Below are 72,089 nucleotides of genomic sequence, written 5' to 3' on the forward strand. Positions count from 1 at the left end.
GGCTAAAACCAAGCCATTTTCCCCCGGGGGGACAGAAAGCAAGTGATGTGATGGAATTCATACTCTGGCAGCAACTGTTTAGCGTCAGATTTTAAATTAGGGATCTTTAAGAGAAATACGGAGTATTTACTATATGATAGCAGGTTAGAGTTAAAACAGTCCTTTCCATTTAAACCAGACTTCTATCAGTGTTGACATGTATGGCCAACTCCTTTAAGCAATGTGTAAGGTTTCTGTGGGTTTTTTCCCTCACTGGAAAAAAATATGTGAAATAAAGTTGGCTTGATTTCTACACAATGAAAGAATCCCGGTTTGCGCTGTGAGAAAAACGTTCATTTTGAAAGGGCCCCTTCCAGCCATTTACCCTCTGACCTCAGCACTCCCTGTAGGGCATATGCAGATCTATGTGGATTTCTGTTAAGAATGTGTTTAAGGGGTGACCTCATGAGGTTTAGCCTATTCCCAGTATTAGTTGTTCTCAGGGAACTAAACAGAACAAGTAAAGGAAACACTGAGTGAGGAAAGAGAAATCTCATCCTGGGTGCTGCTGAGGAGTTACATATTTTTTCCTTTCTTCATTCATTTGCCCAATAAAGTTTTTGAGCTCCCTGTGTACGAGGCTTGCTGCCAACACAAGTTCAGGACAAAAGTTCAGTTTCCAGATGGGACAATTTGCTTTGATTTTCCAACTTTTTACAATTTATGTTTACTTAAGGGGTGGATTTTCTCTTGAATCTGTCCCCTTCCCCCGTAATTCTTCCCTTTCTTCGGTCAAAATACATACTTCTTTTATAATTTTCAAATGTCAAAACAACAAAACGAAAAACATCTGACTCCTTTCTAATTTCTGAGGTTTCACAGGTAAGTGCTAAGAGGGGTTCAGACCCAGAGGGTCTGATGACAAAGGAGACCACTCAACATAATTATCACAATCCACAAGGCAGCAGGGACCAGGATTCAGGACCCCTTAAGAGCTATGGCTATTGGGTGGGGGGATAATTCCAGCAGTCAGGGGAGCCTGAGCAGGTTTCTTTTCAACAATGAGTCTATCTAGCCCTCTATGTTAGCTAACAACATACAAATGTCTTTTTTTTTGGAAAAAAAAAACTTACACAAATCTTCAAGTTAAAGGTATTTGGCACGAATTTGACTTTTATAAAGTACAAGAATTTGGAAGAAAAATTCTTCTATTTTCCATTCGGGAAAAAAAACACCTGGTTCAATTGGGGTTATGATGATCTGTATGTATTGTAACTACAGTATTGTGGGCATTCCCTACAAATTATAGGTATAGTTCTAAGGAAGCCAAACTACACTTAGCTTTAAGAAATCTCCCTTAGAATTTGGTTCTCTGAGCTACCCAGAGTATGTATCTAAGTAAGGTGTTTTTTAAATCTTTGTCGTTTATCTTTACAACCTGAAACCTAAAATAGCCACTGGAAGTGAGGGTCCACTTAAATTTTGTTTGCCATTTGTTTGAATTTTGGTTTTCCCCGTTATTGTTTGGATGATTTATGATCTCAAAATTTCATCATTTATAATATACTGCACTAAAACATAATTTGACCTTGAAACTCCTTTCTAGATGGAGAGAGAATAAAGACATCTCCAGCATGTGATTCTCTTTTCACTTAACTGTTTAACTTAGCAGTGGCCTAATGTTAACCATTCCAAATTGGAGCTGGAAAAACACTGACCAAAACTTGCTGTAAGACAATGGGAAACACAGAGACCCTCTAGCAAAGCCATGCAGATAGGAAGTGATTTTCAGCTCCAAGAGGGCTGGTATCATCTATGGCTCTTTCTAAACTTAAGTAGCATCTGCCCTTGTGGATTTTGACCGCCCTTTTGATTTAACACAGAAGAGGGTTTGTTCTACCTTTAAAAGCACATCCTCTACCCTACCCCCACCCCTACCCTGACTGCTGAACAAGTGGTTGATAAAACAAGATTGGAGCTGTTTTCCTACTGAAAATCTAGTGTTTATCCAGTCCTACCTTTTTCAGTTTGAGTTTTGCTAACCTAACAATAAAACACATAACCCCAAATTTCTCACAGGGCTATAAAAGCCAAAACAATTGGTTTCTCTGGTCAACGTTATTTTCAGTATTAAAAAGTTATGACTCCTAGTCTTTGAAATATTTACAAACTGTATTTTAAACTATGACATTTCTTCAGTATGCTTCTAGAACAAAGTAAAAGCATCAAAAAATGTTGTTCAAGTAAAATGTGTGAAGTGCTTGGAGAAGAGAAATCTCTAGTCTGGATAGGGGCACAAATAAATATTCTCTTCCCCCCCCACTACTTTTTTGAAATGAAACACCTAATGTATTAATACTCATAAATCACAGTTTAAAAGACTCTTTTTCTTATTAAGTCCTTCACACACAGATGATACAAGCAAGGCCTGTCCTACAGAAAACCTAGCCCTACCATATTTTCAAAATCTGATCATCCTTCCATCAGTTGGGTTATGTTTTAAATAACATTTTGAAATCAGATTTCATCCCACTGATTTCCTTTTCAGAAGAGCAGTATCTTGAATATTAGATATTTAGAATTACATAATTCTGATCTTTTAGTTTCTTTAAACGGCTACACAAAATATCGGCTAAGAGGAAAAAAAACTTCAAAAAAAATAATAATGTCACAGAATTTAATTTCAACCACCTGGTATAACAATGAAAGTGTCAGACATTCTGAAACTATGCTAGGAATAATGAATGGATTGCTAATGTTTTCCCCTCCACCGCCCTTTTTCCTTATTCTTTTCCAACTACTAGGGAATAGGTTTTGAACATAAAGTATTTTTCTTGATAAATGGCCTACATTCAGAAATGTCTTAGAACAGCATTTTAAAAAACAACTAATAAATAATCACAAATCAAAATACATTAAAATAAAATTACAGTACAGCATTGCTCCTGGAAGGTCCACCATACTAGAAGATCCTTTCAAAGGTTCATAAAATAGGCGTCTTGATTCGAAATCGTTTCCTGCATTGTGATGAAGAGTGTGCAGAAAACTACAAGGGATAGCAAGTTGTAGGTCAGATGTCCAAACTACTTGATCTGGTGGGGGCGGGGAGACTTTTGTTTTCGACCAAAGCGAAGACAATAGAAATGTGCTTGTCTCACTTCCTCAAGTCCTCAAAACCTGGAAAGAAATGACACGGAATGAAGTCGGTGGCACAGAATCTTCCCAGACCAGTCGGGCGCACCGAGAATGCTCAGAAAGACACGGGGTCACTCCCTCGAGTTGCCCAGATACAGTTAAGTAGCACTTGTGACACTGAGAGAAGCAGACTCGGACTAGCTGCGGGGTGCGCCACTGAACCAGCGCGGTCCGGAGTCGGCTGGGAGGCGGTACGGAAGGTCTCACTGCCGGCGGGGGTCCCTGTCCTCACCTCTCTGTCTGGTCTCTCCCGGCTCCAGCTCGCTTCCCTTCTTTCCACCCGCCCAGAAACTTGGAATGATTTCTCATTTCACCACCCAGGAGCCAAACCCGTCAACAGCACCCAATAGCCCCGCGACCCTCGGTAGTAGAGTTGCCGGGACCTTACCTCGCCTGGCCCGAATGCTGCCCCCTTCAGGCAGAGTTGGAGGTGCTACGGAGAAGCCGGTGGCCGTGCTGCTGCGAGTGTGGTGCTTGGTGTTGGTGCGGTTGTTGGTGAGGGTGCGGTTGTTGGTGCTGGTGCGGTTGTTGGTGAGGGTGCGGATGTGGATGTGGATGCGGATGCGGGTACGGGTGGAGCTGCTGGGGCTGAGGCTGAGGCTGGTGCTGAGGCTGGGGCTGGGGCTGGGGCTGGGGCTGGGGCTGGAGCTGGAGCTGGGGCTGGGGCTGGGGCTGGGGCTGGGGCTGAGGGGGCTGCTGCTGGACCAGGTGCTGCTGTTTCTGCCGCGTGGACTTGACCGCCAGGATGGCCTGGCGGTTCTTGTATTGCACCATCTGCAGTGTGATCTCGGCGTTCCAGCCCTGGTCCTGTGGGCACCGAAAGTCGATCTCCTTGCCCTCGGCCATCACCACAGTGAAGTACATGTACTTGCCCTTGCGCTCCACGCAGTCCACGGTCTTCATGTTGGAAAAGTGCAATTCCTTGAGCTTGACCGGTGGCTCTAGGCTGGCGACTGCTGGGCCGCCAGGTTGGGACGGCTCCGCCAGCCCCTGCCCCTGTCCGGGCTGCTGGTGCTGGTGCTGGTGCTGGTGGTGCTGGTGTTGCAGTTGCTTGGGCGGGATGAGCAGCAGCCCCTCCTCAGTGAGGATGCAGCACTTTTTCTTCCAGAGCTGCAGCAACCCGTCGCTACGCTTCTCCAGCACGCCCTCCTTCAGCGCCTTGCAGCCGCTGCTCTCCAGCATCCTCCCGGCATAGGGGGACCCGCCACTCGGCTCGGCCTCTCCGCTTCCAGCCGCTGGGGCCGGGGGCAGCAGGAGCAGTCGCGCGCCGTCCTCTCCCCAGCGGCTCCCGCGGCCGCTCGGCCTGAGCGCGCAGAGGAGGCTGACACGCAGGAGACAGAGGGGCGGCGGCGGCTCGGGGTCCCGGCAGAGAGGCAGCCGCCTTCTGATCCGCCACAAGGTCCCGGAGCTGCCAGCCGCCGGGCCTCTGCCGTCCTCTTGCGAGCGCTCACTGAAGGGCACTGGCCAGGCCCCCTCGCGGCGCTTTTGAATGGGCCATCCTCCCCACCCCCGAGTGACACCCAGCGGAAAAGGCGGCTCTTGGCGCCCGCACCGCGGGGGAAAGCCCAGATCCGAGAGGCGCTCGACAGTCGGCGTACGCCTCATTAACTTGGAGCCTTTCCAAAGCCGGCCGCGTCCACGCCCCCCGCGTCGCTCGCTCCGCCTCCCGCCTCCCACTAGCTTCCGCGCTCCTTCCGCGCGAAGTCAGCGGGGACCCCAGCCTCAGAAACGCCGCTCCTCCGCCCAGAGCGACGGCGGAGGGCGCTCTGGCTGCCCGGCGACGAATCCCAACCCTCGGAGCCCTCTGAGGGGCCATCCCCACCGTCCCGCCTCTCCCCGGCCCTCCGGAGCTTTCTTGCTAACAGCCTCAGAAAGTGAGGATGAGGCTGCGAGGGCGGCAACAGCTGCCAGACGGTGCCTGGGAGAAGCTGCCGCTCTGCGGTGGGGAACCATCCCCGGGGATTCGCGCCGGGCTGTCGGAGCCCTCACAGCCAGTTCCCTGGCCTGGGCGAGCCGGGAGGCTGGGTAAGAGGCACCTCGGAGTCCTGCGGAGTGTGCCTCCCCCCCTGGACGCCTTACGGAACCTGTTAATGCACAAAGGCTGAGAGGACCCGGTAGGGACACTCGTTTACGGTCGTTAACCAACTCTTGGAGCAGAGCGCAGGCGCTTGGTAGATCAAAGCAATAGGGCTACAGTCTGTCCCGTTTGTGAGGAGGGGAGGAAGGTAGACCCAGACTCATTTCAGGTGGCGTCTCGCCGTCCTTTCCTCGACTGGGGAGCGCAGGCACTAGGCGTACCTTCTTGACCCAGACACAAACTTTCCAGTTTCCTTGGAACAACCGTGCTGACTGCAACATCTCTTGCAGCATTAACTCTACTCTCTAATTACTAACCGGAGACTCCACACTCCAAGACAGCTTAGCCCTCCCAGCGCCAGGTCTGCCTCCATGGTTCTCTTTGTAAAATCCTCACGGACCAGGTCCCGGCTTTGAAAATCTCGTTTGTAACACGGGGAAAGTGATGCCGTATTCGGCCCTAGCACCCTCCTACTCCAACATTTAAACAATTTCTATAGAAGCTGCTTCCAGAAAAGCAAGCCTCTTGGGGAAATTCATCCAGTAAGCAAAGTAAAGATCACCAATTGTGTACAGACCCGGAGGATGCAAAGAAGAATCACAAGAAGTCAGGGCTGGACAAATCAGAATTGGCCAAGGCAAAAGGAGTGGGACAATTCCAGCACAATCCTGAGTCCTACTGAATTGCACTTGGCTCAGGACCTTTAAGTTGTTACTGGGTTAGCAGTCTTTTTAGGAGAAAGATTATTTAAATTATGTCAAGATTCCTAGTAAAATTACAATAAAAATGACAATTCTTTTTAGCAATAAACAAACACTACATCTAACATCTCAGTTCATTTCTTTCTTTCATTTGTAGGGCAAGTGAGCATTCCAGAGAATTTCTACATGACCAGCTGTTCGTCCTTTTGAAAGAATGCCATTCTTGTTCATTTGAAAAGGATACTTCCTTTAAATCTGGAATTCAGAGACTTTGAGGGCAGGTGTTGATGGAAAAAAACATTTAATATGAAAAAACAATTTTGATTGGATAAAAGGTGAGGTGTAATCTGGAAGTTTATGCCATTCTTGAGAAACTTGAATGTTTGGTGTTATCAAACCTTCTGCAGTTTATTAGGATGCAATAAATGCATTCTATTCTAAACTATTTCCAAATGTCCGATAACCAGCCTACTTTGCAATTTTCAAAAGCACCTACTTTATTTTAACTAGAGACTTTAAACTCAGAAATTCCAATTGGGTATTTCATGTCAATTTAGTAATTTCATGAGCAGCTCAGATATAAGCCCTCTAACTACAGTCCACTGATTGTTGGAAATCTTAAGAGTACAGGAATCTCACAGGTCAGTGACAACTCAGCTCTTAATCTGTTATATCAGGCACCAGCAGTTATTAAAAATGACCATATAGGCCAATTTTTTTCTGACAGTAAAATAAATTCACAGAAAATGACATTAAAGGAAATAACTGTTCCCAAAAAAGAACTTTGGTTTTAAGTATAATGAAAACCTACAAATATCACTTAAAAATCACTAATGTTTAGAAAACTAGCTAAGACAATTATTTCTTTGGTGAACAAATTTGAAATGGCTAAATTGAAGTAAATTTTATGGCTGTAGGCATCAAAGTCATACTTGCCCTGTCAGTAGTATCTGACACATGGTTCATTTTTTCTGATACGGTTCACTTGGCTTCCAGGATATCCCTCTCTTAGTCTTCCATCTACCTGCCTGGTAGCTGTTTCAGTCTCTACTGGCTCCTCCTATCATCGTTCTTTTAATGTTGTAATGTCCCAGAGCTCAGTCCTTGGTCTTTCTTTACCTACTTACTCCTTTAGTGTTCTCATCCAGTCTTGTCACTTTCAATACCGTCTATACGCCCAAGTCTCCCAAATGTATATTCCCAACTTGTATTCAATTGCTTAATGTCAAAGAATAAAAGACCACAAAGTTAAAAAAAAATTATTTCAAACCCAAACCGTCAGGCAAGGGAAGACTACTATTAGTGAAGTCATTGAGTGGTTAGTTCCCCAGAGGTAAAAGTGAGGGAGTTCCTAGGAAGAGGGCTTCATAGAGCTTTAGCTAATAAAGAATTGAAAAATAGCACTCTGGGTAGGACAGATGAGTTCATAGGTTTATATATAACAGTTAAAACAAGGCCTGTTGATCATTGGTTCAATAAAGGCCTGGAGTACTGCAGCCACTTAATGTTCACGGTTCTAGCCAGCTTTAGTGAGTTAGAACAGCTGTAGTAAAATCAGCTTTCAGTTTTGATATATCCCAGGCCAGTGCAACTCTAAATTGCATTATAACTTTCTTTATAGTACTACTTGGGTGCCTGATAACTCAAATATATGAGTTCTCAAATGGAACTCCTGATCTTCAATCTTACTCTTACTGCAGCCTATCCCTCTCAGTTTACGGCAACTCCATTTGTACAGTTCTTCAGGCCAAAAACCTTAGAGCTATATTACCCTTAAACCAAGCCTAGAAGGGTTGTTACTAAGGGAGCGCCCTGAGCTTTTAAGGGATTAAGTCAAAATGGCATGCCCACCTGGAGCTCACAACCTTCATTCTAGTCTGTACTTTTAGGTCCTCAGGAACCAAAATGCCTTGCTTAAATGGCCTCCAGGGTGTAACAGGCTCTATTCCCTAAGGACTGTTTCAGGGAACGTACTATACTACATGGTATGTTGGTTTGTGGTAAGAGTCATCAAAAGCAGAAACATAATAATAATAATGGTTTAATAATATTAAATAATATTATTATTTAATAATAATAATTAACTGGTTTCTTTTACTTATCGGTTAAATAGCCAAATAATTGGTTATAAGTCAAATAATACTGGCTTAAAAATATTTTATTTAATAATAGAGTTGGGAAGTTATTTCATTTACAATTGACAACATTACAAAATCCTTAATCTATAAATTTAGTAATTCACAATATACAGGACTCATGACCATAATTATTATTAAAGATTTGGATACAGCAAAGGTCAAATGTCCTTCAAGAAATAGTTTGAAGCCAAATAACCTATAAAAACCCAAATCAGTTTCCATCCATCAGTGTATAAATGATAGTACCCATTCAAAATTCAAAGTAGACTTCTAAGCCATTCCGTTTTTTTTCACCCTTAAAAACTATTTAGTAGAAAGATTCAAATTTCTAAGATGCTCTGAGTTCAAAGAAATATTAACTCGTCAATCAAATACCAAACTGACTTTTTAGAAAGGTGCCTCAAGCTGCCTAACTTTTCATGGTGTACTAGTTGATGAACTGATGCCTCCTAGTGACCAATTTGTATAACAGTTTAGAAGAAGTCAGAATATTAAAGGGTGCTGGGTGCTTTATTGAAACTATTTTAACACGGTTACAATCCATTTGTGGATCATGAAATCAATTTAATGATGGCCATTTGATACATAAACATCTGTGCATTATATACTTGTGAATTTTATTGTATTGTAATATGCACAATGAATTACCATGTAAAACTTATTTTCTTGCTGTGGATCATGCCCTAAAAGCCTGAAGCCTTTGGACTACTAGGAACAAAGATGAAAACACTACCATTGACATCCAACATGCCAGACATCTAGTGAATTTATTTAACTACTAATCAGAGGTAAAAGCAAAGTATAGTCTGAAGAAGGGATTAACTCTGCCAGAGGAAATCTAAATTGAATTGGAATTGGGCTTTTTAGAATGAAAGGTTATAGAGGTGACTGGGGAGTAAAGCAGAGGCTGGCTAACCTTAAATTTTTTTTTCTTTTTGCATGAGCAGGCACCGGAAATAGAACCCCGGTCTCCAGCATGAGATACCGTGGCCCTGCAGGCTAACCTTAAATTGAATACAAGTAAATACAATGTATGACCAGAACTCACTGAAAAGTTGAATGAAAGAACTCATTCTGTGGAAGGCCAGGTAAGGAGTTGGAATGTTCTCTTATTTACAGTGGGTAAAGAATAAGAATATTCTCTTACTTACAGTGCAAGAGCCTAGATGAGAGAAATGAGAACCCAGAATCAGATCTGGCAGAATAGAAAGGAAGGAGACAACCGATTGACAGAGGTTGGCACTTAAACTGAAGGAGACAATTAGATGTGTTTTCTGACTGGAAATATATTGATAACCCCCAAACTAGGAAAGCAGGTTGAACAGACATTTTAAGTGGAGATGCTCAGCTCACCAAGTAACTGAGTTCAGAAAAGTCTGGAAGACACTTACTAGGGTGATAACTCTTTTGAAGTGAAAAATGGGAGTGAATGAAATGTAGCAGGAGTTTGGCTCTCTCTTCTTTTTGCCTAAACTCAGAACATGACATACCACATTTAAGAAAGAAAAAGGGGAGCCAATGCAGGAACCTGAGAACCAACACTGTGGTAGCACAAAAACGCAAATTCTATTAAAAGCCCATGATCATGATGAGCTTTTTCTTTCTTTTTATGGAAAGATGCTAAGGTTCAGAAAAATGATCCTGGTGATGAATACACAACTATGTGATGATATTGTGAGCTATTGATTGTAAACAAGAATGTTTCTATGTCAGAAATGTTGGTTTATCAGTTCATTGTTTATAATAAAAATATTTTTTAAAAATTGAAAGATAAAACATAGGCCTGTACAAAAACCTATTCTAGATGTTGGATTTCAGCCATAATAAGTGTATGACAAAGTGGTAATAATAGAGTGGTATATGGAAAAATATACCTAATTTAAATAATGACTGATAGAACTATTTTAATAATCTTTCATCAATTGAATTGTAAGAATGTAAAAAAATAAACAATTACAAAAAAAACTGCTATCATCAATAGTATCACCAATGCAAGGTGCTGCTGGTGGGGTTGTATACAGAAATCCTATTTTATGCATGATTGGTTTGTAAAATTACATCTTCTCTAATAAAAAGCCAAAAAACAAACAAAAAATTGTGCCTAAAAGTCACCCCCAGAGAACAATAAAATTATCTAAAATTAAGAGTGTTGATGGACTGCTTACTCTGGACATTATACATAAGGCCCAGTAGACAGAGGTGGCTGAAAGATGCACTGACTGAGAAGTAGTCATAAACATATGATCCAACACGGTGCTGCTACAAAAAAGAATGAAGTTGTGAGGCATGCAACAATGTGAATGAATCTGTGGGACATTTGATGAGACAAAATAGGCCAGAAACAAAAAAGCAAATATTGTATAAAATACTTATAAGAAAACAGGCTAGATTGTAAGTTTTTATAGTCATCACACTTAGTCCAGAGTGGTAATTGTTATTTCTGGATTTTGAGGGGCTGTTTTATATATGTATAACCTGGTGAATGAAGCCACTTGAGTCGGGATTAAGGTAATTCAGAATACAAGGGTAAGGAAGACATTGCCTGAATATTAGAACTTCATCTACTCTTTGAGACCAAAGGAAGAAAGTTTTATTATGTACAGAACCTAGGTTTTCTGTAGCACATAATCGAACTCAACTTTTCTCGATAGATTTAAACAATCCAAATTCAGGGAGCCCAGAATAAAAATGAGAGCTTTTAATCCTGTACAGTTTAATGTAATGCCTGGATACATCCCAGAGTATAGTAAGCAGATTATCAAAAAATATTGGCAAAGTCCCTTGAGGGGTGGGAGGAAAAATATGGAACTATTAAACTTTACCACTGGGGAAACCCTGGATACCGTGCCAAACATTAGGGACACCAAAGTCAATAGGCCAACCCTTTGATCCTAAGGCTTGTTCTTGTGAAGCTTGTGTATGTAGCGGAGATTAGCCTACCTATAGGCATGCCTAAGAGTTACTTCTGGCGGACGTCTTTTGTTGCTCAGATGTGGCCTCACTCTCTCTAAACCCAACTCTGCAAGTGAAATCATTGCCCATCCCCCCACCCCCCATGTGGGACATGACATCCAGGGATGAAAGACTCCCTAGTGACGTGGGAGATGACCCCCAGGAATAAGCCAGGCCCTGGCACTGTGAAATCAACAATGCCATCCTGACCAAAAGGGGGAAAAGAAGTGTAATTAATTAGGTATCAGTGGCCGAGAAAGTTCAAATAGAGTTGAGAGGCTACACTCTTACGCATGCTTCAGTTAGACATTCCTACCTATCATAACTTGCCAAGCCCCAACCAAAACCATTCCTGCCAATCCTAAAGAATACCTAGGTTATTATATAAGATTCTATAAAGTTTCCATGCCCTAGAGTAACTCTCCAAAACCTACAACCTCCAGATGGGTTCATGGACCAGATAAATCCTGAAATGAAGAGAAGCCAGCCCTTCCAGAACATCAGTTAATCCCATCCCCCTATCCCATAGTGGAGTTATACTGAGAAGATCAGGTTTAACAAATGAGTATGCAAGCTAAATCATTAGACCATTATTTCTTTTAGCCTCCAGGACCTTACAGCAGCTAAAAATAAAAACCTAAAATTGTGGAATTGCAACCCATACAAAACTCTGAAATCTGCTCTACAACTGATTGTTGTGATGTACTTTGAAATTTATTGCTTTTATGTATACATGTTATTTAAAGAGGAGTAAAACAGAGAAGATAGGATTTAACAAGTAAGTATGACTCCTGAATCATTATATTGGTATTTCTATTGGTCTTTGGTGTCTTGGAGCAGCTATATGTATAAAAGAAAAATCATGGAACTGTACCTTGTAACAAATTTAACACCTGTTTAATAATTACTTGTTAAAATGTACTTGGAAATTTATTGGTTTTTTTTTTTTTGTATATATGTTGTTTCACAATAAAATATGGTTAAAGAAAAACAAAGCCCACAAGCACCTAATAACCTCTAAGGTATTTTTCTCCTCAAACTAGGTAAAATGCTCCTATTTACAATTCAGACTTCTGATAGCACCTGGGCAAATCCTTCTAGGGACTAGAACCCTAGGATGACTTTCTCTTTTACAATCTTATTTCTATTACATAATAGTAGTTTGAGAGGGAATGGGAGAACCATTCTATTATATTATTGATCTGAGGGGAAAAAAACCAAAACAAACAGTAAATGGGCAAAAGCCTTTTATAAGTGATTAGAGTAGAAGCATGAAGTACAGATAATTCTTTCTAAAAATGTGAGGATAAAGGATAAAAGATGGGATGGTAGTTTGCTTGGGTGCTAATGAGGAGCAAGATTACTTTAGAAGAGGAACTTGGGCTTGTACAAACAACAGGATAACTGTAAAAGCATCCAAGAGTGAAAGAGAGGAGATAAATTCTGTGGGGCAGCCAGACCCAGAAAGGTGGAGAAACACTTACCAAAGAAATAATTCATTGCCACTAACTCTACTAGACTAAGCAAGGCCCTGAAACCATAAATCCTCTAGGTCATTGTTACTTGAATAACAATTAGCATACCGTAACAGGTCAGAAACTAGAAATTTAGTTTTGTTTCCAATGAGATTTCACTAACACTTTTGCTTAAGTTGCTGTCTCAATCTCATTAGTGTATGCATGGTTCTGAAAAAAGGTATCATCACGTAACACAAAATGAAAGGCAACAAAACCCTGGATTAAGACTAGGACTCCAGTCATGACTTGTATTTGGGACTGTTATCTTTTTAGGGACTGCTTACTTATTTGTGAAATGTAGATATTTACCTTAACCAAATAATCCATTTCAAGATATATAGTTCATGATTTGGCAGATGTAGCTGTCATTCCAACCTGTTGTCCCAATTCTCAACAATCATTCTGTTCTTAATACACACCCAGGTCAACGTTTCCCACCTTTTCGGTACCGAGCCTGATTTATAGGTTCTCCTTTAAAAGACTGGCTGCCAAGAGAATTTTGTCTCCTCCAACTCCTCCTGAGGCCCAGAACCCAGAAACAATGGATTGAACCCCAGCAGCCATTTGACCAATGAAGATGGAGCAGCAAAGCAGAAGAGCTTAAAAAACATGAAGCTTCCTTCTACCAGTCCTAGTCTATAATTACACCTAAGTTTCTTTCATGAAAAACTCCTATTTCACTTAAGCTATTCAGCTTCTGGCCTGTTGTACATATGTGTATGTGCCATCTACATATAACATTTTACACACACACACACACACACACACACACACACACACACACACAGAGTGGGTAGGTAAGGGAAGGAGGAGATACTTTTTGATTAAACTCTGGATTAACTCTAGTCTTTTAAAAAAAATACCTGGTATTCCCAAATCTCTACCCAAAGTACTTATTTTCCAATAGTGTGACAATGAAGCCAATCCAAGAAATCTCTCAAAGTAGTAAGCACAGCCTGAGGTATATGCTGGTTCCAACACCAAGAAAATGTTCTCAAGTCATTTTACTTTTATCCTTACATTCAGAGGGCATTATTATTGTCAAGGAAGCATTAAGATTGCTCCCTCACTGTACATTATGCCAAATGCTAACCTTTAAAATAAATCTACTTAATAGTCACCTAATATTTACCATTTAAGGATCCTTACCAGGTTTGATACTTGTTTTGGAATGAGTTATACATGTATTTGGGAATTGTAACTGCCCAGATAAGTTAAATGATAAAACTGCAGTGAGGGAAACCTTTCTTTCCTTTGACATGTAACTATGTATGTATATGATCATTTCATTTCACCTTTTATCTTTTTGGTCATCTCAGAAAACTACAGTAGCCTTTGTTCCGTAAATAACTGTAATAAACCCGTGTATGTAGAGTTCTGAACAAGGCCCAGCTGAGTTCTCAGCATCAACCACCAGATGTTTAAGAAGCAGATGAATATTCTTCAGATGGATATTCTGAAGTCCCTAGCCTTCCAGCTAATCTGCCTAGAGAACTATCTGAAACTTGCAAAACAAATCTTGTCACTGTTTTAAGTATGGTCTTGTTATGCAGTGCTAGATAAAATACTATTGATTGCACCAACCCCCCAACTCATCATATTTTCCTCTACCCCCACTGAGTTTATAGAATTGTCTAGTTTCCTAATTTTGTTGGTGTTTTCAATATATACCACTCAGCATGTAGGCATATGTATGACTAAATAGGACTTAAAAATTCACTGGTTAACTTTTAAATCAGACGACAGTCATCTCCATTGTCCAGGGCTCCAGGTAAATGACAGAGATGGAGGAGACATGGGACAAACTCACTCATGGAATGACAACTCGGGACCCATGAGAAATCTAAATATAATCTGACTTCATGTAATTTTTACCATTGAGATCATTTCTGGATTCAGCATATGAAAATACATTAAAAGGAGCAAAGAAATGAAATTTTCTAAACCTACCCAACTTTAGGTAAGGGCAGCAAATTTCCTATTTAATTTGCTACACTGAAAACTCAAAAGGTGGAGATGAGTTTAGATATCCAGTCTGTTTCTTATGTACACCAAATAAGGTGCCTCTTAGCGAGAACTCTACCTTACGAACAACAAAAACCCAGCTTTAACAGTCGGGTTATTATATGATCCTGCAACCCAGTTGCTAGGTATATACCTGGAGGAGCTGAGAGTGGGAACATGAACGCACATTTGCACACTGGTGTTTATGGCAGCAGTGTTCCTGATTCATAATGGATGGAAAGGGAACTGTGGTGTATCGATGTAACAGGCCTTTGTGCAGCTGCAAGTAAGAAGCTGTGAGGCATGCAATTAGGTGAGTGAACCTTGAGGACAATGTTGAAATGTCAGAAACAAAAATTATCATGCCTCATTTATATGAACAATAATAATCAAACTTGGAGAATTGAAGTTGAGAAATGGGTTATCAGGTTGGGGCCATTGTAAAGGGCCCTACATCGTAAGATCTTACAGCAGTCACATCTATTCTGGAGAGAACCGTTATTTCTAAATTCTGAGATAGAGCTATTTGTGTATAACCTGGTGCCAAATCTGTATTCTGGGTAATGGGATTATCTAATTTATCTCGTATGGTCAGTTTGTTCAAACACCATAACTACATTACATGGGATCTCGAATAGGGCATGAGAACTTACTGGTTTGTACAGCCAGTTTAATGCTCTGATAAATCCTAGAGTAATTTGGGCAGAGAATAAAAAAGTATTTGCAAAGTCCCCTTGGGGGACTGAGAAAAAAGGAGGAAATATTAAACTTCCCCATTTGGGGAATTCCTGATATTCTAGCAAGCAGTGGGGATAACCCTCGATCTTGGGGTTTGTCCCTATGAAACTTATTCCTGCAAAGGATAAGCTAAGCATACTTTTAATTATGCCTAAGAGTCACCCCCAGAGAACCTTTTGTTGCTTAGACATGGCCTCTCTCACCCAACTTTACAGATGAATTCATTGCCCTCCCCCCTAAGTGGAACATGACTCCTGGGATGAGCCGGGTCCCAACATCTTAGGACTGGGAAAACTTCTTGACAAAACAGGAGAAATGTCCAGAGGTTATCCAAAGTTATTCTTATGACCTACATAGATAATCCTTTTAGTTTATAATGCATTGAGGCAGCTAGAGAGAAGTACCTGTAACTGTTGAACTGTATTCTAGTAGCCTTGATTGATTTTTAAAAAAAAAAAACGTAACATACAAACACGAACATTCTTACATGATCATCCCATTCTTGGTATATAATCAATAACTCACAATGTCATCACATAGTTGTATATACATCACCATGATCATTTCTCAGAACATCTGGATCAATTCAGAAAAAGAAAAAAGAAAAAAACAAAACACATACCATATCCCTTACCCCTCCCTCTCATTGATTGCTAGCATTTCCATCTACCCAATATATATTAGCCTTTGTTTCCCCTATTTTTTTCCTATACTCATTAGTCCCTTTCATTGATCACTAGCATTTCAATCTACTAAATTTTACTCATCTGTCCATACATAGTGTAGATAAAAGGAGCATGAGACGCAAGGTTTTCACTCACACTGTGAAAGCTGTATTATAAAATCATCTTCAAGAAACATGGCTACTGGAACACAGCTCTACATTTTCAGGCACTTCCTCCAGCCTCTCCAATATACCTTAACTAAAAAGGTGGTTATCTATGTAATGCCTAGGAATAACCTCCAGGATAACCTCTTGACTCCTGAAATTTCTCAGCTACTGACACTTGTCTCATTCCTCTTCCCCCTTTTGGTCTAGAGTCCCAGGCTCATTCTAGGATTTTTGCCCCACATAGCCAGGAAGGTTTACACCCCTGGGAGTCATGTCCTACGTAGAGAGGGGGAGGGCAGTGACTTTGCTTGTAGTGTTGGCTGAGAGGCCACATCTGAGCAACCAAAGGTTCTCCGGAGGTGACTCTCAGGCCTAATTTTAAGTAGTGTAGCTTGATTCTTGAAGATGATTGTATAACTATATCGATTTTATAATCTATGTGATTGTGAAAACCTTGTGTCTGATGCTCTTTTTGCACAGGGTATGGACAGATGAGTAAAAGAATAGAGCTAAAAAATAAAATGAGGGGAGGAGGGGCAAAAAAACAAAGGGTAGATTGAAATATCAGTGCTCAATGAAGGAGGGGTGAGGGGTAAGGGATGTATGAATTTTTTTTTACTATTTCTGGAGTGATGCAAATGTTCTAAAAATGATCATGGTGATGAATACACAACTATGTGATGATACTGTCAGTCACTGATTGTATACTTTGGATGGACTGTGTGAAAATATCTCAAAAATATTTTTTGAAAAAAAAAAACCGTTTAAAAAATCAGCACTAAACTGGTTTGAGAATTTTATTTTTGTCAAACTAATCAGTTATCATTTTGCTTCATGCATGTCCACAATAGCTCCATGAATATGCAAACAGTGAAGATCAACAATACTATGTTCCTAAATATTACCCTGGAACCTTTGCTAGTTTAGTTTAATATTTCTTACCTTAAATGCCTGGCTCTTAGCCTATCAATGTCTTGGTTTAAAATCTGTCTTCATAGAAAAGTCATGCCTCATGAAATAGTCTAAAAAGGTATTTAGTGTTTATAACCCTTTAAAAAGGACTTTGCAGCAAGAACATCCCTTGCTTGGCCTCTTCTAAGGTCATCCATTCTTTCAATGTCTTTAAGGTGCCCAGGGTCATTGGGCATCCAACCATTCTGCTTCAGGGCTTGCACTGTATTCCTACTATTTCTCCATCTGAAGCTGCTCTTTCCTTGGAGTCTTTTCACTTACTTGGCAAATTCCTATTGACCCTTGAAATCTCAGTGAAAAACTCCTACTTCTTCATATGGCTTTTAAGTATTCTGACAAACTATTTTAGCGCTCCATGAAAAATTTCAGAGCCACAATTCTGTATGAATGATAAACTACGAACATGCATATTTGCTATGAGATGTTAACTTCTGGCACTTAAATTATTGATCTTTTTCCTAGCTTATTCTAGTAAGTTAAAAACCCACAGAGAACTGCTTGCACATTATGCAACATTTTATCCTGAGTTTTAAAATAAAGCAAAACAAATACTTATGAAATTTGCAAAAGCTACAAAGAAACCTTTGAAAATATAGTATTGACTTCTTTCTTTCCTGCTGGCAATTTATATTTCAATTGTTATGCTCCATTTCTCATTTACCTTTTCCATAATAATTAGCCAGTTAATTTTATAAAACTGAAAAATCTGAATGAACAGCATATTCTCAGTAAAATAGAAGAACAAAATACAAATATACTTAATTAAAATTTCTTACAAAGACTTATCTTAAAATAATTTCACACTCCAAAGATGTTTTGATTTCCCTGAAGTCACATTTGTCATTCTTAATCAGTCAAAGAACTTGGCTTTTTATCCAGGTTTTATTTTAATGTCTGGATTTTTAAACCAATATACAAAATCACCAGTACATATTTATATGTTAACTTCAGTATTATTTCACCATTTCATTTACATTTACTGTTTGGTTATTAGACTTACTGCTTTAAGTAGCAAATTGCCTAAATTATGAATACATATCTTCAAACAAGTATATATATATACAACACCGAAGTTTTAAAATTAAAGAGAATTAGCACATGTATTTTTTCTAAAGTTCATACAAAGAATGTATGCTTCTAAACTATCACTCTGTTCTGTACATTAAAAATAATGCTTGGCTTGATTTAAACAGTCAAAAATATAAAGGTTAAAATTCTTGTAAGGCTAACCTATAAAAATGGACTCAAAATTTTAAACCAAGCCTGGAAACCAAAGCATTCAAAGAATGAGTATTAAATAGTTTTGTATCTCTGCATGGTACAGTGGTTTTCACAACAATAGCTCAAGGTTCTATACTTATTTTTAATGACAGGAATGGCCTACAACTTAAACCCACAAATTCAGACTGTCTTATAAGCAGCAGTAACATATGAACACTTATTTTACAGACTTTACCATACACTTGATCATTAACCTATTTACAAAATAATGAAAATATCCCTATTAATGTAAGTGCCCCCTTTTCATGTTTATTAAACGAGCTAAAAAGAAAAGAGGTAGAATCCCATTTTCCTTATGTACCACTCTACTGAGTGTTAATTCAAATATCTTCATTCTGAGATATTACATAACTTTCAGACATCCATGTTAAACAAGCAACTAACAATTTATGAAAATGTTTTTTTACTATGATAGGCAAAATTTACTTTTTCAAAAGTATGTTACAGATGATTATAGAAGATCTTACAATTTCTACAAGGAAAAAGGAAAGAAACTGGTAGTGCCTGGGATGATGGAAGAGAATGAGAATGTAAAGACAAACTTTTAAGTATCTCAAAAATGTTTGTGGTTATCTCAAGAGTAAAATCTGTCTGTAACTGTGGAATTTCTATTTTCCAAAGACAAACTCCACTTAGCAGGGTGTAGAAGGCTGCTTTTAAAGTTATACAAATTTACAGGCCATAGTGACCTAAGCACAGAATAGCCTACATATTTAATCCCCACTCTCTTAAAAGAAGTTACATATTCATATAAAACAAAAATAAAACAACCAAAATATCACAAGTATTTTATACAATAAAATCCAATTTTTATTAAGGATTTCAAGTTACATTGTATTTCAAATTTCGAGAATGAAATTGAGCCATTTGGAATCAGAGAAAAGGGCATAGATGAATACTGACATCCCTTGAAACTAACTTTATTAAGAAAACAATTCTGCAAACCATCTGTCCCTTATGTAACAAGATGAAATATTATCTACTCCTTCACTTTGGCAATAGCTATTTCCTAAAGGAATGAAAAAAAAATTGTGGGTTTGTGCTACTTCTTAAGTGTATTTAAAAATGGGATTCTATCTTCAGATAAAAAAATGTGTTTAAGTTCAATAGAAGCTATGAAGATGAGAGCTATGGGCGCATACACACACACAAAAAAGAACTTAAAAAAAAAAACAGCAGCACAGATGTCTAATATGCAACCAAAATCATTTTGAAAATAAAAAAAAAGGTGTTATCATGGCATTTTTTCCCCTACAAGCTACTGCAATGGGTTAAGGATTTCCAGTAGTTAATTAAAATCTCAGGAGAGAAATGAGTAATACTATACAACAGAAAAACATATTCACATTACAAGACCTCAATACAAAAAATTTCAAAAAGGAAACCTCTAAGAATTAACCACTGTAATGTTACTAAGAGCACGAACTCTTGGCCTTCCTTCCTCTATTAGTCCACTCTCACTGTCAAAGTTTTAGGTTCACCACAAAAAATTAACAGTAATTAGCCTGAGGTATTTAAAGTGTGGCTCTGCTCTCAAATTTAATGGCAATTTTTTAAAAATCAAAAATGGCCTTTTTTCCACTTCAGTCCCACGACTAAAATAAAGATTACGACAATATGGCAACGTTAAAATATCTGAAAAAAGTCCTTGGACCTTTAAAATAGTTGCTCATTCATTCATTTCTATTATAATAGGAGCCACACAAAGATCTGCAAGAGTGTTGCTTGTCCAGATCCAGAAAGAGGTACTTAACCTTTGTTGTCCAGTTAAGAATTATCAAACCCTGGTATAAATAAGATGCTGAATTATCTGTGGTATACATTAAATAGGTCCAAATTTTTGAGCTTTCAATGGGACTGAGCAAACATTTCACAAAATTTAATATTCCTCAACACATCTGTGAGGTAGTTAAGTAAACAATACTATCCATTTTAATACATAGTTAACAGAAGAATGGTATATGACATACTCATACTTGTAACAAGAATAAACCAGAGACTTGGGGCCTCTAATTTTAATCCAAAGGAATGAAATTTAACCTTTTAATCCATATTATATCATTTAAAGTTCTGTTTTCTTTTTTTAACTAGCTTATTAGATATAGTGCCATCTTCCAAAGTTGGCACACTTTTCTTCAATAACATGGTAAAAAACTGGTCATGACCACTCAAACTAGGCCTCTGCCTCTAACCTTAATTAAAACAAAATTAAAACATTATCTTGTGAAAACTAAAATGGTACTTGACATTTTTATTTTAGACTGAAAAACAAAACAAGCAAACAAAACAAACTTGAAATAGGCTTGTCAAATGATGTAAATTCATCCTTTCCAGGGAAGCAGAAGGTAGACCCTACCACAAAGAAAAAATGCTTATTAGTTAATGGAGTTTAAATTTTAAAAGTGCAGTTAAATCTAAATTGTATGATACCAACTTATGAAATTAATTAGGTTTTATTCACTTCCCTGTGATAAAAAATAAAGATAATGAACTAATGTCCTCATAAAAATGTCACTCAAAATACAAAAAACTATAAATAATGACAGTTATCAGGTGTGTTCTTACTGGAAATTCTTAACCATATATTTGTTTCATTGAGTTAAAAAAAAAACCAAACTTCTCTTTAAGAGTAAGTCACGGCATTTCTATAACAAAGTAACGAAAGGCACAGCTAATGCAAGCGGACTTAAAACCCATTCAATTACAGGGTGAAAAAATACTTTGGTTCTTTAGGAAAAAAATTTGCGAAGCAAAAAATGTTTCAGTTAACAGTTGTTAAATTTCATAGCTGTACTTTAATGGTTACATGACAAAAACACTCCATCAGAACCAAACTATGTAAATAATTAATGAACATGCTTGAGAGAGTTTGTGCATTCAACATATCTGACAGAAAAACTATAGTTAAAAGCTAGGTAGAACAAACCGGTCTTTAAAAATATGAGTTCCTTTCCTTAAAAAAAAAAAAAAAAAATTACCAAGTCTACCAAGAAAATACAAAACATAAGGCTGTAAGTAAATAATAGTCGTGTTTAGGCTATTACAGTGCAGGTTATCCGCAAGGCCACATACATCCTGCTTCACTGCTGCTTGCATTCTGCTGGATTTTGTTCCTTCTGTTAAAGAAAACAACAAGTCAATCTATCTTCTACATGCTTCAGTGAATTTTTCAATAGTAGTCTACTCTCTCTCTAAATTATCACGGTATCTTACAATTCTGTCAAATTTTCTCCAAATATTAGCAAGTCACTGAAATGCTGATAAAGTCCAAATTTTACATTACTGAATGAACTCCCTAAAATAAGTAACAGCAAACTATACTATTAAATAAAATTACAAGGCAATTTATGTTAATTATATTACCAGCCACTTTTGCCTTTTTAAAGATGACAATTCTTTGAAGTACTAACTCTCATATTTAACTGTTATAAGTAATTCATACCTGTTAAATATCCTAACTGTAAATTACCCTCACTTGCTCATTAGGGTAAAATATCTTCCAGAAGAGATAAAGGCCTTTACTAACCCTGATACGAAAATTTCCTGGGAATAATACACTAGGACTCCAGTGTCTGGGAAACAGAAGTAGCTGGGAGAAGCTAACCAACAGCACTACTTCTTATGTTCCCAAGCACTCCCACATACAGATCTTTTAAAAATAGACCTTTCTTCATAAGCTTTCCTTTGGAGGAAAAACAACCTAAGAACAAAAGCAATAACTTAGTTTCTAAACTGTCAATAATGTCAACATAAAATAAAATCCTACGATTTACTTAGCACGAAACTCTGAAAAATATAAGGTTAGAAGCAAAATAGAATGTTTCTTAGAAAAGGTGCTTGAAATTATGTGCATTATTCAAGTGCCAGTGGGTACTGAAAAAAAAATCAGTATCCGTTAATGGGTTATTAAGGAATTTACTGGAGAAAAACTTTGGTTTTCATAAATACCAGTTACTTTTACCTGTGTTTCACTAACATTAAGTAACTCTAATTCTGCTCACCTTGGGGTCATAGTCTGGATCATTTTCCTCATCTCCTTCTTCTTCCCCTTCCTATATTAAAGTTCAAAATGCATCCATGAAGTAGGTACAGTAGGAAGAAATGTCTCATAATGTAGGGAGAATTTAATACAAATTACTCTATAAGTCAACAGATTTTCATGATTACAGTTTGGTGACAATGTAATTTAATTTGAAAGCTTCTAATACGAAAATTTCCCAACACAACTCGAGACATCCAGACAGCTTTTATTGAAAAGATTTACTGCAGCCAACGTTGAAAAAGTTTACTGCAGCTTTTGACTTCTTCAAAGAGCTGATAACCCTGCAGCAGAACAGAATTATTTGAAATAAAAAAAAAATGTTGCTGAGTTTTGCAATTTATTTATTGAAACCTCATACATACATTGCTTGGCTGTAGAATTCTAAAATCATACTTTTTTCCAAAAACATTTTTATCTCATTATCACAGAATAATGATTATATGCAAAGGAATACATAAGTCATTCAATATGCTTCTCAATGTGTGAAACAGAATTATTTGCTCATTTGGTAAACATTACCTCATCTGCTTCTTCACCTTCTTCATCATACTAAAAAAGGGAAAAAAGGATGAAGTTTGAGTGTAACACACCTTTGAGAATGGTACTAGTAACACTGACAGTTCTACTCATTAATATCTAAACGGATGGAAAATACTTTCCCTTAAGGTGACTGATTATAAATTATTACAAGGACATTAGCCTCAGTAGTCATTTAGCTCAGTGCTGTATCTAAACCTGACAGTTTTTTAAGATGAAGGCAGTACCATCATATGGATAGAGTATGATCAAATTATTACTGTAATATTACTTGTCTGTATTTACGTGTGAAACACATGCAATCAAAAAGGACTTAAAAGCCTATTCTAATGATTGTCATTTAAAGATACTGTAATCATCACTTCATATTCCCTTGGGTAAAACTATGCCTCCTAACAAATGTTATCAAGCACTGAAAAATTTTCTAGATTTCTTTTTTACATGGGCAGGCACCGGGAATCGAACCCGGGTCCTCTGGCATGGCAGGCGAGAACTCTGCCTGCTGAGCCATTGTGGCCCACCCTAGATTTCTTTTATGTGGCCAAAAAGGAAGATCATACATCAACAACACTAATCATACAATTTTGCCAATTCAGAATTCCTATTAGTAGAAAAATAAAAACGAAGGAAAATGAATCTAAAGATCCTAGGGAACCTGCCTGAAACAACTGAGGAAAGCTATCTATAGGACCATCAATTAGCCTAATTATTCTATGACTTGCTTTTTAAAAGAACATCTATCTATTCATTTAACCTTTCACCAATTTTGACTACTACACTCATCACCAAATTATTTCACTGCTGGATTCACATTCACTCACATCATCGTCATCATCTTCAATAGCTTCTCCAGTAAAGTATAACACTGATCTTGGGATTATACGCTCACGTAAAAAGTGACCAATTTCAAAGTCTGCAGCAAGGATAGCTTCAGCATCATCATCCTGTTTATTAGGAAAAACAAAACCACAAAATTTAAGAATAAATTTATTTAATTTGGCATATCTGTGATTCTTGGGTTCAAATCATATGCTAAAGAAGCTCTCAACTTCACATTTTATTCCATTTTAAAATGAGTTTGCATGTAAATGACCAAATAGTCACATACATTTCCTAGATATACAGATTTTTATTAAAAAGAAAAGCTAGCGTACTGGTACACATACTAAGAGAGAAATGTGAAATAAAAATAAAAATAAGCAAAACCCAGTTCTATACAGGCTTAAACTGTAAAATATAAAAGCAATTTTGTTAGAGGACTGTGACTTTCCTTTCAAAATACTAATTATAGAAAACTCCAATTAGAATAAATAAGTACTAAGAAAGAATCTTAGGCTTTTGTAAATTACAACAGATTAAGTATAATGGCAGTAAGACTACAGAGGATTACTTAGCACATATTCTAAAACAGAAAACCCAGTACCAAGCAGCTGTAGTTTTAAGACTACTTAATGTGGAATAAGGAGCTGAGTCCTCATTGATAGAAACAATGAACCACCTAATCTAGCAGTTCTTAAATATGGCAAACTATAGCACAGAAATGGTTCTAATGTTATTTGAATAGTCCAATTTTAACTTCTGTGATACTCAACAGTGAGTAAACACTCTGAATTTCATAAATATCCATTTTGATTTATCTTCATATAATCTACCCTAATAAAAACAAACGGATTCTGAACTCAAGAATTCCAAACACAGGTGAAGGTCTTCAACCCAGAACTACTAGATTTTTTTTGTTAGCAGCAATTAGTAGCAGAAAAACAAACAAAAAACACAAGAACTCCAACCCATCCATTGACATGAAAATGGTGAATTCTGTCATAATGCTCAGAAACAGTTAGCCAAATAAACACATACTGCTTTATCAATATTCCTACTTTATGTCCTATAAAGACACTTCGACTCAGTAATTACTCTTTTTAAACAGCAATACTTGACTTTTGCAGATCCAGTCTAAGTGTCAGCTAAGACCACTCTAATTTGAAAGTATTCAATCATTAATTTATAATTTCACATATGCACAAAACTACCTCAGTTAATTTAAATTGAAAAGCTTGAACCAAGGACCAAATTTAAAATATATCTGGCCTACCTTTCTGTGAGATCGTTCCTCAGCTCAGGCTATATGCCAGGCAAATTTCATAGTTCTTGGCTATATGGTACCTCATGAAACCATTATTTCCATTGTAATAACAAAAAGAAAGGGTTCTAATAGAATGTGGTTAGGAGTTTAGTAAATAGTACAAATGCCTCAATACATTTTTGTTCTGATAAGGAAGAAACCTTGTTTTGAAAAATTAAATCCTTCACAGAAATACTTCCAAGGCTCAAAAGAAAGGAAATCCTTTGCCTCAGTGCTTCTCAAAGGAGGCATTATTAGCATTTTACGTGGAACAATTTTTTTTTCAGATCCATAAAGGGCAGCCCCATGCACTGCAGGCCTCAAAGAACCATGTTAGTAACAACCATCCCCATTCTTGACTTCTGAAACCCAGTGCTTTAATTGCAAATAAAGTAAACAATATAATTAAATATGCAACTTACCAGATCTCCACTCTCAGGAACTGTAAAATTGAGAAAAGAAATTCAAATGAATAAGAAATCAAGCAAAGTTTATTATAAAATAACAATTAATACTCAAACAAAACTATATACCTTCAGGAGGGGCAAAAAAATTAAAGAAAGAGTCATTGGAGACGGTTTTAGTCACTGTACGAACTGTACCACGTCCCTTGTGTTTCTGTTTCTTCTTAATGGTTTTCAAAGTGACATTCTTTCCTTTTTTCCAATCTATCTGACACCTTCCGAAACAAAGGGAAACAAAGCTTCTTATAATTAAGCACACTGATTTTGTCAGGTGAGCAGAATGTTTTAAAATTAAATGCTGTATGTAGATCCCAAAATTTAGGGAAAGAGGGAGAAACTGGCTCACAGATGCTTTCTGTATTAGTGTAAAGGGAAAAATTTTATTTTGAAACAAACTTTTTCAACAAATATTACATTTACAATTAGCAATCTTACAGTATGATAAATTTAAATGTGCAGTTCTTTCTAGAAATACGTTTATATATTAGTCTTAAGAGCTAAAGCTCTTCTTGAAATGACAGGAGATAAACAAGATATGTATGCATATATGCAGCAAGCACACAACAGACTAGAAAATACCATGCATCACAAATAAGTAAAACAAAAGCAGATTTAACTATCTGTTCTAGTAAAATAAACTCACCCTGTACAACCCATAATTTCCGGTCCATCAAAAGAAAAGGGATCAGAATCATCTGGTTCTGACCTCATCCTATATGTCTTTGTCAACACTTCATTTGTGAAATACTCATTGGGTTCAAAGTGAAATTCTAAGACAAAACTCTAAGAAAGGAAAATAAAGATAGAAATTAGTTAAATAGCTACATCTCAATTTTTAATGCTTTAATAAATAAAAACCAATTCTATGACTTTTAAAATTCTAAATGAGAATGTTATTTCTATTCTGAAATACAATCGTGAAGAGGGGGTTAGACAAACCCTAAATCATGTAAAAAGAGCAAGGCCCACAAAATAAATAGAATAAAATTTAGTTCAATTTACAACTACTACTAAGTAACACATTTACATAATAAATAAACTGATCAAGTCACCCATTCCCACCCCTGACAAAGTGGGCTTTTAAATATCAGACTGCAGCCTAAGTTGACAGAGAAGAAACCTAACATTGCTGTGGGTAATACAAGAACTACGGCTTACAATAGCTTAATTCATAGTTAGAACTAACATCTTGTTTCATGTAATTTCCAGACACATGACTTTTAAGAGTGAAAAAATATTCACTTTAATCCAGCCGTAAAATAATCAAGGATTGACTTTATTTTGGAAATAGTTTATGTTCAGAGAAAGAATAGAGAAAAACTGCCTCCCAATTAGCAAATTCAAATATTATCAACATTGAAAGAGCACCAAGTATAAGGTTTAATTCCTTCCTACCCTGTCCCGAACCCCTGAATGTCACCTCTTTTTTAAGAGTTCCATTTATCTATCTGCAAGTATCAAATGTTACAAAACTAAAAACATTTTAAAGTTCTTTTACCATAGGCTGACCAGCATCTGAGAACTTCACTTTAATATCCTTCAAGTGCTTCAAAATAGGTTCATCATGTTCCTTTCAAATCAAGAAATATAATAAAAATGAGCATTATACTATTTTGGGGTTAGTGGTCTCTTAATAGGCAATAAACACTAGCTGATTAAGTGAAACATAGTATGTAGTTAAGTTTTAGTAAACTCTCCTGGTCATGGCTCATGTCAAAGACAGTTTAAACTGTGATTCCACTACCACTGGTAGAGAAAATGACTACATAGAGAACTGACAACTACATTATACTAGCTGAATGGGCCGAGAAGTGCAAAACCAAATCCAAATAAGGCATGCATGCTTGCTTTAAAAATGTTTCTTGACCATGAGTGCTGCCTTTTTCATCTGCTTTTTCCCCCCCTTTCCTTCTGTCTGACCTCTTTTCTATTTTCCTTAAGTAGAAACTAATAAGCATTCATGTGTCGATACTAGTCCTCCTTGCCCTTGTTAACTTCCAACAATTACTGACTGGGCATCAACGCAGATGGCAGTAGCTCAAGGAATGCTTCTTATTAGGACAGGCTTCCTGAATGTGGCATGTGGTTTCCCAGAGAAAGTGGCATTTAAGAGTTAAAGATCTCTAAAGTGTTCTTTTAAAATGCAAATATCCCTTGGGATAATCTGTAGCAGAATTACAAGGTCTTCTTGGGGAATACAATTGAAACTACAAGATTCTTTCCCTCATCCTACCTCCATTCTAAGTATGTAAATGAAACAACTATTTAGTAGTTCTCAGGATCATTTCATTATCTAATGTTAAAAATGAATTTTAATTTATTTGACTACCTTTTATGAATAGCAGTTTCAAAAGAATCAAAGCAATTTTCTCTAACAGTCAACAATGAAGTAGTCCGAAACTGTTGAAAGTAAGGAAAACTTTGTTTTTAAGAATAAGATTAGCATAGAGGCCTGAGATGGTCGGGCTAGCTGTCTGAGAGCGGGTTCCAGCCCATACAGAAGAGTAGAAGGAGCTCATTAAGAGGCAGTGACCCCAAGAGGAGTTCAGGAGTCACTGAATATTCAGCTCCAGACCAGTGAGATCCAGTTCATAAGTGCCTTTCCCCACAATGGAGGTGCATATAGGTGTAGAAATGTAAAACTGACTTCAGAGAAAAAAAATTCTGAAGAAATAGCATCTCATTCACTGTTACTGGGAAGAGTTAAAGGTGTTGATCCCCAGAAGTCCACAACTGAACATACTTGTGACCCTTAGAGCAGAAAAAAGATGCTCATTATATCAAAAAAGGCTTATGCTGGGATTCAGTTGAAAGATACCCATAAATAAAATACTGTCCTCAACTTGTTCAAAAACCTAGACCACTATGTGTAGCCCTGTTCCCAAACTGTCACAAAGGTCTAGTGATGTTGGAGCAGAGCTAAAGAAAGAAAGGTCCTTCGACTGTTCATCTTTGTGTCTGTACCCGGTATAGTGTCTGTCATGTGAGTTCCATAAATACTCATCGAAATGAGTTAAGACAAATTTAATCAATAGATCCTAGAGCCATATCATATACTTAATAAGAAATGGCATAAAGCTAAAATAAAAATATTTAAAAACATATTTAGATATACTGATGGGATGATTAAAGTAGGAATCTCTAGTTTTTGAAGGCATATATATCACTCATGAGCTGATGTCTAAGAGGGCAATCTTCCCACCCACCATTTTAGTATCATACAGAACTAGGCTGGAGGAACAGAGAACTGAACATGTGGGACTCTTAAAGTTATGCTCTTAAAGGAAAAGAAAAAAAATGGTAAATCAATTCCTTGAGTTCAATGTACCTGCTAATGTACTACTAGTAATGAGAGGAAGGGATAAGGTTATGTATGAGTTTTTTCTTTTTTCTTTCTTTTGTTGGAGAGATGCAAATGTTCAACAAGATGATCATGGTGATGAATATACAACTATGTGATGAGACTGTGAGCCACTGACTGTAACCATGTCAAGAAAGTCTGTTGGTCAAGAATGTTTGTATGGGGCGGGCCACAGTGGCTCAGCAGGTAAGAGTGCTTGCCTGCCATGCCCGAGGACCTGGGTTCGATTCCCGGTGCCTGCCCATGTGAAAAACAAAACAAAGAATGTTTGTATGTTTTTGTTTACAATAAAAACAAAACAAAACAAAAGAATAAGATTACCTGAACCATATCACTGAGCAAGTCAACATTTTTAAAAACAGTCAACCAAAATTCAGGAATTCCTTTGGGATCTTCTTTTTCTTCATCCTTTTTCTCCTCTTCAATCTTGGCCTTTTCCTTCAGTTCCTCCTTCATAGTTAATAGGATACAATATTGAGTATCTAAATTAGACTGCTTAATAATCTTGTATAAATTTCCTTAAGTCACATAACATGCAGCAGCAAAAATACAGAAACCAAAAAATCAACAATCGCCAATTATAACTCCGAGTCAAGAAAGTTTTAATCTAATTATGTAAAAACTGCTGTTCTTACTTCCATCAAAAACTTCTACTACACTACAAATTAGAGTTATAGGAAAAACAGCTTTAGGAAAAAAATCTGAAAAACTTCACGAGAAATAAAGACTGGCATAGTAAACAAGAAAAGCAAAATAAATATAGACTTCGTTTAATGCTACACAACCCTCATTATTCTTAAAATATTATATTCTTTATACCATCCTAGATTAAAATAGTAGGATCATGTAAGAGAAGCAGAATTGTGTAAAAGAGCACTGGAGTTGTGTCACAGATCTGTCACAGTTGTGGGTAAGTCACTTAACTTTAAGCCTCAACCTCAACTTGAAAAATGGGAACAATCTCTAAAAAATACTATAAAATGTAAGGGAAAAATGAGTGTGGGTACAAGCAGAACCACTGTGAAAAGCTGCTCATATGCACTCACCATTTATTTATCTACAATATTTCCTAAGTATAAAAATACACTAATTTTGTTATATTATCCCACCCATTACCTAATGCTATAATTTCTCATAAGGTTTCACAGTCTAAAAACTCACTAAAATAACCAAGTTGGTACTAACCGAAATCTCATCTTCCTCATCTGGTTTCCATTCACATTCTTCTTCCGTAGGTTCATAAATTGCATTGATGATCTCAAATCGCTAAAATGATTAAAGAAGCTTTAAAAAAACTAATGGTCTCTCTTACAGATTTTAGATGTAATTAACACATATTAAAACTTTAAGCACCATTACTGATAGTTTTCCTAAGTACCTCTAAAAACCTTTTCAGTGACTTAAATTAAAAAGCCTCACTATCTTTTAGAATTATAGATAAACGAAACAAAGTAGTCTAAAGTATTACCTTATCAAATAGAGGCTGATAGAGAACAGCATACTTTCTTTCAAGATCATGTACTTCCTCATAGAATTTGGCTTCTATCTGTGCACACTTAACTTGAAGGTTTTTAAGGGCATTCACTCGTCTTTTAACTACCCTAGGCAAGCTGAGAGATTAGAAAGTACCAGTTAGAAAGCAGAATAAAACACAAGTTACACCTCTTTTACCAAATTAAAGCATAAGTTAGTGAATGATAGGTCTTCTCATTTGAAGCATAAAAATACTCATTCATAAAGCATTTAAAATTCAAGACATAAATATACAACCCCCTTGGCTATAAAATATTTCAAAAATAGAACTGGCAAATTGATAAGAAAATGTTAATCATCATCACCAACCCCAAATCTTTAATTGTAACCAAGTTCAGTGTTGGACTTGTCAGTGCTGGCATCTCATCTATAAATGCAGTTTCTCTTATAAAGTTAAAAAGTCACAGACTGACGATTCTACCTTTGAGAAAAATAATCATCTGAAAACTTTTTTTAAATATATATACCTCATCTATCAGCTAATAAAGGGGTAAGGAGGTGATCATATGTATATTGCAAAAAAGGATAGTATCTCACACTATTATCTATTTTAGTTTCTATATTTAATCTGGAATTTGAAACTGTATTAAATAAGAATTTTATCAAGAGGGCACATTGGTTTTTTTGAAGTAACAGCTTTATTGAGTTATAATTCATATGCATACAATTTACCTATGGAACATGAACTTTTAAATAAGTTAAACATCTGGTTATGAGCCCCCTGAAGAATTAAAATCATGAATCCCTTTTCAACCCAAGAAAATGTTCACGCTCATAATTCATCTAAGCTTCAGAATATCTGTGAAACAGATCCAGAATCCAGGCTAAAAATTCCTGCCACAGATAAGATTTCTTACAATTGAAAGTAGAAAGTGTAATGGTTTGTTAAGGTCAACTAGCATTGGCTAGTACCTTCCACCCCTTCTCCACCCCCCCAAATCAATCCTAAAGAAACTTTAGAGCTGAGAAGGAAATGAATAAACCAGGCACACAAATACACGTACCTACACCCACATCCTATAAGCAACTTCTGTACAAGGCTGTCTTTAACTGCATAAGGTGAGCTGCAAACTGAGGTGGGGATGAACAGTATAGAAGAATAGAGGGCAAGTCAGAAAAAACCTTTTTTAAAACACTGCTCTTGCCTTGAAAACAATCACTGCATGATCTCCTTCACCTTTTGCAAAAGCCCAGGGCCAGATAACATGAAGGTAGGAGTAAGAGTTGATAAGAGCTGGATAGGTTCACAGCCCTCAAAAACACTTAATTCCTTTAGAGCCTCTTATCTAGATATAGTGAATCCAACCAAGGAAGAATGCCTCCCTCCTCCCCAAAGCTAAATAGAAAAAATTATTTCAGTGGAACTGGCAACAAATGAGTGAGTCTGAGGTGAATGGAGCTTTCCATCTTAGGCTCATCAGTCTCCTCTCTGTAGACCCTATGGGACTGTCAGAGACTAGAGCCTTACATTCATTATTTCTTCAATACTCATTACCAGAATGACTGAGATCCCCCTGAGTGCATGCATGAGCCGGATGAGTTCGAAGGTCAAAATATACATCATCTAAAGCAAAAACTCTTATTAGATGAAGAACTTAAAGCAGGCATGTAAATTATTTTTTAAAGATGAGAGAAGATACAGTATGAAACAAGACCAAGAAATCTAAATCAAAGTGAAAATATTAAGTATGGAAAACACAGTAGCTAAAATAACCAACAAACACCATAAACAGGATTGGATTCAGCTGAGGAACAAGTTCATAAGGTTTAAAAGCTGTCCCAGAAGGCAGAAGAAAAAAGACAGAAAAATAGCTAAGAGATATGGAATACCAGTAGAATACCAAAGAAAGGGGTAGAGGGGATCTGAAGAAATGAGAAGAGGTTTTCCAGAGTTAAACAAGTGAGAAAACTCTCACACTTTATACCTTAAACATGTTAGTGAGATTTGCAAATATCAAAGACAAAAAAAAAATTCTGAAGGTGTTCAGTGAAAGACCTATACAGGAATGAGAACCAGACTGATACCAGGCTTCAAAAGAAAACATATAGGGAAAATGCAGTGGAATTTTTAAGATATTTAAAATTTTTGAACTTACAACTTATTAAGGTATTAGTGGTCAAATATTTTTGCAAATGTTACCGCTGTCTTATAGGTGGAAAAAAGAAAGAGAAACAAACAAACAAAAAACACAGGAAAAAATACACTTATAAGCAATATATATTTCTTAAATATATAAATTTAAGAAATCAATAGAAGGATATAAAAGCTTAGTTAGGTTTTAGGGCAATCAACAAAAAAAAACAGAATGATAGAAGGCTATTTGATCTAGCCAATGGAAAGCAGAAAAGGGGAAAAAGAGAAGTACAATAACAAATAGGGAAAGATGGCAGCATTAAGGCCCAAAACAGTATAACTTTAAAAAAAATGCAAAGAGGTTAAACTTACTACTAAAAGAGCAAACACTCATACCAGTGAAGATACAAGGATGGAAGATATGTCGAGGGCAGTAAAATACATATAAATAAGAACCCAAAAGCCGGTTCTAAAAAAACAATGTTAAGATCAAGAAATCCCTGGTAAGACTAGAATGCAAAATATAGAATATAAGAAAACAATTAGACTTCTAAAATGCACACATGCATACATTTTTAGAAGACTATAAGACGCCAAATTGGCAGGAGAGAGAACATGAATAGACTACTAGTATGTAAAAAATGGTACATACTAGTACGTAGACAGCTAGTATATAAAAAAACGGTAGTCAAAACTTCCCAGGGCCTTTACTTCCTGAACTCCAAGGCTTAAGTGAATTTTTACAAGAGAGTTCTACCAATCATTTAGGAACTATTAATTCCTGTCATATATATACAAGTTGTTTCCAAAAAAGGACAAAAAGTAAATTCAGCCCTGTTCACCTCATGAGGCAGTTAAAATCCAAACTCCAAAACCAGTTAAAGATAGTTATCATCACCCCCCAAGAGTTTATATATATGCATACACAAATGCAAGTGTCCACCCATGTACATATACACACAGGAGTTCATTTCACCAATGAATGAGGATCCTAAATAAAATAACTACCAAACTCAGCAGTGTAACCACAATGCATTATGTTTAAGTTTATTCCTGGAATGCAAGGAATAGTTCAATATCAGAAACTACCAAAATATGTATTTAGTATCTAAACATTTTCAAGTAGAATATTCAAGACCATTTGAACTGACAGAGAAAATAAAGTCTGATTTTAAAAAATTATGAACAGGTACTGAATTTAATAATGTGAAACCACAAACCCAATTCCTCAAAGATGCTAATGTTTATAGTACTGAAAATCTTGGCTAATGCTAAATAAAGAAAAAATAGTGATGTAAGGTACGAGATAAGAGCTAAAACTGCCATCATTGCATCTTTTACCTAACGAGGAAAAGAGCAGAACAAATTACTACACTAAGACTATAGTAAGGTTACTAGATTCAAGATGGACATAAAGAAAAAAACAGCAGTTCTCTCTATAGGAACAACTAACCAGAAAACACACAAATAAAGAAAAAAAATCATTCAAAACAGCTACACAACTATAAGTAATTAACCAAGTATAGAATAGAAGATATGAATAAAACTTAAGACAGACTATGATCCAAATAAATGCAGAGATATGAGTAAGAATAATTATCTTTACCGTATTAATATATAAATTCAATGTCATCGCTATAAAAATTTCTATTGTCTTTTTTGAAGACCCCTGATAACCTATGTCAAAAGCATAACTGGAATAAAGGTCTACATATGGTATACAGTTAAGTCAACGTTAAAAGTGTGGGATGGAGGTGAGGTATTGTGAAAAGAGGAGACCTGTCCTATCAGATATATTAAGATATACTATAAAGTCATAGTAATAAGTGTGACGCTTCAAAAGAATAGACAAAAAACCCAATGAAACAGAAGAGAGTTGCTCAAAGACAAAATACAATTGTTTATAAAACTTGATATACAAAAAATGTGGTACCACAAATAGATAAGGGAAGATGGATTGTTTGGTTAAGTGTTATGACAACTAGATGCTTACCTACACCAAATACAAAGACCCAAATGTGAAAGGTAAAACTAGTTAATGAAACTCCAAAAACATAAGCCAGAGGAAAAAAATGTTATTACATAAAAATTAAGGGTTTCTGTCTAATGAAGGATGCTATGGATAATTAAGACATGACACAATAGATTATTTACAATGTCTAAATCTGATAAAGAATTGCAAAACAGGAAAAAGACAGTAATTTCTACAGAAAAATAGGCAAAGTACAAATGGGCAACTTAAAGGTCTCACAAGCATTATGAAGAGAAGTTCAAAACTCATTAGAAATCAGAAAATACAAATCAAACTGAATTCATACCCATTAGATGGATGGCCAACTACAGCTGGATGATGCCAACTGTTGGTAGCAATAGGATAAACATCCTTCATGCACTGGGCACAGCCATTCTGGAGAGGAAACTGGAAGTACTTATAGCTTCCATAACCTCTGTAACTTAGCAATTTCGCTGCTCAGTACATGCCCCAAAGAAATTTTTACCAGTTCCTTAACAGGATATGCACAAGGATGTCCACTGCAAAGAAATCTGTGGTGGAGGTTCAAGGAAATCTAGGTGTGTGTCCATCATAGGGAGAATAAATAAAATACGGTGAACATGCACCATAGTGAACTATGCAGCAGTTAGAAGCTATAGACTAGAGAGGCATATAGATAACAACATGGATGGATCTTAAAATCATTCATTTGAATAAAGAAAATTATAAGCAGAACAAGATATCTAGGCTATTATTTTTATCATTGATGAAACAAATAGAAGAAATTGGTATTTCTTCTAGTTCTGTGCATGTATTCAGACAAACTTCTAAACAAATTTTAAAGATCAGTTTTGGTTTTGGACTAGAACCAAAATAAACTTCAAGAGACCAAGTCTAAATTGGTAGTACTTAGCAAATTTTTAAACTCCCAATTCTACACTAGATACTAACAAACATTAACCTTCCAGTATTACATACCAAACTAAGCCTTACAAGGTCTTTAAAAAGATACACCTGCAATGCTGATTACAGAAGGATAAATTAGAACTATGGAAAATAAGAACTTGTACCTTTCAATGTATCCTGTTGGTGTTTCTACCAGACCATCAAGTCTTTCTTGAAGGGCTGCAAGAATCTGAGGATTTTGCATCATTTGAACAGTCAGCTGACGTGCTTTAAAAAAAGGGGGGAGGGGCATCGAAAGAAGGATTTTATGAAAATGAATTATGCTATTTTAATAGGACAATCCAATCATGAAGTTTTCCTGATTTGCTCACAATCACTGGTATGAGTAGAGATGGGCAACAAGCTAAAGAAAACATAATCTAGGAAAATCCAACGTTCAGGAAAAGCTGAGATTCCTCATCTCTAATGTACACCATTTCTCAGGGCCCTTGTCACAACCACTATGAACAATATCCTTTCCTCTTTCTAGTGTTTTGTGTTTTACCCACCTTGCATTTTGGATCAAAGCTTCAACCAGATGCCTATCAGAAAGCTGCAAATATAGTGAGCTTTAAGCCTGGGATAAAGACAGAGGAGTGAAGTGGACCTTAAGGTTTGTTTGATGCATGCATAATGTACTTATGTGTATATGAATAGAAAAAGCTTATAGTTGTGGTAGTTACTAAAGGTTGTAACTGAAGCCAAACAAAATTTTGATAAGATGGCTTCTAAAAATTATACTCAATCTAAATATAAGCTAAATACAGCAAAAAAGTGTTGCTATCTTCTCTTCAACAATACAATCACCCAAAACTGCCATAAATCCCCCACTCTGAAGGTCAATTCACTTGCAATTCAATTAATTCACTTCCATCCAATAAATTATTGGATGATATAGTTATGCTAAGCAACAAGTTTCAAAGTCCTCCCATACAATTAACTTCCATCTGGCTAAAAAACAAAAAGATGAATTATCTTGTAACTTAATATGCTCAGCCCTAACCCACAGGGCACAACACTAAAACAGCACAATTTCTCTTCCTTTCAATTATCTGCTAAAGTGAACTCTGGACAATTTTGCCTACATTTAATAAATGTCTTTTTGTTTGGAGTAGATTAAAAAAGACATGCATGAGCATATTTTCCACACTAAACATATTTTCAAATATAAACCTAAACCAGTCTTTTGTTTAGAGGCACCACCAAAACAACCCCACAACCACCTGTAACATTTCAAAATAAAAGGCAAAACTATCAGTAGCTGTTTGACGCAGCTATGCCATTTCACTTCTACAGGAGAGGGTACATGCAGAGATTTTTCATGGGTCACTATATACAAACCTTTCCTTACTACCTCTCTAGCTTTCATACATTCACACATACACACACACAAACACGCATGAACCATCACTGAACTAGAGGCTGGGACCAGTGAGTAAAGTAGAAAAAGGGTCCAAAAAAAGAATGGTACTTAATACTACCCGCTAAAGGACATGTGCCAGCAATCATTGGCTCCTGAAGTAATTTAAAATAATACCTTTGATTTTTGTTTCTTCACCAGTTTCTTCTTCTTCTACTTCTTCAACATCATCCAAATCTTGATCAAGTTCAGACTGTTCTTTGCTACAACATCATAGTATCACACCAAGGTTCAAATGTACCAATTTCCAAAAAATATATAGAAAAACTTAAATTCATTTTCTAGATTAATATGCCTCTTTCACAGACACACAATAGGAAATGTAAAAGGTAGCTCAGTTTTTCTTTTAACTTTATATGTAAACTAGTACAAACTGGAAGTATTTATACTTTGTTTTGGGCAGTAAGATAAACATAGCATAGAACTTTGAAGAAGCTTCCTCATAGAGTGGTAGTATCTGGTAAGCCTTTTGGAGCTTCTTCCCTCACTTTAACCCCTCCTACCTGTAAAATGGACGTAATAGCTAGAGCTTCAGCAGTCACCTGGGATCATGAGATATCCTAAAGAATGGAAGTCACCAACTAAGGATGAAGGAATTTTGATAAAACACAAGGAGCCTGGATCCTTGATGGTTGTGGAGCAACCATACCAACCTGTACTCAATACACCAGAATTTTCCTTTTTCTTTACTTCATAGTGGGGAAAGCAGAAGAGTAGTAAAAGTTAAGGAAAGACCTCTGAGTCTACTCCATGCTTAGAACAAAGCCTGATAAATGGCACCACTGAGAGGGGGTAAAATGTTTTAAAATGGCATCCTTTTCATTCCATCTTAAAGAATCACCAAAAAAATAGTTTTTGAACATGAGATCACAACTAGTAAAAAAATAAAAAAATTAAAAAAATAAGGATATCTAAGTCAATATACTGGGCCAATATCAATATCCAATTCCTTGTGATATTTTACATTTTAAAATTTGAATTAGACATTTAGTTACTTTCATATATATAAACAGCATTTGAAAAAGTAAATTTAGGGACAAACACCAACTAGTTAGTATAGAAAAGGTCAGTTGTATACTGCCAGCAAAATTTAAGTCCATGAAAACTAAGGAAAAAAATCTGAGCCTTCCCAATAGAAATTAATTCTCCACTATCTTTGATTTAGAGTAACCTTAAGTACACACACATACTTAGAATTAAAGACTACTGGCCAAAGATAACATGGAACAACTCTTCCTCTAGTGTCATTTCATTCAATCATTTATTGAACTGTCTAAATCTTAAGGCTTTAAAACGGGTCCACACACTACATTCCATGGCCAAATCCATTTTGTAAATATGGATTTGTAAATATGGATTTACAAAATACCCCATTTTTTGTAAATAAAGTTTTATTGAAACAATACTAATTTTGTTATTTGCTAATTCATTTACATATTAACTATAAGTGCAAGAGACTGTATAATCCCAAATGCCTAAAATATTTATTACCAGGCCCTTTACTGGGATAAAATTGGCCAACCTGCTTTAAAGAACAAAAACCCTGGCCTTTAACAGGTTTCACAAGCATCCAAAACCAAATACTGGTTGGGAGAAGGTGGAAGGCAGAAATCAAGCTGCCACACCAGTTTATATTCTTTTTTAAAAAGTTAAAAACAGAGGGTTCCAGGTTAAGATGGCAGACTGTACATACTCATTTGATCCTAATCATCCCCAAATCCTTACTAAAATAATGATAAAAAGGTTTTCAAACAGATAAATACAGGAGGACAAGGGAAAAAAGAGCAGCAAAATCTGGAAAGGTGGAAAACAGACAACTAGTAATGAACTTCACTCAGAGAACCAATTATAAGCTAGCAGTAGAGAAAGGTGAGAACCAGTCCAATTTATAGACACGGCATCTTTGAAAGGATAAGAACTGGCAGTACACTTCTAAAACTAGGGCTGGCTAAAATAGAGAAGACTAAGTTAAAACTGATAAGCAGTTAAATTTTTAGATTCTCTCCCTCACCCTGGTACAAGTTTGGCAGTCTCTTTGCTGGAGAGGGTAAAACTGCGGACTCAGACTTGGGGATCACAAAAACACATGGATTGTCTTTATATACACCAAAATGCTGAATGCAAAGACCCTTCCCTAACCCTGTTATCCCAAATTCCAAACTGACAAGCCTGCTTCCAAACACTCAATTTTCCATTCGACATTTTTTTTTTAACATCCTTCAACTGTCCCCGGCCAACCTTAGTGAGCAGACAACCAAGTATTATCTCATATTTGGGCAAAGTCTCTTATATTGAGACCAAATCAAAATGGGGCAAAGAAAAATTTAAGAGAAACAGACTATACAAGAGGAGGAAACATCAAAAAAAGATACTACAAATGAAACAAGAACAGGATACTATAAAAACAGAGACATTCTGAGAGCGAGTGATCTCTTGAAAACTAAAACATGACAGAAATTTAAAACAGTACAAAAGCTGAAAAGAGAAAGTTTCTTCGACTTTGCCCACAAAGACAGCAGAAAAGACAATGATGGAAAATAGGACAAAAGATAATTAGAAGACCAACCCAATGTACAACATTTGACAGGAGCACCAGAAACAAAGCAATCAACAAAATAAATGAAGAGTTATTTCCCAGAACTGAAAGCTGTGAGTTGCCAGACTGAAAGGGTCCACCACTGAATGCCTTACACATGGATAAAAACAGAAACAAAGTGGAAATTTCAGAATTCTGAAGAGAAGCTTCCAGAATTATAAGTGTGTGTGTGTGTGTGTGTATGTATATTTTAAAGTGTCATGTACAAATGATCAAGAATTAAAAACAACTTTGAACTTCACAGGAACACTGGAAGCAAGGTGACAATGGAGAAATGCCTTCAAATTTCTGAAAGAAAATAATTTCCAAACTAGAATTCTACACTCAAGCCATCGAGCTTGAGGGTGGAATAACGGACATGTTAAGCTTCAGTTGTACTCTTGCAAGAAGGTACTAAAGAACCAAAAAGAGAACATGGGATATAGCAAACAGCAAATCTAAGACAGGAGAAGCAAAAAGAAAACCCAGGAAGGTAGTAAAAATAGATTCCATAATGACATGTGTGCAGTTAAGTGATCTGGACTACAGCACATGACTCAGGAACAATCACTTTCGGAGTCATTCTGTCATTCAGTCTTCTTTTTATGCTAAATACAGCAAACATGGGTGGAATGGCCCAGATTCTTTTATGTATTTGGATATGCTGTCCTTGTGCTAAAGAAGCTTCACACCCTCCCTCCCACCTTCCTATGACCTGCTTGTCTACAAGAGTTGTGGATAATCCTATCATCCCTCTCACCATCACCACCCATAATGTTCTGCTTCTACCTACTCCTCTGAATTGGCAGGAATCACAAGCAACAAACGTTCTGCAGCTCATCCCATTTTCTGGCTAAATTTGTGCAAGTCACCCATCTACACTAGAACCCTATCCATCCACACTAGATGCCAATTTGGTTAAACCTATGTTTCCCCAGGATGCATGACCTTGTAAAGCCTCAGAAGAGTTGAAGCCAGACTATGACCCAAATAGTCTCTTTTTTTCTCCCTTGGAACTCTCAACTATTAGTAATAATGCCTTTTCCTTTACAGCTAGGTTTGTGATTGCTATTAAAGTTTTCCAAAATTAAAAAGTGATTAAAAATGCAACAAAAAAAATGAGGATCTGGAAAGAAGATGCAATTGAGAAGAGACACACAGGGCTTCCAATAATAATATTCTGTTCTTAACTTGTACACAAGCGTTTTATTATTTTTTTATTTTTATTTTTTTGCATGGGCCAGCACCGGGAATTGAACCTGGGTCTCTGGCATGGCAGGCAAGAACTCTTGTCTGCTGAGCCACCTCACAAGCGTTTAATTACTCTTTAAATTATACATTTTATACACTATCTTGAATGTATATTACGCTACATGTACATATATTTTAAGCAGTAAAATATCTGGGAAATACATATATGATGGAAATTATTTAGGTAGTTATGATACATTATTGGGCTCAGCACTTTCCTTAGAATAAGGACAAATGATTTTCTATTTTTACGATAGTAATCATAAATACTTATTTTATCTTGGTTAGACTACCCAACTTTCACAGTAGGTACTAACCATTAGTGAATACCATACATTTTCATATATCATAGTACAAAGTGATGCCAGATCTCTGAAAAAAGAACCAACTATCTGCCACTTACTTGTCAATGTCTGCCATGTTGTAAGAACTCCAAATATCTATGGAGAAAAATGTCAAATGTTAAAAAAATTATACAATTTATTTAAAATTAATAAAAGCATTTGAAGCCAAAACCCTTATAAAACGTAATACCATGTTGAAAACTATTTCAAGAAATGTACTTTCTTTAAAAAACATAAGTGTTCAAAAGAAAAATTCATGAACACAACACAAGATGATCTTAATTGTCACTAAAATAATTTTTCACACAGGATATTGTTTAAAAAAAAGCAAGTTACTACTAGGCTCTTAGAATCTACCATATAAGAAGTGTTATAATAAAATTATTGATCAAGAATCCAATCTATGCTAGAATCATAGGAAAGAAAAGGTCCTTTATTTAGAGTTTCCTTTAACCTCTATGAGTGGTCAATTTTTGCATCAATGTTTAGGCTACTTCACACTTCACTGGACAAACCTTCATTTTGACATGTTAATAAGCCAAAATCTGCCACCTACTGGACTATTATCCATTCCCAAGTTATTAAAAGATAGATAATCTAATAATCTCTATCAAATACCAGTATTTTAAACTATTTCTGACAGTTATCATAAAACTCTGGGTCCCAATCTATTTCTAGTAAACCATCACCATCTCTTCAAATATAACTTCACACCACATCTCACTTCCTCAACCTTCCCTAGATAATCTGCTCATTGACAACAATGCTCTTGGTTACTAGTCCTATTACAATAAATTTACTATTAAGCTTTTTCATAGCATATCCTAACTTCATTTTTGTTAAAAGATTAGTATTACTAACGATAATACTACCTTTAGAAAAATAAAATTTAAGGTAAAATTTGTTGTTTCAGGCAGAAAAATTGCTGAATGCTGTGTAATACAGATCACTTTAAAACTCTAAATCGAGTTAAAGTTTCATACGAAAATAAAATCATCATTAAAAAATTAAAATCTTAGGCTTTAATTCACAAAATACTACAAGATAACTATCCGTATTACTATGCTTAATATGTTTACTTTCTATTTGCTTTTAATAACTTGTAATAGTACTGATAGTTTCTCTATTGAAGCTGGTTAATTGGCTAGCAGTTATGAAGAAATGTTCATTAAAAAATAAGTGTTGATTCTTAGTCAAAGAAATTGAAAACTATTTTAATTCAGGGGTAACTGTAGTGTATATGTGCTCTTAAATATGGTTGGGAAGGGCAATCTGTACACGGGTGTATAAAAAACCTTAAATATGCCCATGTCTGGCCTTAGTTTTTCATTTATGAGGCTCTAACCGGAAAATAAACTGTAAAGAACCTTTTGCTTTCTATGGTTACCTAGAAGATTCTCAGATACTCTGCACATCCTTTGGCTTTCAGCTTAAATCTTACTTCTGCAAAGATGACTTCTCCAACCATCCCTTTATGGCTATATAAGACTCCTTTGTTGTACACATTTCTTTAACATTCCATTTCTTCCTATCACAGGGTCTCTCAAGTTTGTAATTATACTCTAATGACTTGACTCTTTGATTATGGTCTGTGTTCCCCAACTGACCAAACTATGATCTGTGATGACAGCATACATCTGCTTTTGCCAATCAAGGCATTGTATCCTCCTAGGTAGCACACAGTGCATATAAAACAATCACAATTATTTTACTTATCAAAAATAAACAGCATGGAACATGCATATAATGGACTCCTTTGCATATCTGAGTTGATAGGAAGAGCTCCAAAGCAGGATATAGGATGTATGGCAAAATCACACTTGGATGTATTTTTTCCCCATATATATATATATATACACATATATGGAAAAAAATTTACATATCTTTTCTTACGAATAAATCATTTCTGGAAAGACACACCAGAAACCTAAATTCATGTAGAAGACTTATCAGGATATGGTACCTAAGTATTCAATACTTTTAATGCTTTTCCATTTAGATTATCACCCTTAGCATGCGGCCAAATACTTCTGCAAATTAACTGGAATAATAGTTTTAAAGAGATTTCTCTAGTTTTGGGTTTAAATTTTTTTTATTGCTGTAAAACATATTTAACATAAAATTTGCAACTTTAAGTATTTTCAAGTGTACAATTCAGTGACATTAAGTACACTCACAATTTTGTGAGATCCCTAAAACATTTTCATCAATCCAAACAAATTCTATACCTATCAAGCAGTAACTCCCCATTACCCCCTTACCTCAGACCCATTTTCCATCTCTATGGATTTGCCCGCTCCAGACATTCCATATAGGAGGAATCATAGTTATCTGTCCTTTTGTGCTTGGCTTATTTTACTCAACATGCCCTCAAGGTTCATGTATGCTGTACTGTGTTATCAGAACTTCACTCCTTTTTCTGGCTGAATTAGCATTTCATTGTATGTATATCCAACATATTGTTTATCCATTTGTAGGTTGATGGACATCTAAGTTATATGTGTCTGTCTTTTGGCAATCAGGAATAATACCACTATGAACATTGGTGTGCAAATATCTGTTCAGGTCCCTGCTTTCAATTCTTTGGGACATGTACCTAGAAGGGAGATTGGTGGGTCAGACAGTAATTCTATATTAAACTTTCTGAGGAACCGGCAAAACTTTTCCAAAGCAACTGTACCTTTTTACACTCCCAATAGCAACACACGAGTCCCAATTTCCCACATCCTTGAAAATACTTCCTTTCCTTTCCTTTCTTTTTGATAATAGCCCTTCCAGTGGGTGAAGTGGTATATCATGGTATTTTTTTGTGTCGGGGACATGGGCAGGCATATCATGGTTTAATTTGCATTTCCCAAGTGAATTGTTGGGCAAGTTGTTAAGCATCTTTTCATCTGCCCACTGGCCACTTATCTACCTTTTTTGGAAGATTACTTTCATTTTGATAATATACCATAGTTATGCAAGATGTTAATACTGAGGGGAGAACAGGGAGAGGGCATTCAGGAACACGACTATCTCTGTAGCTTTTCTGTACATTTAAAATTATAATATAAAATGCAGCTGCTGAGGGAGGTGGTTCTCACATAATCAGACCACAGGGAAAAGCACAGGCTTAGAATAACACCTGAATTAATTTTTATTGTCATTGACAATAAAATCGATGACAAATTTTGTCAGATATGAAACTGCATTCTAAGATCTCCACAAAGAACTTCTGGTTCTGGTAGTGACAAGCTACATTTAAGACCAATTCTATCACTGAAAAATAATTAAAAGACTACAATAAAATATTTGTTAAAATCTTAAAAGCATCAAAATGGTAAATAAGATCAAAAGGAATTACTAACCAAACACTGAATACAAAGCAGGAGGCAAAAAGGTAAATAGAAGGAAGTGTTTGCCCTAAAGGCAAATGCAAAATTTTGTTTTATCTACATTGTTTTAAAACCAAAAGCCCCAGGCTCATTTCATGGTGGGAAATCTTAATAGCAACCTTCCACATTAAGGACTCCCAAAGCATTATGTCCTCAAGAGATAATAAACCCAGTCCTCCTTGGAAGAGCCTCATCTATGTTATCCTCCAAAGCTTAAAGTGGTCTCTGCCTAGTAGTGCTCCTAAGCACCTGCATATGCAAATATAAGGAGGGGCACCTTACTTCCAGACCTCAAATATTTCCATTTTCAAGGCCAATAGGGGCAACAGAAAACATCTGACTTACAAACAATGCAAACCGAAAGACAACTGCAATGAACCACCCTTAAAGGGAATGTAGTAAATCTGGAAAATAACTAAATAGGAGCTCTAGAAATAAAAATAAAATTAAACTAAGTAGGCAGATTTAACATTTGATTAGATACAGCTGAAGAGAGAATTAATGAGCTCGAAAGCTCAGAAGAAATCTTTCAGAATACAGCAGAGGCTCAAAGATGGAAAATAATGAAATAAGAATTTAATTTACAATCAAGTCTAACATTTGATACGAATTCTAAGTGAAAAGGAAGGAATGGAGAAAAGAAATTAATAGCTGAGAATTGTCCACAACTGATTAGATGCCAGTCTAGACTCAGGAAGCCCTACAAATTCCAGTAAGAATAAAAAGAAATTCCCAGTATAAAGGCAGAACACAAAAGATAAGTCACCTTAAAAGCACTCATCTAATACAAATGAAGGTGAAACAGATACTATCAAGCAAAAATATCTCTAGCAGACCCTAAATAAAACATTCAAAGGTATATTCTTCAGGCAGAAGATAAGTGTTTTCAGATGTAAGGCCTAAGATGACAAGAAAAATGTGTGCATGTGGGGGGGGGGAGAGGAGAGAAGTAAATGGGTGAAAGAATTCTAATGCATTTATGTATGCATGTTTTTGTTTCTAGGACAACCTCCAAAAGATTAGAAATAGAAGATATAACTTCCAAATTAGAAAATAAAAGCAAATCTTTAGTCAACCCCTAAAAAGTTAGACAAATAGCACAAAATAATCAAATTAAAATCTACCCATAGTAACTTTACAAAATGTAAATTGATTTACAGGATCCCATTTAAAAAAAATTGTCAAGCTGGATTTTAAAAAACCAAATTATTGACAATTGTTGAGAATTTCAAAGAAAAATACAATCCTAAATCAAAAGAAAGTTGGTATCATTGTACTAAAGTCAGGGAGGAAAAGCACAACCACCAAGCTTTAAGAGAAAGTATTATTAGAGATAAAAGGGTCATTTTATAATAAAAGGTTCAATGTACTACCCAACATATGTAATGCACAGAAGATATCCAGGAGAAAGAAAAGCCACCAGTTCATAATAACATGACCTGAAGGAAAGTCTTGACCTCAGAAACTTAAAACAGTAAGAAAATCTACCACTGGGAAAAAAGAGGGGAAGAGGGTAAGTCACTAAATCACACCACAATCTGATCACTTTGAGGTGCTGAAAACAGTCACTTTTCCAGACACATACTATCCATTAAAGCTACTCACCACCAATAAAGTAAACTTCATTCTGAATAAACTCCTCCTTATATTCAATGAAAAGCAAGAAAAACCATATTTATGGAATGCTACTGTTTAAGGGATTTTATAAGCTTTCCTCATACTTGCAGGTAAAACATTACACACCATGCTCAGTAACACCAACTAATAAAAGAACAAAGATTAAAAATGTGGCCTTCTAAAATCTACTTCTGGTCTCCTACTGCAGAAAGCAGTGTCCCCCCAATCAAGCTACTGCTACACAGATTATACAGTAACAACCTGATTATTAATCCTTTACAGAAAATGACCAATTAAAAATTACAAATGTTTTAAAGCTAAGAATTCAAAGGAACCAGGAATGTCCCAAGTATATTAATTTTCCTCTCTCTCAGCTTTTGTCTATTCTAAACGCACTGTGCTTAATAAATCTATTTCAGACACTGCTGTCCTCTTAATAGCATTTTCAATGATGCAGTGGTTCAGTATCTTATTTGGTTCAAATACAACCTTAAATTAGAATAATCTATTCTTCAGGCTCACTTTTCAATTTCCGGGATATTGAGTCAATCCACAACTGACCTTTGATTAATCTCCCAAAGCAAAATGGACACTTATTTGAAAACACCGTGTCTTCTGCACAAGGGTTCTCAATACCTACGGTGTTACCTGATCCAATAGCAGAGAAACATAGCTGAGTTGAAGTTAGGTCTCAAGTGCAAGGGAAGAACAGTATGCCTTACCTAATTGGCAGTGTTTTTTTGTTATACTATATAAACAATCATTCTTAAATATCCCAACTCTCTAACTCAAATATGGGAACTGATTCCACCTGGCATGGAGAGAACACCTCTCCAGGTAGTCACCAAATGCTGGCTTCAAATTCTCACTGAAGGAGAATTTCTCCTTTCACTGGCCCTCAGGTTACAGCCCCCTTGACTATCCCTGATATTTGCAAAAAACTCACCAAACCATTCCACATAATATATTAACAGGTACAAACAATTTCATCAGAGAATACGTACAACAGGCAGTCAGTCATAAGGCCAAGAAGCTACTATACCAGTGGTAAGTAAATAGATTTGACACTGGAAGATCTCATCATCACGAAGAAGTGCTGAAGGTTTCCCCTGAAGCACAGCGAACCCAAGAAATTTTGAGTGCTTCTCAAATTTCAAGCTGATGTACAGATGTACAATTTGAGAACTGTCTTTAAAAATCAGTAGTCAGGCAAACACTAAATATCACCATATCATTAGTCACACTTACTGCTTAATCATGTAACCTTGGATAAATCATTAAACCTCTCTGTGCCTCAGTTTTCTCCTTTTTAAAATGCTAATAACAATAAAAAAAAAAAGCTAATACCACCAATTAGGAGCACCAGATGAGTTAACTCAGAATTTAAAACAGCACCCAAATAGTCATCCATTAAATATTGATTATTACACTATTTACTACACTATGCCCTCTTCACTTGAGTTTTCTAAGGTATTTTCAGCATAAGTAATTCCGTGTTCCTCAAAACTAAAGCTTCCTATTCGCATAAAAATTCAAATACATAAAACTTCTGAACAGGCGAGAGCATCAAAATATGTAGCAGTGAAAAACAGAACTGGTAACCAGAAGTATAGAGGCCATTTTCTACACTAAGTAACTTGAAACTTCCAATCCTCAACAAGATAACTTCTTATTCAGTTCAAAACTGGTCTGAAATGGGACTTATATCACCACTATAACATGTTCCTTCAAATAATGACCCTTTCACTTTTTTCTTCATAGCACCCATCACAACTTGACATTTTAAAACTCAGTTAGGTAACCGATTTGCCTGCTTTGCTCACAAAATAACCCCTAAATCTAGAATACGTGTCAAAATAGGTAAAATTATTTACTCAAAATCAACTAAAAGCAAACACAATTATGGGTTTGGTTAGTCTTGAGAATTCAAATAATCAGTATTTCTATACCGATTAGGATTGATTCCTTTTGATCTTATCTTCCATTAATACTTCAAATTTACAATCGAGCAAAAATGAACAAAGTAAGCAAACTAGTGTTTTATTTCACTTAACATTTATTAAATGCCTGTTATGCGCCAGCTAATACTTCAGGCTCTGAAATATGTTCTATAACTACTTGCGTAAGTATGCTTTAAAAATTGTTTTCTTTGCTTCATATATTTCACAATAAAAAACATTTTTTTTAAAAAAACTAAGCTACATATACTCGTCTTAAAAAACCCCAGATGGTTATTTTACAGGGTGGAAACTAGGAAAAGAAATGTGAATATAGAATTTTTTAAAGAGCCAAGCTATTAAGAGTATGCATGAATGATAACCTCCTTCAGTCTTAAAGTCTGAGATTCTGCCTCTTTTACTTCCTTCTAATAAAAGAACCCTTTATTAGAAAATTTCTCGGAGTTTAGAATGGAATCAGTCACCTGAACCAACATGGACAAACTGGAAAATAGAGCAACATTTTGGATTATTTCTGATGGAGTTGTTCTTTTATTCTCATTAAGGAACAAGGACAATCAATCATGTGTGTCCTTATTAGGTTAATAATTCCGTCAAAATATCAGAAAGTTATTTTGCAACAGATAAAATTTACAAAGACTTTCAAAGTGGTATGGTGAAAACTTTGTAAATGCTAGTTCACAAATTAATATAAACAATGTCCTGAAAAGAGAATCAAAGATTATATAATAATAGATGTCCAAATCCACCTTTCGATGTTTAGGCCCATTGTTTTCCCAAGAATCTGCAAGTCTTCTTAGAACTAAATTAAACAGTTTAGATGTGGGTCATTTATTTGAACTTGGGGAACTTCAAACCACCTTGGTACTAGATCTGTGATAGTCACTGAAGATTCATGTAAACCTCATTTACCTGTCACTTTTAAGTTATTCTGTACATAAAGTTATTCTCTTTTCCAAAGGCCAAGGGCATTACATCATTAGTAAAAGTACTTATAGGAGTATTAACTTAAATTGACAATAAAGTAGGACCTAGATACTAATTTGAAAAGATGTTTTAACCTCATCTACATGAGCAAATTCCCTTTTACAGCATTCCTGAAAACAGGCAAGCAGTGTATGTTTGTGAAACCAGCTAGTCATTTCAGTACTAACTAATCAAGCAGTGATAGTCTGAAACAGTTCTTTGACTACCCTTCCCATACAGGTTTTTTTTTTTTTCTGAAAGCCCAGTCCTCCCAGACAGGACCCCAAACCACTGCCTCACTTTACTAGCTCTCCCCAGACTTCTGAGGACAAGGAAGCATACTACAAATTTAGCTCAATAAATTTACATAAACGCCTCATTCTAATACATACTCCCCCCACCCTCTCCATTCAATTTAAGAGCAAGATGGTTAGTTAAGTATCTTATTCTGGGAATGTCAATAAAGAAATTTCTAAGAAATTATAGAGAAGTCATAGAAGAATTAAAGATATTACAGGCCAAATCCTTTATTTCCATTTTAGAATAGTTTAGGTTTAGACTGATCAGAATCAACCTTTCTTCCTCCAAATAATCCTGGGTCAAGACAACCACCCACTCAGTTTCTGTGCTTTTGAGATACACTATATAACAACCTTTTGTTAACACGCGCTAATTCTTTAGAATCGTGGCAGTAGCGGTCCTGATCCGCACTGCCCATCAACTAACATTCATATCCTCCTCCCGTACAAATAGAAAGATTAAGATCAAAGGGAAGAAAAAGGGAACAGTTTGAGCCTCAGGGGCTGAACTTACTTGCTCCCTATTCATTTTCCTAGCCCACGATCTCAAAAACTTTAGTTAAGTAAGAACAACCTAGACAGGGGTCTCTAATCAGGCGCAGACGACAGCCTCGAAGCCCATCACCACGTGTCGAGGGACGCCGCCGGGGTTTCCCCTCCTAGCTCCGCCACCGCCGCCCGTGGGCGGAGAGCCGGGAGGCTCGCAGCCTCCCCCGCCCCCTCCCAGCCTTAGGGCCTCCTCCCTTCACTGCCCCTCCCACCCGTCGGAATTCGCAGCCTCCGCTGTTCTTTCCATCCCCCCGCGACCTCCCTCCGGGAATTATTTTTGAGGGTGAAGCGGGGGCGTCGAGGAGGCGGCGGGCTCCGTACTAGGGCCCGGCCCGCACCAAGGGTGCCTCCCGGTCCCTCACGGCACTACCGCTGACTTCTCAGGGCGTCCAGGGCGCGCCGCGGCCTCCCTCTGTCCACACGGAGAAGCCGGTGAGGCACGGAGGACCTCGGCGCACACTAGCGCGACCGGCCGCCACAGGCCTCGCGGGTCGCCAAAGGCCGCACCGACCCTTGCGTCTCCTCAGCAGTCCCTGAAAGAAACGACGGCCAGTCCTGCGGCCGTCTCGAAGGCTGAGGAGTCGAAATTCCGCGGACAGGTCCGACCCCACAGCACAGCCAAGGAGAACCAGGCGCCCACGGTCCCCACTTTCAGTTCCCTGTTCTTCCCTTCCCTCTGCGTAGGCCGTTCGGCCAACTCCAGGTTCCCCTCCCTTCCAGGCCCCCATCCGTTACCGGCAGCTAGTACGGGGAGCCAGGCGGCCGAAGCTGCGCAGGCAGTGACTCAGGGCGGCAGCAGCAGCGGGAGGAGCAGGAGGCGGCGCCGCGAACAGATGGCGCTAAAAAAGACCCAAGAGCCCGCCGCACGCGCTCATATACAATTAGCGTCAGCACGTAGACTCGCTCCGCCGCCCTCCTCCCGGCCTCTCCGTCTCCTAGCAACGCGAGGAGGAGGCGGGTCCAGGCCCGGTTTCCTAGCAACAGAACTGTCCCTCTTCCCCCGCGGCCTCCACGCTCTTGCTGCTGGCTCTTCCCGCCCCGCGGCTCTTACTTGGCGCTCGGACTCCCCCGGTTCCCGCCTGTGACTAACCTCTGCTTCCTGCTACACGCTGCGTAGTCTCTTTTGCTCTCTGCTACACTGGGAAGGAATTCTCAACCCCATGGTTCTAGGTTGAGGCTCTGATTCCGGCCTCATCCATGGCCCAAATCGCCCCCCACCCCCAACCCTCAGCGTTGTCCGGAATGGGGAAGGGAATAGGGGGAGGGGGGCCATCCATCTTTTGCCCCGCTTGCCGCATTCTGCCGTAGTGTGCGCCTCAGTCCCTGTGTAGATCCCGGTCTTATTCTTGGCCTTAATCTTGCAACTCTGTGGTAAACATTTTCCGTCTCTGCCGTATTTTTCTCTTAGAGCAACAGTTCTTCCCCCGTGACCACCTTTGGTGGCGTCTTCTTAGCTCAGCGTGTCTCCAGGCCTTCCCGGGTGCGCCTCACCCGTACACCCTCCATCTTTACACCCTCCATCTTTACCTGGCATGAGAACCCTCGTTTCTACTTTGGTTCTTTTGATGGATTAATGTGGCGTATTGTTTGGATGTTTTTTTTAATGAAAACACTCACCATATCCATAGCTTTCCTCTTTCTCTAAAAGAACAAACTGTATATCCTTAATCGTATGAACCCACAGGCTGTTTTTCAATTGATACTGGGTTGACTAATTTCAACTCCTTAGAACAGTGATTCTTAAGGTGTGGTCTAAGGGTCCTATAGACCCTTACATGGGGAAGTCAAAACCGTTTTCATAGTAATAGTAAGACATTATTTGGCTTTTGCACTCTCATTCTCTCGGAAGTGTACAAGGGAGTTTTCTAGTGGCTATAGGACAGCGTCGTATGGCAACAGATGGAAATAGAAGTAGATATGAGAATCCAGCCATCTGTTAAAAGCGAAATTAAGGAGAATTGCAAAAATGTAAAACAATGCCAGTTTTCTCACTCGATTTTTTTTGTTTTGGAAAGTATTTTTCATAAAACATCTTAATATTTGGTTTACTGTTTAAATCAATGAATGCACATTTAAAAAATGTCTCAGTTTAATTTCTAATGTGGTAAATATCAATATATATAACACACATGCACAGGAACTTTTGGGGGTCCTCAGTTTTTAAGAGTTACTGTAAAAAAGGCCTGAGACCAAAAAGTTTGAGGTCCTTTACTCTACATATTGCAGTCTTCAAACTATCTGAAATAATCTATTATAATCCTCATGTATAGCAACTATTTCTGTTCCATCTTAAAGGATATAGTTATTTTCTTGGCAGTCCCCAACCTCACTGAAATTAATTTCCTTTCCCATTGCACATTACAGATGCCCCAGTTTACCCAATCATTTTGGTTCTTCATATCTGAGAGTTTTATTTTTTCCTGCCTTCTTCATATACTACTCCACCTTGATGTTAGGATAACCCTAATTATAATAACATCAATGATGACTCCTCATGAAGAACCCACTATACATGAAGTAGAACAGTTCTCAAACTGTACATAAACTTGGCATTAATTTTAATGGCACCCTCCAGATTGTCATGTTCTAATCAAAGTTATCCACAGTCCAAGGTAGTTAGCATATTAAAAATGAAGTAAATAATGCTCACCTGCTTTCCATAAACCTTCATGGTGGGAGAATTTTTGAAACAAAATTGAGAAATTAGACTTTATAATGGTTTCTATCCCAAGGGAGCCCCACTAATTTCAGACACTCCAATGTCCTAAGGCTCCTAATTTCTTAGGTTCCACCCCTCCCCCCATAATTGAGGATTTACAATTATTAGTTTACATACTTTCTTTCCTCTTTTCTCCAGCCCACTCCTCTAGCTTCTTTCTCTAGCCTCCTCTTCCTCTCCTTTTAGTGTATACTAGCCAATGTAAGAAACTTACATGCTAATAAAGCCTGTCTTTTAATTGTGGTCTTTTGAACCAGTTTGTAAATCTAAACCTTTACCATTTAAGTCCAGAAAAGGCCAAACATTGCTGCACTCATTCAATAAATATTATGTATTGGCCACAACTTGAGACCCTTGGAAGTGCAGCAATGAACAAGACAAGGTTCCTGATTTTATTGAAGTTTATAGTGAGGGGGAGCAAATGATTAACAAATAATGAAATAATTTCAGATATTGGTAAGTGAAAGAGCTATGAAGGAAATAAAATGAAACAAAAGGGTAAAAGGTGATTGCTCTGAAGATACCACCGTGGTTTTTTTTTTCACATCAACCCCTGTTGATCTCCAAAATTTAGTTACAGTAAAGGGTGTTGCTGAACTTGGGTCATGCTAAACTTTCACTTGAAGTTCCTTTTTTCTTCATACCCCATGTTTTTCATTTGGTAGCTGTTTCAGTTTGTTAAAGCTGCCAGAATGCAATGTACCAAAAATGGATTGGCTTTTATAAAGGGGCTTTAGTAAATTACAAATTACAATTCTAAGACTGTGTAAATGTCCAAATTAAGGTGCCAGGAAGAGGATACCTTCTCTCAAGAAAGGCTGATCACATCCAGGGTTTCTTTGTCAGATGGGAAGACACATGGCTACACCTGTTATCCTTCTCTCCTGGCTTCTGGGTTCACATAGCTCTCTTAGCTCCTTCTGCCTCTCCAGATGTCTGTGTCTTGGTTTCATCTCTCTGCTGTCTGTGTTGGCTCTGATCTCTGTCTCTCTCCCCATGTGTTCTTTTAAGGACTTCATTAATTAAGACCCACCTTGAATGGGTGGGGCTTCATCTCCATGGAAACAACCTAATAAAATCTACAGTAAGTCTGTATCCACAAGATTAGATTAAAAGAACATGGCTTTTCTGGGATGCATAATAGTTTCAAACACCAGCACAGTAGCTTTTTTTTTTGTATGCTGTATAGTGGGTTCATATTTCATTCTTTTTCCCATGTGAGTATCCCATTATTGCAGCACCATTTTTTGAATTTTTGTTTGGTTTTTTTCTTTCTTTGCTTGTTTGTTTTGGGGAGATGCATGGTCTGGGTATCCCGCATGGCAGGTGAGAATTCTACCACTGAACTACCCTTGCACTCCCACAGTAGCTTATTATAGCATTGTATCCTAGTGGTTTAGAGGTGTGGCTTTGAAATCAGATGTGACTTTGGAGTCAAAAAGCAGGTTCCCTCCCTATTCCACTGTGTGATTTTGAAGCAAGTCACTTAAACGCCCTAAGCCTCAGTTTCCACATCTGAATCCTACGAGAGACAAAAAAGTTCGTTCCTCAAAGAGATGTTATGAAATTTTTAATAATACATGTAAACTGATAAACATAGTGCCCAACACATACTGAACATTCAATAAAAAGCTCACCATTATGAAACTCACTGATGTGTTTTTTATTTTTGTTTTATTTAAAGGTTGCAGAAACATCTCTGAAGTCTTCTAATAGTATCCGATGTTCTTTTTAATTATTACTTTATTAAAAGCTATCTTCTCACAAATTTTAAAACATTTTCCTGAGCAGAAATAATCCATACCAAATTACCACAAAAATATTATATTCAACATATTTAGATGTAGATACTGTAGGATTCAACCACACAAGATGGCAAGAGTATATTGTGTTCTATGTCTGTATTTCAAACTTGCATAAATTTTCATCCAAATACTCTGTGACTTTGCCTCAGGATTTCCCATCAGGAAAATTAATTAATAATTCCACTGAAAACTGCCTCTTTCATAGCATGAACTAGAAAAATGTATACAAGCCCCACAGCAATGACTTGCGCTTTAAGCACTAGTTTAATGTTCATTTTTTTCCCCTCTGAGCTAATCAGTATATAAAGGTTCCAAGAGCACCAATAATAATCATCATCTAAAAACTGCTCAAGACACATTGAAATAACTACTATTATATTAGTTGTAGGTCTGGTTGGTATTATTTTTCCAAATTAATGTATAAATGCAACATAAATCAGTCAAAATTCGAACGGGAACCTGTGGACAAGGTTTCTTAAATTTCTCCCTCTACATCTGAAGCAGGATTAATAAACATTTTCATTGGAAAACACCTTTATTGTACCTTCATATTTAAATAGAAATGTTTATATAGTCATAGATTCATATGCAGTTGTAAAAAATTATAGAGAGATCCTATGTAAACCATAGCCAATTTCCCCCAGTGGGAACATCTTGCAAAACTATAGTTCAATATCCCAACTAGGATACTGACCTTGACACAACCCACAATCTTATTCATACATTCCAGTTTTATGCAGACCCATTTGTGTGTTTGTGAATTTAGATCTATATAGTGTTACTATATATATAGATTTGTGTATCTACCACTACAGTCCTATTAACACAAAGATCCTTTATGTTGCCCATTTATATTGGCTGTTTATTCATTTACATGCTATGGTACCACTTACATGAACCCTATATTTTATAACTTTGAACTATTCAGGAGAACCTTGTTCTAGTTTGCTAGCTGCTAGAATGTGAAATACCAGAAACGGAATGGCTTTTAGAAAGGGGAATTTAATAAGTTGCTAGTTTACAGTTCTAAGGCCGAGAAAATGTCCCAATTAAAACAAGTCTATAGAAATATCCACTGTAAGGCATCCAGGTAAAGATACCTTGGTTCAAGAAGGCCAATGAAGTTGAGGGTTTCTCTCTCAAGTGACAAGACACATGGCGAACATGGTCACTGTTTCTCTTTCATCTGGAAAGGCACATGGTGAACTCAGTATCATCTGCTAGCTTTCTGTCCTGGCTTCCTGTTTCATTAAGCTCCCTGGGAGGCATTTTCCTTCTTCATCTCCAAAGGTCGCTAGCTGATGGACTCTCTGCTTCTCGTGGCTGTGTCATTCTGCTCTCTCAGAATCTCCAGCTTTCTCCAAAATGTTTCCTCTTTTATAGGATTCCAGCAAACTAATCAAGACCCACCCAAATAGGTGGAGACACATCTCTACCTAATCCAGTTTAACAACCACTCTTGATTAAGTCACATCTCCAGGGAGATGATCTAATTACAGATTCAAACATACAGTACTGAATAGGGATTAGAAGAAATGGCTGGATTTATAAAGTGGGATTAGGATTAAAACATGGTTTTTCTAGGGTACATACATTCTTTCAAACCTCAACACGCCAGGTGTTTTCAATGCCTTCTTCTCTCTCCTCTTCTACTTATCCTTCAAGGTCTAACTCAAATGTTCACTTCTCTTGGGAATCTTCCCTGATGCACCAAGGCTGAGGTGGTTGCACACACTTCTACATTTCTAGATAATTCTTATAATTGTTACGAGCCCATACTTTCCTCTCTCCCAATATGTACCAAATTCTTAGTTGTGAAAAAGCAGTGTCCTTGTTTTTGTTCAAACCCCTAGTTTGGACATGACTAGCAGGGAGAAAACCTTCAAAAATGTTTATTTGAAGGGATAAAATGAAAGGAAAGAAGGGAAAAAGAAAAGAAAGAAGTCATTGAAAAAAACAGGAAGTCACAATAACCTTATATAAATAATCCTTTCTTGCAAAGACCATTATATCAATTCTATGTTTAGCATAGAGTCTATGGAAGAAAATTCTGTCAATCTTTGTTTGGATATTGTTTCCCCTCATCTGTGAAACAACTCGGTGGTAAAAAGAAGGTAAAGAAATACTAAAACCTTTGAGATCATATTGAAAAAGGAAAATAAACTATATGGTAAAATTAGGAGACAGGGAATCCAGTAGTGAAAAAATAGTTTGTGAAATGTGGTGATGCCCATCATAGATTATTATGTAGCAGAAATCAAATGTAATGGTAACATGAATGAATGAGGTCATCAACAAGGCAACATAAGACATCCTTTGGAAAAGTCTCCCTTTAGAATCAGGTAATATAATATCAAATTGCACTTGCATGAAACCCTGGAGGATGGTAGAGACTGGAGAAGGGCTCCACACACATTAAATCAAAGAAAAAGCACAATGCTCTACATTTCCTTCTCAGAATTGATGGTCCAGACCCTTTCCTCTCACTCAGTCCTGTGAAACTGGGAGTCACGTGGAGGCAGCAAAGCCCTGGATCTCCCTGCCATAGATGCAGAGTGTAGAGACACTCACAGCGGCGAGTTAGAACCCCATGCGTATCTAGGCACAGGGACCCAAGTCTGCAGAGACCCACCGTGGAACACAAGCTGCTAAAGAGTACTACATACAAAGTGTCCTCAGAGGGGAAAGAAATAAAAAGAGAGAGACCACAGGAGAAGAGTTGGCAAGATGTGTACACACTTAATTCAGTTCCTGTTGGCCAGACCACATAAACACAAAATGGGCTTTGCTGGATTGACCCATTGTTTTGGTTTGCTAGTGCTGCTGAAATGCAATACACCAGGAATGGATTGGCTTTTATAAAGGATATTTATTAAGTTACAAGTTTACAGTTCTAAGGCAACGAAAATGTACAAATTAAGACATGCAGCAAGAGAATACGTTCTTGGAGGAAAGGCAGTCAGCATCTGGGATACCTCTGTCAGCTCGGAAGGCACGTAGCTGGAGTCTGAGGTCCTTGCTCCCGGTTCATTGCTTTCAGTTTCTGATTCCAGTGGCTTTCTCTCTAAGCATCTGTGGGTCCTCATTTACCTTCTTCAGGGAAAACTCTGGATTTCATCTCTCAGCTTCCTTTGGCTTTCTCCAGCTTCTAGCTATTTCTGTGGGTCCTTGCTTAGCACCAGGGGTATTTCTGTCTTTATATCCAAATGTTTGTGTCTAGGTGTCAGCTATCTGTATTGGCTCCCAGCTCTTTGTGTCGCCTTTTTAAAGAACTCTAGTAAACTAATAAAGACCCACCTTAAATGGGTAGGGGCACATCTCCATAGAAATAATCTAGTCAAAAGTTTCCATGGGCAATAGGGAGAGACCCTTAAGAGACAGGTGATGATTTCAGCAGTCAGAAGTGAGAGCTTTCATCTCTACTTCAGTCCCTCAGCCTCTGCTGCAGAATTCATCGAAAACCATTGTTGTTGCCAGCCCACAGCCTGTCCTCTGGCATTTGGACTCGTGCATCCCCACAGTTGCATGAGATTTTATAAACTCTCATATTTACAGATTTCTTCTGTTGGTTCTGTTTCCCTAGAGAACTCTGACCAATACACCTCTTATATCCCCCTATTATTGACATTTAGCTTTGATATAGTGCCTTTGTTACAATTAATGAAAGAATATTACAATGTTACTGTTAAGTATAGACCTTAGTTTACATTAATTGTATTTTTTCCAATATAACACGCTATTAATAACAACTTTTAATAGTGACATATGTTTGTTCTAGTTCATGTAAGAACTCTCATATTTATACATTTAACCACCATCATTGTGAAACTCTGGGTTTTGCTAAGTTATCCAGTCCCAGTTTTATCCTTTAGCTTTCCTTCTGGTGACATATACAACTCTAGCCTTTCTCTTCAACCATACTCACACTTAGATTGATGAGTCTTGAAGACATTATGCTGAGTGAAATAAGCCAGACACAAAAGGACAAACATTGTATAATTTTACTGATGTGAAATATAAGCACATTCATAGAGTTAGAATCTAGAATTTAGGTCACCAGCGGATGATTTGGGGCTTAGGAATGGGGAATTAATTCTTAATTTGTGCAGAACTTCTATTAGGTTGATTGTAAAGTTTTGGAAATGGAAGGTGGTGATGGTAGCACAATGTTGAAAGTGTAATTAACAGCACTGAATTATATATGTAACTGAGGTTAAAAGGTGAAATTTTAGGTTGCATATATGTTACTAGAGCAAAAATTAAAAGATAAAACACAGGAATATACAACAGAATGATCCCTATTTTAAATGATGGACTGTAGTTAATAGTAAAATTATAAAAATGTTTTTTCATGCATTACAATAAATGTACCATACTAGCGCATGGTGTTAATAATAGTGTGGCATATAAGGGGGAAATACACTGTAATGTAAACTATGGACTATAGTTAATAGTGCAGTTGTGAGAAAGGTACCACACTAATGCAAAATATTAACACTAGGAGATATACGGAAATGCTGTGTTTTTTGCATGATTTTTCTGTAAACCTACAAATTCTTTAACTAAAAAATACTAAACTTGATTATACTGTAAAAAATACAAAGCTTGCAAAATAAAAGGACGATGAGAAACCATTGCATGAGTATCAGAGTTGCTAAAATTTTAAAAATAAAAACAGAAAAAAAAAAAAACTCAACAGTACCAAATGCTGTTAAGGATATAGAGTAATAGGAAATCTCATTCACTGCTGGTGAGAATGCAAAATAGTACAATAAATTTGAAGACAGTTTGGCAATTTCATGTGAAGTTAAACACACAATTACAAGACCCAGAAATCTCACTCCTAGGTATTTCTCCAGTGAACTGAAAACTTACATTCACAAAACCCCCCACATGTGAATGGTTATAGCAGTTTTGTTCCTCATTACCCAAAACTTAAAACAACCAAGATGTCTTCCAATAGGTGAATGAATAAACAGAGATACAGCCACACAGTGGCAGACCACGGAGAAATATAAGGGAATGATTAATTGTTTCACATTGACAACAGGGATGAATTTTAAATGGGAGATTTTGCTAAGTGAATGCAGCCAGACTCACTTAGAAAGTTCAAAACTATAGGGATGAAAAACAGATCCGTGTTGCCACAAATTGGGGGAATGGGAAAGATTTGACCTCAAAGGGGTTGCAGAGGGAAAAGTTTACATAATTTTATTCCTCTATAAAATTCCATTTGTTGAATCCAGGTTTTTAAGAAATCAACCAAGATGTTGGGGATTCCAGGATGGAATGTAGAGTGTGACAAATGAATCTAACTAAACTACAATTACATAACATAACCTTATCAAAGGGGTAGGAAAGAAAGAAGCTGACTTTGGAAAACAGTGTTTCAACTGGATACTATAAGGCTAGAGGAAAAAAAACTGAAAATAAATATGGTACTCTAGTTGGTAAATTTGTTTCTCACAGGGGTAAGCATTAGCAATTCTGGAACTAATGTACCTGTAACCTGGATTGAATAAATAAGTAAATAAATTATAAACAATGGGAGCCAGGTTTCTTATTGTCAGAGAAAAAGTTACTAATAAGTAAGGTGGAAGACTAAAATTAAGCCTGTAGTACTGGATTATAGTCCAAGATACTCATATGAACTCATAGTGATGACAGATGATAGTGGTAGGTAGGTAAGTAGTAGATATTTAGATATACAGATGAAAGATAGAGATATGAGTGTAACTGTAGTAAACAAACATATATTACCTAGCTCTGTATACTAAGAGAGACTAGAAGCAGTGACACCCCACTAACAACAATCATGCACAGCATCCGGACCTCAGTTTCTAAATACCATTTTCCAATAAAAGAAGAAATTGCTGATTCTAGGGCTGAGGCAGGGTTTGATTCCCGGTGCCTGCCCATGTGCAAAAAAAATAAAAACTAGACATGAGCAATATAACTTATGTCACATGAAAAGGGAATAATATAGAGAAGAAAACAAGATATTTTCTTATGTACAAATACAAACATACTCATAACAAAACAAGGAAGAAATATTCATATCATTACAGTCTTTTTTCTGTAAAAAGAAAAACTGGTCATGTGGTCATAGTTCATATTTATTGTTACCTTCTTCCACTACCCAGTCCATGCTCCCTTTACCCTTAGCAAGTATCTCAGTTGGCCATGGTTCTTTATTTGGTGGGGAGACCCAAACCTTCATTCCTGAAATTTCTGGGTCACTGGTAGTCTGGATTGGTTAGTCGCAGGGCATGGTATACTAAGAGACACCCTAGGGGATCTCCTTTGTTCCAGGAAAACTCTTCTTTACCTCCATTGTATTGTTGTGGTCTTATTTCCCTTTGATAGCAGGATCAATCACTCCAGCCAGCACAGTAATCCCCTTTGCCTTTTGATTCAGAGGCATGAAAAGCCCAAAGTGGCCATGTGGCAGTCTTAACTTCCAGTTCAGTGGAAACATTGTTGTGGCTCCTAGTGGAAATACACAAACTTATGGAACTAAGTCTTATAGGCCAGCAGGAAGCAAAAATTTTCCTAGTGGATCAATAGGGATAATAGTGAGTGGTGCCATTACCATTTTCATACCTTGATTCCTGGACCCATGAATCCTGGCTATGGGAGAAATAGCACCATAGAGTGGATGATGATTTAGAGCACACAAAAACCTCCTGGAAACACTGCCCCAGCCCTGCAAGGTATTGCCGCAAAGTTGGTGCCGTAATTGAGTCTTCAAAAGGCCGTTCCACTGTTCTAACAACCCAGCTGCTTCAGGATGATGGGGAATATTGTAAGACCAGAGAATTCCATGAGCGTGTGTCCATTCCTGCACTTAATATGCTGTGAAGTGGGTTCTTTGATCAGAAGCAATTCTGTGTGAAATACCATGATCATGGAGAAGGCCACAGATAGTAGTTTTGGCAGAGCATTGTGCATAGGGAATGCAAACCCATATCCAGAGTACATGACTATTCCACTTAGAACAAATCACCGCCCTTTCCATGATGGAAGTTTTCCAATGTAGTCTACCTGCCACCATGCAGCAGGCTGATTACCTCGGGGGAGTCATGCCATATTAGGGGCTGAATGTGGGTCTCTGCAGCTGCTAGATTGGGCATTCAGCAGTAGCTGTGGCTATGTAGGCCTTGGTGAGTGGAAGACCTTGTTGTTAAGCCCATATATAACCTCCATCTCTACCACCATGACTACTTTGTTCACGAGCCCATTGGGCAATGACATGAGTAGCTGAGGAAAAAAGGCTGACTGGTATCCACAGAATGGGCCTAAAACTTTCCTCTGTTGAAGTCACCCTCTGGTGAGCATTCACATGGGACACACATATCTTCATGTTTTTTTTCCCACTCAGAAAGGTCTAACCACATACATTTTCCCCAGATCCCTTTGTCACCAATCTTCCAATCATGCTCCTGACCAGCCAGTCAAATCATTAGCAACAGCTCATGAATCAATATCCAAATGCACCTCTGGCCAGTTCTCCTTCCAAGCAAAATGAACAATCAGGTGCTTGAAGTTCCGCCCACAGGTAAAACTTGCATATCGTGCAGAACCATCGGTAAACCAGGCCTGAGTTTTTTCTTCCTCAGTCAACTGACTGCCAGGAACTCCCCAAGAGACCACAGCTCTTTCCTCATGAAACTTCCTTGTGCCTTGAACCCTATCTTGTATATACCATTTCTATTTTATGATGGAATGCTGCTGTGCCTGCCCAACTTTATGGCTTGGTGGGTCAGACAACACCCACCTCATGATAGGCAACTCAGGTCTCATAGTAACTTGGTGGCCCATGATTACACATTTGGTCTCTACTAAGGCCAGTAGCAGGTCAAAAGCTGTTTCTCAAAAGGAGAGTAGTTAACTGATTTTGGTAAAGCTTTACTCCAAAATCCTAAGGGTCTGCTTTGTAAATCTCCTATAGGGGCCTTCCAAATGCTCCAGAGAGCATTTCTGTTTGCCACTGACACTTCCAGCATCTTTGAATCTGCTGGATAATGTGGTCCAAGTGTACTACAGCAGCCTGGACCTGTTACAAAGTTTGCTCTTATTCTAGTCCCCACTCAAAACTAGCAGCTTTTCTGGTCACTTGGTAAATGGGCTGGAGTAGCACACCCAAATAAGGACTATGTTGTCTCCAAAATCCAAAGAGGCCCAAGTAGGCATTCTGTCTCCTTTTTGGCATAGGAGGGGCAAGATACAACAGCTGTCCTTCACCTTAGAAGAGATATCTTGCCATGCCCCACACCCCTGGACACCTAGAAATTTTACTGGGGTAGAAGGCCCTAAATTTGTGTTGGATTTATCTCCCATCTTCTGACACACAAATGCCTTACTAATAAATTTAGAGTAGTTGCTACTTCTTGGTTACTAGGTCCAATCAACATGATATCATCAATATAATAAACCAGTGTGATAGCTTTGTGGGAGGGAGAAATGATCAAGGTCCCTTTGGACAAGATTATGACATAGGGCTGGAAAGTTGCTATATCCCTAAGGTAAGACAGCAAAGGTATACTGCTGGCCTGCCACCTGAAAGAAAACTGTTTCTTGTATTCCTTCCTGACAGTTATTGAGAAAAAAGCATTTGCCAGATCAATAGCTGCATACCAAGTACCAAGTTAAATGTTGATTTGCTCAAGCAATGATACTACAACTGGAAAAACAGCTGCAATTGAAGTCATCACCTGGTTAAGTTTGAAATAATGCTCTGTCATCCTCCAAAACCCATCTGTTTTCTGCACAGGCCAAATAGCTAAATTGAATGGGGATATGGTGGGAATCAACACCCCTGCATCCTTCAAGCCCTTAAGAGTGGCACTAATCTCTGCAATCCCTCCAGGAATCTGGTGTTGTTTCTGATTCACTATTTTGCTGGGTAGGGACAGTTCTAGTGGCTTCCACTTGGCCTCTCCTACCATAATAGCCCTTACTCCATAATTCAGGAAACGAATGTGAGTTTTCTTCTAGTTGCTAAATATGTCTACTGCAATTATGAATTCCAGAACTGGGAAAATAATTATAAAGTGGGTCCAGGTACCCACTGGACCAACCGTGAGATGGAGCCAAACTAAAACTCCAACAACCACCTGATCTTCATAAGCCCTACTCTGATTGGTGGGGCAGAGTGATGTTTTGGGTTTCCCAGAATTAATTTCACTTCTGAGACAGTGTTTAATAATCCTCCAAATATCTGATCATTTCCTTTTCCCCAAAGTATAGTCACCCTGGCAAAAGGCCATAGGTCTCCTTGGGGGAAGGCTTGGAGGAAGATTCATAGTATAAATTTTTGGCAGTGTAACAGGGTCCTTTGCCAAGGGAACCTGGCCTTCCCCTCATTCCAAGGGCTCTGGATGCGTCAATTGTCTCAAGTCTGGGAATTGATTAAGGGGCTGTGACTTTCTGTTTTTGTATTTCAAGGTAGATTTTCTGTTCATTTGCCTGTTCTTCAAGTTAGAATGCTTCTGCATATACAGAGGAAAGAAGAATTTAGTAGACTGCCCATCTGTTTTACTTCTAGGTACCCTAGGATCTACTAGCCAATACCATAGTCTCTGTGAGTCAGTTGCACGGAGTCTGCTGATCATTATGGTAGCAACACCCACCTTCTCTTTGGTGATTTAGTGCTGTCATGGGGCTTCTCTAAACTCAGGATCTGACCATCCCCATTGTGCTTAAGGGTTTAAGCAGCAGTGCCCACAGTAATATCTGAGCCACATAGAAGTGCGACTTCTGAGCTCTTTATGGATGATGGAGCTAGTGTCACAGATTTATTCCTCAAAATCCTGGTTAAAGGTGTGTCCTTTGGACATCCTGGGGTGTGTGAGCAAGTCTTCCATGATAAATCTACTCTAACATTCCAATCTGTTTAAGCCTTTGGATCCCTTCATCTACATTATACCAGGATAGTTTTAGCATTTCAACCTCAGGTAATGTCAGCCACCTTTTGATATATGTTTCAGCCAACCAACCAGACAAACTGTTAATGTCCCCTCTAATTCCTGGAGATACAATATTGAATCCAGAATCTCTTAGTGGGTGCATATAAATAAATTCACCCTGATCCAGCTTTATGTTCCTTCTGTCATTATCCCACACCCTTAATATCCATTCCCACAGATATTCCCCTGATTTCTGTCTACATAAATTGTGAAGCTCACGCAGTTCTTTTGGAGTATAGCATACTTCTTCATGGGCCACTCTTTGCACCTCACCTTTCATGGCTTGTTGGGACTTTAATCTAGTTATAGGCCTGGAAGAAAAGGGCGGTGGCAGTGGGTCATGAAAAGAATTAGAAATGTCTTTCAAGCCAAGTACCTCAGGGCATTCTCTTGCGGTTTCATCTGGTGAAACAAGATTAATCTCTCCACACAGAGGAATGAGGGCTGTTTCCCCAGGGGAAGTGGTTCCAGGTTTAGCAGGCACTGAAGGGTTAATTTCTTCAGTTGGAGTTTGGATGGCAGACTCCTCAGGGCAAACTGGAGGTTGAGAAGCTACTTCCTCAAGGAAGACTGGAGATTGTATAGCTGTTTCCTCAGGGCAGGCTGGAGGTGGGGCAACTGTTTCCTCAAGGCAGACCATTACAGGTTCATCTAGCAAAGAATCAGCAGAATCTAAGATTTCAAAGTCCCCTGCCACAATTATCTACCTATATTTCCCCATCCCAATTTTCAGGATCCCATTTCTTCCCAGTGAATGCCCTCACTTTAAAAGCAGGCAGCCTGCAAGGTTGAGAATTTGATTTATGTTGCTACTTGCACAATGAGACTCTGGGTCTGGTTTTCAGAGATCTCAAGTCTGCAGCCACAGGAAATAAGATTTTCTTTCAGGGCATACATAGAAACATTTACATTTTTCATACTGCATTTAAGTTGCAAATTTGAAACCTTCACCTCATCCCTTTTATAACTGCATCCAGCATGTCTAGGATACCTTTTGACTTCACAAAACTCTTTTAAGGGGTCAAAAATATTGTCATCCAGAGCCTTTCCTCATATAAGCATATGATTAGCAGAATCAAATGGTGATATTTCACTTATTTGTATTGCCAGCTCACACCACGGACTGTCAGTGCCATCTTGATTATTGGAAATAGAGTCATTAGCGCCTTTGAGTCTAATCAAAGGAGAAAACCAGTTGTAAAAACCCATTTTCAAGATTCTGTTGCTCAAGAACCACTCCCAGTACCAAAGTTGTAGCAGTCAGCATTCAAAAGTGAAACAGAACAGGAAACATCTATAAATAGTATCAGATTTTATAAAGGTGTCTCATGCAACTGTGGAAAAGCATGAGTCCAAATTCCACAGGGCTGTCTGGAAACTGGCAATTCCAATGAAGGTTTTAGATGGGTTCTCCAGGAGAGGCTGGCTGAATGAAGTAGAGATGAAAGTTCTCTCTCCTAACTGCTGAAGTGATTACCTCCCCCTTAAAACCTTCAATTGATTAATGTCTCTCCTTGTGGACGACACTCCCCTTAGCAGATGTAATCAACCAAAGATGCAATCAACTTGTTGATGATTTAAGTCCATGAAATGCCCTTGTAGCAACAGACAGGACAGTGCTTGCTTAACCTGACAACTGGGTATCATCACCTGGCCAAATTGACATATGAACCTAATCATCACACTTGGTTTACATATCAAAAATTATTTACAACTTGGCTCAGACATAATTTTACAGTAACTTTAGGCCACTTTCTAAAGGAAGGCAAGGAAAATAAAAGAATCTATCTACTTGCTGGGTTTCAGGGAGCCAGTAAATAAAACTCATCTTCCCCGCCTGAGTTTGGAACCAATTGAGAGAGTGATGCAAGAATGAGGGAAATGGAGATCAAAATGTTACGTTTCTTACAGACAAGTTTGTTTGGAGAATCTGACTGAATGTCTGCAATCCACTTCATCCTTGGCTTGAGATAGGCTCACCTTCCCACAGCTAGATCAACACTGGCCTTCAGTAGAACAGGACAAAGACCTGGATGGACAAGTTCTGAAAAAAAGGGAATCCCAAAGGTATTGTGCTTTGCCTGCTCAGTTCTTTTTCCCAAACTCCCTAGTCAGATACATCACTCTTGCATGGGGTTAAACAATTGAGAGTGAGAGAGTTAAACAGGTTTTTGTGGTGGAAGTCCTTCCACTGGGAAGCCCGAGGCTAGGAAAGCAGAGGGTCCTGCTGTAAAACTTCCTGTTGCTTTATGTCCTGTTATGCTTATCCCCACATAGCAGTTTCTATTATCTACCACCACCACCCCCCCTGCCCATTCCCCACCCCCCACACACTTTCTCATAGCTTGTAAATGACTAAACCTGAACTCAGACAAGGTCTTAGGACTTCAGAAAAGTTACTATGGGGATGCTTGCACCAGTGGTCTGTAGTTAAATCTCAATTAAATTAATTGGATGGGCAGTTAGGGAAGAGACAATAATGAAATAACCAAAAAGGACAATGTATTGAGGTTCAGGAGACCTAGAACCTGGCTCAACAATCTTACCAATTGGTTGCTTGTCCATGGTCAAGTCACTAAACTCTTTCCATTTATAAAACCAGATTACCAAATCCTACCTTTCAACCATTTAGAGCATCAAACAGGATGTTTCATAAAAGCACTTTGAAAAGGTATATAGCAAAAGCTACAGTTATTATTTAGGATGAAATTGTTATTTCAACAACTTTAGACAAATTAGAGAAATCAGGCTGTTTTCCTGAATGTTCAAATTTTATAAAGCAGATATTTTGGAGGCCAACAGAGATGGATAAAAATCCTAACATCCTCCTCTGACTATGTGAGTAAACTGACAAATAATTAATCTTCTTTAATCTTGTCTGAAAATTCCAGTAATTATAGGCTTTATCTAATATGCTTTCGTGAAGAGAATATAAAAGACCTATCACACGTATACTCTGTAAGCATTAGTTTTCTTCCTTTTTTTCTTGCTGTAATCTGAGATCTATCCCGCCTGCAGAAGTGTTTCTATGTATATAAACTATTTGACTGAGCAATTTAAAAGTTAACCCATGACCGAACCATTAAACAATTAGCTTTCTTGACTAGTTTGCCTTTAAAAAAAAATTGAATTAATTGCAGAGAAATAACGATGGATCCATGACTCATCATTGTAGAAGTCATCTCTGTACCCCTTAACAGGTGTCTTGAGTATCTGTATTTTAAAACATTAGTTCTTATAAGAATAATTTACCTAGATCGGCAAGAATTTTGCTACCTAGTATGAGCACATAAATCTATGTTTATCATTAGTTCAGTCATTCTGTTAGCAAAGTTTCATTGAGCAATTGCTATATTTAGATTCTGAGCTTTGTAACATTGGAGGATACAATTTTAAGATCCAGTTGAGCATATAGTCCAAATAAACATAATAGACAGAAGAATGGGTTATAAAAAAGGAATAATCTTGTATGTAAATTAAATAACCTAATACCTCATTTTCCTTATCTGTAAAATGAGAGTAATGATATTTACCTTCATTACAATAATTACATAAGATAATAAAGGTGAATTTGGAAGAATTATACACACACACACACACACACACACATACACCACCCAGTCAGCCTGGGAAGGAGGACAGCATCTCTTGGTGGAGACTATTAATTGCACACCAAAATTCATTCTCTTCTCCTTCTGGGGTATGTAGCTGCCCCCTACACTTTTTTTTTTCTCCAATCTTCCTCACATTATGACGTGATCTGTTACTAAGTTCTTGCCAACAGAAGGTGAGCAAAAGCTATGTGTGCTACTTCTAGATTTGGGTTTTAAGACATTAGATATGCCTCCTCTATGTTAACATTCCCTTTCCTGCTATTGAACCTGGTTTATGGACTATTGGCCTCAACCATAGAGATGAGGACTTGCCCAGGGGTGATGGAGCAACACAATGGGAGGAACCTGGGATTTTGAATGACCCTATTGAGCAAAGCTTCCCTATTGTGTGGGACCACCTTTTTCCAAATGGTTGCATGAGAAAGAAATGAGACCAGGTGATAGATAATTACCAATTGAAACTACCAAAAGGAATTTCCTTAATCTCTTTTTAAAACACTGACTTAGATAATACTAGCAAACATTTATTTAGCTCTTACTATGTGCCAGACACTTTTCCCAATGTTTCATAGATGACCCATCTAAGTTAATAATCCTTTGAGGTAGCTACTATTATTATTGTTCCCATTTTACAGCTAAGAAAATGGAGGCACAAAGAGGTTAGATAGTTTGCCCAAGGTCTCACACTACTAAGTGTAAGGTCTGGCTCAAGATGTCTAAAATGACACTCATAAACAGGTAGCACTAGCTTCAATAGAGAGCCTGATAGTTTGGTGAGCAATGCATAGGGTTTTAAAATTAGACCAACTAGGATTTAATTTCCCATGATTCCTGTTGTGGGTTGAATTTTACTCTCCGAAAAGATATGTTCAGGTCTTAATCCCTGGTACTTGTGAATGTGACCTGATTTGGAAATAGGATTTGTTTTGGCTTCTTGATTCTGAAACAAATATCATACAGTGGGTTGGCTGAAACAACAGGAATGTATTGGCTCATGGTTTCAGAGGCTAGAAGGTTTGCTTCTTCCCTGGATTGGTGTCTCTAGCTGGCCAAAAATCTTGGGGCTCCTTGGCTTTTCTGTCACATGGCAATATACATGGGGTGATCTTTTCCTTTCTCTTCTGGGATCCTTTGACTTGAGCTTCTGGCTGCTCCGCTGTAGCTTCCTCTCTGTGTCCAGTTTCCTTTGCTTATAAGGACTTTAGCCATATTGGATTAAGGCTCACCCTCATTCAGTTTGGCCACACCTAACTAATAACATCTTCAAAAGTCTTATTTACAAATGGATTTATACTCATAGGACCAAGAGTTGGGATCTGAACCTGCCTTTTGTTGGGGGTGTGATTGAATACCCAATAGGGTCTTTGTAGATGTAATTACCTAAGATGAGGTCATACTGGATTAGTGTGGGTTCTAATCTGATTCAACTGGTGTTCTTATGAAAAGAGAGAACTTTAGATAGGACACAGACACAGACCCAGAGAAGAGAAAGACACTGAAGACAGAGATATACAGGGAAAAGACAGGTATGTGAAGATGGAGACAGAGATTAGAGTTATGCTGCCAGAAGTCAAGGAATGCCTGGGCCACCAGACATTAGGTAGAGGCAATGAAGGAAGGATTCTTCTCTAACACTTCAGAGATAGCATAGTCTTGCAAACACCTTAATTTCAGAAAATAAATTTCTGCTGTTTTAAGCTACGCACTTTGCAGTACTTTTCTACAGCAGCCTAGGAAACTAATATAATCCCTTTACCAGCCGGGTGATTTGGGAAAAGTAGTTTGAGCATTCTGTGTCTTTATTTCCTCATCTATATTTTGAAAAAATAATACCCCTCCCGTGGAACTTTTGCAAAGATATAGTGGGGAAAGTTGTAGAGGGCTTAGTAGAGATCCTGGTAGCAGCACTATTTTTGGAATGAGAGTGTTCTCAGCTGTAAGGACAGATTTTTTCATGGCACAACATTTTTAAGAGGAATTATGAAAGTATAAATTTCTATTGATAGTTGGACAAATTACTTTTCTCAGCTCTACAACCTTAGAATGACCTTGGTATTTTGTAAGGTTCCCGGAATCTTCCCAAATTGACAGCCAATAATTTCACTCACTCTAGAACGGTGCTGTTCAGTAGAACTTTCTGCAATGTTGGAAATTTTCTGTGTCTGCACTGTCCAGTACGATAGTCACTAGTCACAAGTCATTCTTGGGCACTTGAAATGGGCCTAATGTAACTAAGAAACAGAGATTTTAGTTTAATTTAATTTAAATTAATTTTGATATGGACAGCCATCTGTGACTATTGGCTACTGAATTAGACAGCAGTATGATCGGATCAATTACTTACATCTGAAAAACAAATCATAAGAAAACATCTGTAGGCTTTGGAATATTTTATTTCCTGTCCTTCATCCTTATCCTGAATGCAGGATAGGGAATAAAATTGCTTTAATTTAGCCTAATTAACCACATAGGTATAGCCCAGATGGAATCAAGGTATGATTTATTCTCACCCCTATATTGTAGATCAATTAGTGTTTTGAACTATGTCTTCTTTCTTCCATAATCAATATGTAAGCTTTAGAAATATTTATTACTTTGTGACCATTATAACATTTTATTCCATAATATTGAGAATGTAGCTAAGTGTAAGAACTATGTCATGGACCTATTTCATTTTAATGGTCTTTAGGGAATTTGAATAAATGCTTTCCTGTGTTGTTGGCATGACTCTGGTATCTTGTAGCAAGAACCACCCTAGAAACAATCAGACTTATTGGTTAGAAGCTGTCAAATGTCTTGATGGCCATTATACTCAACTCAAAAAACTCATTATACTCAACTTGGTGGACAGTTCTCAGCATTTTAACAGAACTCTTTAGCAGATCTAGAGGGCACTTCAATACATTCATCAGCTTGGAAGGTGCATTTTGTACCTAACTCATAAGGCCATCCATCTGGATGACATAGTTTTCTTAAAATGTGGCACAAAACTTTGGAATCTCAATAAAGAAATTATTTTCATTTTTGCTCAAATAGTTTGATTATATCCACAGGCACTCTTCTTATCTGACTTCTGATCAATTGAGTTGAAATTCTGTCTAGGTGAGAACATAATTTGGGCTCTTTATCTTTCCCAGCAAAACAAATCTGCTCCCTACACTTTGGCTAATGGTGCTCCCTTTAATGAACAACTTAAAATTTCTTCATTTCCCATATTACTTAAGAAATTCAATAAAAAATTGATCGAACCATGTCACTTGCATAGTGCTTATATAAGCCTCTGAAATAAGGAGAAACTGCTTTATCATTATGGGTACTATTGATTCTTTTAGATCCCCCCCACCCCCGCTTTTTTAAAAAAAACAATGGGAATTTATTGGCTCGTGTTTCTTTTTTTCCAACTTTTTATTAATACGTAGTTTACATACTATGAAGTCAACCCTTTATAAGGTCTGAAAGCTTTAACAAATGTATACTTTCATGTAACAACCACAACAATCCAGCTGTAAAACAGTTCCATCACCCCACAAACTCCTCCTTCTAGCAGCCTCTGGCAGCCACTGTCTTTCGTCTCTCTAGTATTGGCTTTACAGGAACGTCATCTAAATAGATAATTCCCCTATTTTTATCTCAATATTGTTGGCTAGTAATATTTGCTATTATTTATTGAGCATTTACTCTTTATCAGGAGGATAATATAAATTATCTCATCTAATTCACACCAGAGATTTATGATTAGGGATTAGTGTCATATTTTACACGTATGGAAACCAAGACCTGAGACAGTGAGTAAACTGCCCAAGATCCCATAGCTTGAAAATGATACAGCCCAGATGCAAATGAAGGTCTTTCTGACTCCAAAGCCTAAGTTCCTATATAATTTCTTATTTAACTGATATCAGTATATCTGGTCGGTATTATCTGTCACCTACAAAAGCCTTCTTATCAAGTAAATGTATTACAAGTGAGCTAAGCTTTTATGGAGAGTACGTGGAATAATTTATCTGAATAGCATTTTGTTGTTCTGCAAAGCCACAAATATGGCCATTTTGGTTACTTAGTATCTTGGAGAACAGTTCAAGGAAAATGATCTCTTCATCTGCATGATTTGTTTTCAGTTAGAACGAAAGCCATATAACCCCGTATGTATTTTCCTGGGCTTTAACTACC

At 37.4% G+C, this 72,089-nt stretch overlaps 2 protein-coding genes and 2 long non-coding RNA genes across 11 annotated transcripts in view; 1 reads left to right on the plus strand and 3 right to left on the minus strand.

Annotated features, from left to right (window-relative positions):
- PHLDA1 (pleckstrin homology like domain family A member 1) overlaps nucleotides 1-5,259 on the minus strand; it is a 6,183-nt gene extending 924 nt beyond the window's left edge. The window contains exons 1-2 of the mRNA XM_077111473.1: nucleotides 3,563-5,259; nucleotides 1-3,156 (exon numbers count right to left, since the gene is read on the minus strand). The exon at nucleotides 1-3,156 is cut by the window's left edge and continues 924 nt beyond it. Of these exons, the coding sequence (XP_076967588.1) occupies nucleotides 3,589-4,779 (1,191 nt within the window). The 5' untranslated portion in view covers nucleotides 4,780-5,259 and the 3' untranslated portion in view covers nucleotides 1-3,156; nucleotides 3,563-3,588. The remainder of the gene's footprint in view (nucleotides 3,157-3,562) is intronic.
- Nucleotides 4,856-17,702, plus strand: LOC143642726 (uncharacterized). Of its 2 annotated transcripts, XR_013155827.1 has the most exons (6): nucleotides 4,856-5,288; nucleotides 6,110-6,287; nucleotides 7,842-8,878; nucleotides 9,038-9,178; nucleotides 11,646-11,820; nucleotides 12,983-17,702. It is a non-coding gene; the product is annotated as an uncharacterized LOC143642726 (long non-coding RNA). The 2 variants fall into 2 exon arrangements; XR_013155826.1 differs by lacking the exon at nucleotides 7,842-8,878 and having other exon boundaries at nucleotides 4,859-5,288.
- A 2,900-nt stretch (nucleotides 17,703-20,602) lies between these two features.
- On the minus strand, nucleotides 20,603-50,738 carry NAP1L1 (nucleosome assembly protein 1 like 1). Of its 7 annotated transcripts, none has more exons than XM_077111476.1 (16): nucleotides 50,549-50,729; nucleotides 41,107-41,143; nucleotides 36,995-37,080; nucleotides 35,583-35,685; nucleotides 30,381-30,522; nucleotides 30,098-30,178; nucleotides 29,234-29,362; nucleotides 27,050-27,121; nucleotides 26,195-26,334; nucleotides 25,621-25,766; nucleotides 25,510-25,529; nucleotides 23,787-23,909; nucleotides 22,948-22,977; nucleotides 22,388-22,438; nucleotides 21,459-21,502; nucleotides 20,603-20,738 (listed from the first exon to the last, which is right to left on the minus strand). In XM_077111476.1, exons 2-15 carry the CDS (start codon nucleotides 41,121-41,123, stop codon nucleotides 21,467-21,469), a joined length of 1,176 nt encoding a protein of 391 aa, XP_076967591.1. In that variant the 5' UTR covers nucleotides 41,124-41,143; nucleotides 50,549-50,729; the 3' UTR covers nucleotides 20,603-20,738; nucleotides 21,459-21,466. The 7 variants fall into 7 exon arrangements, 6 of the variants coding, with proteins under 6 accessions (XP_076967591.1, XP_076967590.1, XP_076967589.1 ...); XM_077111475.1 differs by having other exon boundaries at nucleotides 21,431-21,502; XR_013155825.1 differs by having other exon boundaries at nucleotides 20,603-21,502; nucleotides 22,388-22,709; nucleotides 50,549-50,728.
- Nucleotides 50,739-60,454: 9,716 nt separating this feature from the next.
- Nucleotides 60,455-66,345, minus strand: LOC143690213 (uncharacterized). Its single transcript, XR_013179035.1, has 3 exons — nucleotides 66,215-66,345; nucleotides 64,682-64,956; nucleotides 60,455-60,826 (listed from the first exon to the last, which is right to left on the minus strand). It is a non-coding gene; the product is annotated as an uncharacterized LOC143690213 (long non-coding RNA).
- Nucleotides 66,346-72,089: the final 5,744 nt, after the last annotated feature.

This window comes from Tamandua tetradactyla, chromosome 7 (assembly GCF_023851605.1).
Source record: "Tamandua tetradactyla isolate mTamTet1 chromosome 7, mTamTet1.pri, whole genome shotgun sequence".
Taxonomy (NCBI): Eukaryota; Metazoa; Chordata; class Mammalia; order Pilosa; family Myrmecophagidae; genus Tamandua; species Tamandua tetradactyla.

Excerpts from the sequence above, each read along its gene's own strand:
- NAP1L1 (XM_077111476.1), bottom strand. Across the intron at positions 29,363-30,097 it reads ATGAGGAAGATGAGATTTCG|GAGGAACTGAAGGAAAAGGC; the intron begins GTTAGTACCAAC and ends TTAACTATGAAG. Across the intron at positions 25,767-26,194 it reads GAAATTATGGGTTGTACAGG|GTGTCAGATAGATTGGAAAA; the intron begins GTGAGTTTATTT and ends TTGTTTCGGAAG.